Consider the following 72089-nt stretch of genomic DNA (forward strand, 5'->3'; position numbering starts at 1 on the left):
GCCCTTACAATGGACCCCCCTCCTCCTTGTAGAAACATGGCCAGTACATTGTGTCACGAAGTTACAGCTCTTTATTTTTTGAAAAAATTATTTTAAAAAAAACCTTCAACTGAAATTCTGGAAATTGAAAGGAGATAGAACAAATTGCTTTAAAATGCGAGGCCACCTTCCAAGGTGAAGGTGAGAAAGCAAACAAGACCACCAGCAGCCCCCCCCCCACCCCCCCCCCACCGCCGCCAGCACCCCCCGCTCCCCACCCCCACCCCCCCCCACCCATCTCCCACGCCCCGAAGAAAGTGTCAAGAGGAATTTTGGGTAATCTACAGACATCAAAACTCAACATGAAGGAAGATATTAAAAATACAAAGTGCTGGACTTTAATCAACTATAATCCTATTATGACAATGGGGAATTGCTAGTCAGCCAGGATATACAACCAAGAGACACTCAAACCCACTGGGAGAGATGAAAGAACCCCATCTCCTGTTGGTTTTGACTACTTGTTCTACAACAATGACTACAGCAGACACGGTAATCAACTTCCTTTGAAATATACATCTACAGCAGGGCTTTAAGAACTGGGTTTGCTAAGCAGAATCAAAGGAGTCTGGAGAAGCTGCTAATGGAGCAGTAAGGAATCTCTCCTTCTCCGTCTTAAGTTAAATAAAGCCCTATCTCTACATTCTAAAAATCTAGCACAAGAGATAGTGAATATCTATCGGAAACCTCAGGAGAAACTCATCGATTTCTGGCAGATGGATTACGGTTTTAAAAAAAAGGAAATTCTCTCCAGCAAATGAAGTTACATGGACTTCGATTAAACTCTGAGATTTTAAAGGAATCAGCTAATCTAAGTTGGCCACAACGTTCGATAATCTACGCCTCAAGGAGAAACAAAGGACTTAACCGTATATTCTTTTTAACTTTTATTTGGATCTAACTTTTCTTATTTCTGATATCTGTGTGCATGTGATGTTGCATTTTATTATTTTCTCCCTCAAGTTTCGTAGCTAATCAACTTGCTCTTTCTTTGACTCAAGAAAACCTAGTTTGATTGGCTCTTTGCTCACTGCGTTGATAGTAAAAATACATTTGGGATTTGGCAAAGGCATCCATGGGGAAAAGAATTTTTAAAACATTTCTTGTGATCAACTGGGGAGGCTGAATAAAGGGGAGCCAGTTCACTCATCCTCAACTGGCAGTAACAATTTGCGAGCAATGTCCTGTCATCGCACACTCACCTACTAAATCCACCAAAGCTGTATCCTTAGCCAGCTCCTCTTTTGCATCTATATGCTTGCCTTCAATAACATTATCAGCAGGCATATGGTGAGGTTCCCTCTACATGCTGAGGCACTCAACACTTCTCCTAACTCTGCTCCCTTGCTACTGATTAGATTCCCCTTCCTGGTCACAAAGGCAAGTTGAACCAGGCTGTGCAAAGTTTTGGCATTCTATTCGACTCAAAACTGCTTATCCATTACTAAACACACCAATGAAACAAATGACCATCTCTGCTCCTACCCCACCCCAAATCTGCAGGAACTCTTATCCATATTTTTGTGACTTCTAGGCTCAGTCTATCCTGGCCTCCCATCCTATATGAATTCTAACTTGTCCAAAACTCAGCTGCCCATATCTTGCCCCACACCAAGTCTTGCTCATTTAATGATCCCCATCCTCAGTGACTGGCTCCATGTCCTCAGGTACTAAACTTGATATCTTTATCCATCCCTCCGTGAATTTGCCCCCGCCCAACTTGCACAATGCCTTCTAACGTAGACACTGGCCCTCTGAGTCTGGCTTTTTGGCCATTTTCACCCCATCATTGGGCGCTGAGTCTTCAGCCAAGTGGCGCCACCCATTGGACGTCCTCCCTAATGCCTCAACCCACCCCATATGCCTCTTCTTCGTTCTGCATCGTTCAAAACCTTCTCAAACATATTTTTGATTATGTTTTTGATCAATTCTCTTACTTCCCTACTCCTTTCACTCATTTTACTTTTTCCCGTTCTGTAAAGCACCTTAGCACTTTTCTGTATTATATTACTGAAACAGATGGAAAAGCTTCTCTTGATAAATTCGAGATTTTAAACAACTCAAATCAAAGGGTTCAAACATTTTGCGGATATTTTGCTTTCCTATTTTACCGGAAAGTGGGATGATGAATCCTGGAGATTCAACAAATGTTTATGGAAAAGAGGGAAGCTTAACAAAAAGTTTTTTAGAAGTCATGGCTTCCGCTTCACCTCGGGGCATATGTTCAGCTGCTTTTAATATAAACCCAAGATTATACAAGGAGCCAGTGTGCACTGATTGATCACTAACAGAAATCATTTTGTGTTCGAAACATTAAAATGAGTTAATAACTATGTTTATGTGAGGCAAGTCATCGAGCGAAATTTGGAAAAGCTTGCGTGAATATAAAACATGCAATTACACAATTCTTTCCGCTAATTCAAAATTCATCTTTTGCTAAAGGAACAAAGCACCACATATACTTGAATTCAGCTTCCCGTGTGCATCCAGTATATATGTAGCTGGTCTTTGCAGGCTGCCCAGCCTGAGATAACACCCTGCAGAAATGCTACTGTTACTCAGTTGCTTAGGTCAGTGCCTGACAGCTCCCCGCGCCGCCCCTCCTGTCCAATCTGGGGAGGAATGGGTTATTGCTGAGCCTGGCGATGGGAGAGGCTTTTGACTTTCCACCTAGGTCTCTCTCTTTCTCTACACTGCACCCGACCCCCGCCCCAGACTGCTCCGTTTTTGGGAGCTTCAAAAAGTGACGAACTTCACTGGGGCCAACCTCCAGCCTGAGCATTGAGAAAGCTGAGGTAGGTCCGCAGTAGGTCCGCAGTGCCTGCTCCAGCAGTCAGACTGAGCTCTCACACGGGCTGCATCTTCGCCCAGCACCGGGCAAAGGTTTTGGATCAGACAAGGACCCACAGCGGAGGGGGAGTGCTGAGAAAGTGAAAACAAAGTCAACTTTCACTGCTAGCCCAGCTCTTTGACACAGCCAGGGTCCTGCTGCTTTATTGAGATAAATTGAAATACAGAATTAGGTTGAATCTGATTTCAACGCGTAAAATCGGGATGATTGGTGAAGTTTAGCCGCCTCTGCTGTGAGCTTATCTTGTGTGTGTTTCCCTGGACTTGCTGAGAATGGAGCTGGTGCATGTTTGCATGACTCTCTGTTGGATCTCTTTATTTGTTGGCTTTGGAATATCACAGGTGACTACCGAAGAATATCTGGTACCTGGAAATGAGACTGGAGGGAAGGTTCATTCACCTTCATATCACCTGGATTTATTTCACTCTACCACAGTCTGGCCCAAGCAGGATGGATTATCTCAATGGGGCACTGGCCGTCCCAATGTAATGGAGGAGCTGGATGACTTTAACACGACCATTGGCAATGTTAGCACATCCACTGGCAATGTTAACGCAACCAGTGGCAATGTTAGCGACTCCCCTACCTGCTCCTATCCGACCGGCAACAGTCGCACCTTCAAGTACATTACTGCCGTGTTCTCTTGTGCCATTTTCGCAGTCGGGGTGATTGGCAACGCTACTTTGCTGAGGATTATCTATAAGAACAAGTGCATGAGGAATGGTCCCAATTTGTTAATCGGGAGCCTGGCCCTAGGAGACTTGCTGTACATCACGATTGACATCCCTATCCATGTCTATAAGGTACATCTGCTTCCCTCTGTAGCCCTCATTTTCCGTCTTCAGCTCTCCGGTACAATCCTTCATCTCATCTTCCTCACCCCCGATCTATTCTTTCACTTCTTGCCTCAACATCAAACTACATTGTTCTTTGTCTGCTCTCTTTCATTCCGGCCTTGTCTTTAAATTGTTTCTTCTGCAATCCTCCATACTCCTTCTCCCTCCTCTCATTGCGTATCCTCTTATTTCATAACATTTATTTTATTCTCCGTTTCTTTTCTCCCTTTTTCATTGTTTGCCCTTCCTTGGTCCATCCATCTATAATCATATCCTCTGTCTGGGGAACTCTATTTCACTCTCAGCTCATTTTCTCTTATCTACTTTCCATGGTGCGTTTTTATCTCTTGCGTTTTAATTCCTAAATTTTTTTTTAAAAAGGGTTCAAGATGCTGATAGCGTTCTGTATTTCAATTTATTCCTAATAATTTTAGTCATTCTCATTCTTTGATGTTAACCAAGACATTATTTGCAGACCTCATTCCTTCTACATTTATTCGCTATTTCTCTCAATCAAATTTGGCTCTTTCTGCTCCTTGCAGCTTCCTGTCTCTTCCACATATGGTCTCCAATAGTTTTAACTTTGATTTTACATAACTTCTTTGTGGCTTTTTCTATCTACTAGTTTTTAACTTCTAACTTATATTTCTCTTTATACTATTCTAACTGGACTCAAGGGTTAATTGTTGTCTTATTTTCATCCTTCTATCTCCTTTGTTAATTGTTTTCCAATTTATTTGGGCAAATTAATTGACATTTGTGCCCTTTGCCAATCACCTTTTCCAGCTTCTGGCTCCCGAGTGGCCTTTTGGAATTGTTGTTTGCAAGCTGGTACCTTTCTTACAGAAAACTTCGGTGGGCATCACGGTTCTGAATCTGTGTGCACTGAGTGTGGACAGGTAGGCCTCACACTTACATCTCTGTAGCACTTACAATATGCTGTTATTGCACATTGTATGACAATCTCCAATTCTGTGTTATCCAGGCTTTCGTACTCTAGCATGTTAGACAATGTTGTGACCAGAATTATGTTATTTTGACATTGTACAATTTGTTCCTGGCACTCAACATCAAGCACAGAAAAAAAAATCTTAAAGAAACAGAATCCGGTCATGTGGGAATTTGAAGTCCTGTACTCTCAGAATTTTTTTGAGTTCCATAATGGTTAATAAAACCATAAATTATATATACGGCTTTTACTAAACAGATTCAGCAGTGATAGATTTTTTTTTAAATGTTTATGCATGTTGCTATATTTTATAATGTAAGGTTAAGTATAAATATGCCTGTCCTTTCAACTTCATAATATGGCTTCACATTGCTGTCAGCTATGGTAACAGATAAGCGTGTTCTGGTAAACTGCTCTTTGAAATTTTTGGTGTTTACTTTATACATCCTTAAAGGATATCTGCAATTATTTATTAAACCTTTGAAACTTTGCAGTTTGATGGCTCTCTCCTACCCTTAATGTCATTTTATGTGAAATCACATTTTTGTGTCCCTAAAATACAGCATGTTGCAAGCAAGATTGTTAAAAAGATCACATTTGATATTGGGCGGAATCATCCCAGATTTGCACAAATCTGTCTGCAAATTTGCAGACGGGTAAAAAGTCATCTTACCTGCTGGCCACAATGGCGGGTTTTTGCGCCATATTGTCCCATTCACACCTCATTAATTATGCAGCCACAAGGAACACACTGTCTCGCTGGTGGGCGGCCTCCGATTTGCCCGCCATGACATTACCTCACCATTTCCTCACGTAGGGCGCCATATTTAAACTACAGCCGTGTGCACAGTTCTCAATGCTTGCAGCTCAGGACTGCTCTGGTGAAGACGTGGCCCCAAAAGCCAAGAAGAGGGCAGCCCCCCTGATTCAGTGACCCATCCCTGGGACACCTTCTGGATGCCACAGAGGCCCACCACGATGTCCTCTATCTGCTCTGGCCGCAGGGGGCCCATGAATCTGGGCCCATGAATCTCACCATTTCTACTTGGGAGGCAGTGGCAGTAGTGATCAGTACCAACGCTGCATAGAAGAGGTTGGCCATCCAGTTCAGAAAATGGATGAATGATCTTATCTGTGCCACCAGGATAAGACAACCATCTTATCACTCTAAACTCACACACTCACAAGGCCATCACACATTCACTGCATCGCACTCACTGACAGCTCAAGGAAAATCGCCACTCGCTCTCTTTCACAATAGGGCATAATGGTATTTTCACTGGACTGTAATCCAGAGACCCAGGTTAATGACCTGTGGACTCAGGTTCAAATCCCACCACAGCAGATGGTGGAATTTGAAACCATTGTTGATTGCCATCTGGTTCACCTTTCGGGAAGGAAATATGCCTCGTTGCCCCTGGCCTACATGTGACTCCAGATCCATAGAAATGTGGTTGACTCTTAAATGTCTTCTGAAATGGCCTAGCAAGCCATTCAACTGTATCAAACCATTAAAAGCCAGTAAAAATAAATGAAACTGGACAGACCACCCAGCATCGACCTAGGCACCGGAAATGACAACGGCAAACCCAGCCCTGTCAACCCTGCAAAGTCGTCCTTACTGACATCGGCGGGGCCAGTACCAAAATTGGGAGAGCTGTCTCACAGACTAGTCAAGCAACAGCCTGACATAGTCATCCTCACGGAATCATACCTTCCAGATCATGTTCCAGACACCACCATAACCATCCCTGGGTATGTCCTGTCCTACCAGCAGGACAGACCTAGCAGAGGTGGCAGCACAGTGATGTACAATCAAGAGAGAGTTGCCCTGGGAGTCCTCAACATCGACTGCAGACCCCATGAAGTCTCATGGCATCAGGTCAAACATGGGCAAGGAAACCTCCTGTTCATTGCCACATTTTTCCCTCCCTCAGTTAATGAATCAGTGCTCCTCCATGTTGAACACCACTTGGAGAAAGAACTGAGGGTGGAAAGGGTGCAGTATGTACTCTGGGTGTGGGGACTTCAATGCCAATCACCGAGAGTGCCTCAGAAGCACCACCACAGACCAAGCCAGCCAAGTCCTAAAGGACATAGCTACTATACTGGGTCTATGGCAGGTGGTGATGGACCAACAAGAGGGAAAAACATACTTGACCCCATCCCCACCAACCTGCTTGCTGGAGATGTACCTGTCCATGACAGTATCGGCAGGAGTGACCACCGCACAGTCATTGTGGAGACGGAGTCCCGTTTTCACACTGAGGATATCCTTCATTGTGTTGTATGGCACTATCACCGTGCTAAATGGGATAGATTTCGAACAGATTTTGCAACTCAGGACTGGGCATTCATGAAGCCTTGTGGGCCATCAACAACAGCAGAATTGTATTCAACCATAATCTGTAATCTCATGGCCCAACATATCCCCCACTCTACCATTCCCACCAAGCTAGGGGATCAACCATGGTTCAATGAAGAGTGCAGGAGGGCATACCAGGGGTAGCACCAGGCATACCTAAAAATGAGGTGTCAACCTGGTGAAGCTATAACACAGGATTACTTGTGTGCCAAACAGCATAAGCAGCAAGTGATAGACAGAGCTAAGCGATTCCAAACCAACAGGTCAGATCTAAGCTCTGCAGTCCTGCCACACCCAGTCGTGATATAGCCTCTCAATTTTCCTTTCAGTTAAATTAGTGTAAGGAAAATCAGTGCAATCCTCCCTGTTTGATATTCTACTCTGCATTTTACCCAGGAAGTACTTAACACTGAGGAAGTGAAAACAAAACTCTACCACAGTGTATAATATTCTGTTTCAGAAAAATTTCTGCAACAAGTTGCATCACTAAGAATATATATTTATTTTCAGGTATTAGATTTAAATGCTGATTATAATTTTTATCACATATATCAATTGATTAGTTGAGACTAAATGTCACTGCCTTTGCCTAACATTGACAAGGTGGTAATAGCATCATTATGGGCTTGATAGCCTCACTGCCTCATGCAATGTGGTAATGCAGCCAGCACATTGATTTGATAGGGGCCTAACATTCAGTTTCCAAAGTATCTGCCTGATTCAGGAGATAGACCCCTTTACTGTGGAAATCCAGGTCCAATGGTGTAAACAGGGTCTTAATTGCCAATTTAGGCTCGAACTGATCTTCTTCATGCACCATCCCACCAGCTCCCCATGCAATGGAACAAAAAAGGTCCGCCAAAAGAAAGCATCGACTTATATATTTATGGGCCCTGAAGGAGTCTGGACACTGCTGGCCCAGATCCTGACTCTCCACTTTTGGGACACCCCTCCCCAGCTTGAATTTACCTTGTTGGCTGCTGCCCCAGACCAATCTTGAGACCTCAATCTGGCAAGCTGCATCCAGTGCCTGTTTGGCACATGCAGCTCGCCTATCAAATTTAAAAGAGTCTGGAACCTAAAACTTTATTTGGGCTCTTCGCTACTGGGACAGACAGCCATCCAGCACAGTCCATGGGCCAGCAGCCTGAATCAAAATCCACGCTGCTGTGGCATAACGTTTCCTCCAAATTTTTCCCCTCCTTTCCCTTTTTCTGGCGTAGTCATTTGGTCACTGGCAGCTCTAGAAAAAAATTACTATTCTTCATTGTAACCCTGGGCAATGAGTGCCAACAGGCTGTTCCACTGCTGAGTGTAATAGAGCCAAGTTCCAATCCTGTTCTTGCCTGATATCCGCACATTTCAGATAGGAATTTGGAGCAGGAATGATACCTGATTATTTTCCTACTCTAGCCCACGGATACTGGGGAATATTGCAATGCTCTCTTTAATTTAGCGCAAGTCAGCATTAGCTCAGCTCCATTTTCCATTTTCACCTCTGAAGCCAAAAGATCTCGATTCAAGTGCCACTTTACTCTTTGAAGCTGACACACTGTGGGGGGTGGGGGGTGGGGGCGTGGGGTGCGGTGTTATCTTTTCAATGAAATGATAAACTATAGCCCTGTCTACCTATTCAGATAGATGTAAATAATCCCATGACACTATTGGAACAGCATCATTAACACCAAATCTCACCCTAGTCAATATTCCTTCTTCCAACGAACAATATGAAAAAGTAGATTCATGGGTCATTAATCCCATTTTTGTGTAAGGCCTTGATGTGCGCACACAGGTAACCGCTTTTCAAAAACCAATTTATTGTATGTAAAACAGTTTGAAATATCCAAAGGTTATAAAAGGTGCTATATAAATACAAGTTCTTTCTGATCAGGCACTGATCCTGGGACCTTATGTTAATCTTTTATTCTACAGGCAGAGGATAAATTTCCTCAGCATGTTGGACACTAGTCTCTAAGGAGGCTCAGGGTGTCACATCAGGTGGTGATAAATACTTAGAACAAGGCTTGCTGCCAGCCAGACCTGATAGCCATGCTATACCAATGACTGTGAAAATCACCACTGCCCTCAACGTCTTTGCCCCTGGATCTTTCCAGGGCCCTGACAGAGATATTTGTAGGATCTCACAGTGTCCGGCACAAAAATGCATAATGCAGGTGACTGATGCCTTGTTTGCCAGGACTGGTGATTATACACACTTTTCCTGCAATAATGCCAGTCAGAAGGATCAGGTACTCATGGCTGTGGTTCTAGCTAGTTTTCCACAGGTGCAGGGCATCATTGCATGAGGGACCATAGATCACCTAGGAATGTTTGTCAACCACAAAGGTTTCCACTCCATCAGGGTGCAGCTGATGCACAACCACATAAAGATGTTTATGCAGGTGTGTGGAAGATTCCCAGTCAGTTGCCAAGATACTTATATCCTGAGGCAATCCACCCTCCCTGATCTCTTTGCTCCTCGAACCCGAGTTACCAGCTGGCTGAGTGTGAGATCAAGTTATGGTGATTCGTCATTATCACTCTCTCCTTCCTTTTGTAATTCCTGTTCCTGCACCAGTGCCTGACCAGGTGGCAGTTCATGGGTATCTAAGGAAACGGGCACAAGCGTAGTGTGGTGGTGAAGGAAGGGGGAAAGCAAATATGCATGTTGACACCATTTGCAGCTTGGTAATCAGAAGAAATTGTGGGATGAGGGGAAAATGGGCTGTGAGGAGGATTAATTAGGAACAACCCTCATTTTTAATCCTTTCAGCCTCACCACTGGCCATGGCCTCAGTTGTGGCCGCTCCAATTTTGGAGAGCTCTGGCTCCTCCAATGGGATAATTACATGCTGTCCACCACCAGTTGGGTGCTGCTGCCTCTGGTTGTGTGCCACCTTGTCCTGCAAGAGAGAGGGAAATAGGTCAGTAAGTGTGTGTGTGTGTTGCAATGTGTTTAGGTGATGTGGCTGTCATTATTGAAGAGCTGGAAGTGTGTGCATGCTGTGAGATGTTGATGTGAGGCCTGCTAAGTGTGAGAGTGAGGTGAAGTTATGAATGTGAGTATGAGTTGTGATTAATGGAGATTATTGGTAGGTGAGTGATGGAGTGCACTGAGCAGTGTGTGAGGCTTCTGGTGCAGTTGGTAGGATATGGCATTTGAAAATGCATTTGCTTACCTTGACCACTTGTGTGTGGTCATGGAACTTCTTGCAGTACTGCATCCAGGTCCTCAGGCTACACTGCTAGCAGTGACTTGCATGGCTATCTGCTCCACTGCTTCTCAGAGTTTTACTGGAGGTTCGCCTGGCTACTTGTGGATAGAGGACCTTTATCCCCTTGCACAAAGGTCTCCAGTGCTGTGTTGGATAACTTTGGAGCCCTCTCTCTGACATGTTGTGTTGCTTCTATATCTTTACCAGATGGATTAAGTTGCTTTTGTAATGAATGGCAGCATCTTCTCAAACCAAAATGCACCTCCCCTTTAAAGAGGTGCAGGCTTGCTTTCAGTAGTACAAGCTATTGAACGTGTACTAGCCTCTCAATATTTTGCACCCCCTGCTCAGATGTGCAGCCACTCAACAGCATGCTCAGTGTGCTGGATGCTGAATCATGCAAATGTGCACACAGTTTGCCTGCTGCCTGCATCACAACCAACAGGTGATGTTGGATCACTCATTTCAATCCCCTCGACCTAGTAGTAATGCTTGGTGTTACAGGACAGGAGGCCATAGGCTAAGTGCATAAGCTAAGCCTTAGAGGGAAGATATCACCTAAATGTTGCATTATCTGCCTTGCAGAGCAGTTAACCATGAACAGTACCACATATTTCCAGTAGCTGAACAATTGTTGCTACTGGCAGCAATCTGACAGTAAGTCACCCACCTGAATTTCAGGGCCTGAATATTTTTGGGATGAAATTGGTCTCCATCAGTTGCACAAAATGGGTTCATCGCAAAGTGGCTGCCTGTTTTATACCACGCCACATTTTCTTTCACATGGAAGTCAAATTTAACCTCCTCTATGTCAGAGTTCGAGCTAGTGAACTTAATAATGAGAAAGGTTCCAAAGTATCACTACTGCAGTTTATGAAGCAAATGCCCTTGTCCTGTGCTTGATTTTTAAAAGTAAATTCTCTCCTCACCTTAACGGGTGTTCCGTTCCTGAGTTCAGCTAAGTCCAGCTTATAGTTGATGGGATCTTTATTACTGGATTTCATGAGAAGAAATGTTTGCTGTTTGGTCACCTCATTTGAGACTGGATCCATAATATATTGAAATAAATTAATAATACGTTGAAAAAGCATCTGTAATAATATGTATAACACATATAACACATTAGCATTGTTTTCTGTTCAAAATAATCTTAAAACAAAAATTTCTGAAATTAAAAAAGGACATAGGTCAGAGTTAGGTGATTTATTAGTTCCAGTGCTGACTAAATGGAGACATGAACCACTAAGTCTGAATGGTAAACCACTGGTATGCACCAAATACGTGCTGTGTAGCCAACATTAATATGACAGAGTCAGGAAGAAAGAAAGCTGTAGTATATTAATCACAGCCTGCTTATTAACCTCTGTTACTGGATTTTTAAGGGCAGTAATAGTGACTCTGTTCTCCAATAAAACTTCCATTGTTGAATATGCAGGTCATTGCCAATGAAGTACTTTAGTATTTTTCTTTAAAGTGCTGCAGGGCAGTCTCAGTAAAATAGAAGGAAGTGCTCCAAAGTGAGCAAAAGGAGCTCCTTGGGTCCTGTCAAAAATACTAGATGAAAATACTTGAGAAAGTTACAGATTGCAAAGAGCTTTTTTAAAAAAAAATCCCTGCCTTTGAGAATCCTCAGGAGAACACTTGTCAAAACATAAAATATGACTAATTTCTTCATGTGCTTTCTCTCAAGGTTATGTCTGCAATAAACCTCTGGTTTGACTCAAAAAATGCATAAAATTGTAATATTACTTACTATACCTCAGTACACGTTAAAACATTTTAAAATGTTGCATTTTTTGCAAGCAACGAGCTTTGATGAAAGCTGATGTCTTATAGGGTAACTGATGATCAGCAATTAGCTAGAAATGTTTGGTTTGAATCCCAGGTTCCGGTTAAAAGAAACTTGATGCAGTGGCTGATGTAAAAAAAACTGGTACATAGGGGGAAAACATTCATTTGCTGCTTTGACTTGGCCATAAACCCACTCCTTAGTCCTGGGATGGAACAGTACAAATAGTACGGGCTGGCACCCACTGCATTAGAAGCACAACAGAGGCGCCAGCTGCACAGAAGGAGCACCATGATCTTTAAGCTCCGAAAGTTGAGCCAGAAGCCAGATCAGCCTGAAAATAAAGCGGAGTCTATTTCTTTTCCAGATTCTGCCATTCCATTCCTGAGGGCTGTGGCTAAAATAGGCCCAGGCAGAGCCATCTACTGTCAGAACATAAATAGTGCCAAAGTTACAGCAGCAGTGTTGGGGAAGCCCCAGGAAAACTTACCCTCCCACCATCCGCCCCTCCACTTGCGTAGGTTCCACTGGGCCTATCAGGGGAACGTTGGGTAGCAATCTAAGGGTAATGCAGGATGCTCTTAGATATGGCCACAAACTGCTGCTCTAACATAAGCGGGATGGGACATGAGCACCAAAGTCTCCTCTATTGGAATGTTCTATGATATTAATAGTATGAAAACCCATCTCTTTTGGATTCTGGCTCAAATTGTGGTTCCAGCAACATGCCTGCCTCATAAATCCATCCGTAAAGGAGAGGGATTTCAATCCTGTCTTTACTTAAGCTTATTTTCAAGAAAGACTGATTGGCCTAGAAAACTACAGAGGAAATGTGTTCTGCCTCTATTCAACCACTGTAAGCCTCAGTTAGCATAATAATAATATTTTCATTTATTTCTTTGTAACACATGATTCGATAGTTGTGAAGTCAATAGTATTTCTTTTGGTACTCACAACACTTGAAGCATTCTGTGTATACCATATAAGGTATTGTAATTTATTGTTAGATAGAAATAGATTTTAATGAATAACCTTTAACCTATTCAATAAGTGAGGAATTCAAGCAGGACCACACAATCCTTGTAAGTTGTAGTTCTGCTTGAAGAGGAATTAAGGCAGAGAAGCTGTCAAGCATATTTCCAAAGAATTTTAATTGAAGGCATATGTGCCTTATGTTGGGTAAATGGAGCTTATGGCATGATATAAATTTATGTTCATCATCATGTACCAACATTATTGACATCTATATTGCCCACTCACAGTGCAGCAAGTTATGGATTATATTATTCTCTCTGATACACAATCAATTTGCCAATTAGATGTTGAATAGATTAGTGCCATAGAATTGGTGTCACTCAGATTTATGTTCCAAAGTCCGTTAATGGATCACATGGAACATTGTTCATGAACTGTCTTCATTTCAAACCCATGGTCTTCAAGGGCAGGAAGACTCCTTAATTAATGTTCAGTTGGTATTTGATCACAGATGCTAATTGTGCAGATCAGTGATTGTTATCCAAGAAGTAGCCACAGTGGCTTTAGTGTGTGGCAATACATGAGGGCTGCATTATTTGTAGGAGAAGAAACACTCATTGAATTAACCTTGGGAGAACAACATTGGTTGCTGTGCCCATTGGGACCATCACTAGGAACAGAGGTGCACTTCAGCTTGGAAGCTTCACCATCTGCCTGCTGTTCCTTACTGCCACTTCTGTCTTCACAAAGGTGTGGCATCTAGTTTAGGAACAATGAAAGAATGAGTGCAAAAGGGCAATAGTTGTGCACAATGCATGAAATAGTGCCTCCCATAGTGGTTGTCAGATTAGGTTGTTGCCATGCTTCGTGAGCCCACAAGAAATGAGTGAAAAAATGAGGAGCTTACTCACTTTGCTCACTCCTGAAAGCAGAAAACTTCATCCTCATTTACAGTCAAGTTTGAGGGAGCAGGATGGTTGCATTGACTTCATCAGCAACCTATCGCCATATAGGTGGAACACATGCTGTTAACATGGACCCAGTTAGTGTCACTGTCCTTTGGGACACCTTTTACAGGAGGAACTTCTACACACCCACATCAATGGGAAGTGTTTCCGACAGTCTCCACTGTGTCATTGTGATAAATTAGTCCATTTTTCTGCCTCACCGTGACTTCCCCTTCTATGGTGAATTCGTCATGGTATTATGCAAAAGAAGTATTGCCTTTTCTTGTCTGAAGTTCAGGCTGAGGCAGATTGTTGGCCAGGAGCTTTACTTTGTATCTAACCATGCTATTCCTGACCTGGAGGTTTCTGAGGCGAAGTTAACTTTCCATTTCCCAGCTCGAAAATTCAAACAAATATGAATGTACTATAATTGCTGCACTATATATTAAGTAGGCTGTGGGATATGGGTTTATACCCATGGTGTCCCAGGACCGAAGCTCAGACATACGATTGAGGAATTCAGTGTGCATTGGAGAAATAAAGGGTCCTTATTGTGGCTGGCCCTGAATTTTTCTTTATTCCTGGGATGTGAGCGCCACTGGCAAAGCCATCATTTATTTTTCAAATTTCCCTTGGGAAGGTGGTTGTGAACCACCTGCTTGAACTGTTGCAGTCCATCTTATGTAGGTACACCTACAATACTGTTGGAAGGGAGTTCCAGGATTTTGACCCAGCGACAGTGAAGTTCCAAGTCAGGATGGTGTGTGCCTTGGAGAGGAACTTGCAGGTGGTGATGTTCACATGTGTCTACTGCCCTTGTCCTTCTAGGTGGCAGAGGTCATGGGTTTGGACCGTGCTGTTAAAGGAGCCCTAATGGTTCTCCCAACCTCTAGCCATAATTTCGGCAGCTAAAAGTAGCTGTATCCACATTTTGTCTGAGACTCTGCCAGTTTGCGATAAAGTTATGATGGGAGATCTGGAGAACTCTAATTGAATTTTCAAGCCACTGTGTTGAAATGGAGATAGTCTGCTGCATGTCTACTAGCACAGACAGATGGTCAGGGAATTATATGAAGCTTGGCCAGAACCCAAAACAGAGAGAAAAATAACTTTAAGGTGATATTATCATGACTAAAAAACATTTGGCAAACATATATTTTAATCTAAGAATGAGATGAACCAGAAAAGTATGGTTCATTTTCATCATGATGACACACACTGAAGCGATTTACATCATCAAATAGTTCATGAAAATTCTAAATGAGTTAATGCTTCCTAATAAGCAGAGAAAAAGTTTCAAACAAACATCTAGGTAAATAAATAATTGTTTTCTAGAAAGTATTTCATGAAGACAACAATGAACTTTTTGAGTGTCAGTAGAAGAACATTTTGGGGACAGTGATCATTGTATCATAAGGTTTAGGTTGATTATGGAAATTGACAAGGAACAATCCAGAGTAAGAATAATTAACTGGGGGAAAGCCAACTTCAATGGGGTAAGAATGGATCTGAGCCGAATAAATTGGATCCAAAGGTTGGCAGGAAAAATGGTAACTGAACAATGAGGTACCTTCAAAGAAGAGATGGTTCGGGCACAGTCTACATTTCCTCAAAAGCGAAAGGTAGGGGGAGCAAATCAGGAGCTCCCTGGATGACAAGGGAGGTAGAAATTAAGATAGAAGAAAAAGCGTGCTTATGACAGGTGTCAGGTAAAACACACAATTGAGGATCAGGTTGAATATAGGAGGTCTAGAGGGGAGATGAAAAAGCAAATAAGAGAAGCAAAGAGGGAGTATGAGAATAAACTGGCGGCTAACATAAAAGGGAATCCCAAAGTCTTCTATAGGCATATAAATAGCGAAATGGAGGTAAAAGGAGGGGTAGGGCTGACTAGGGACCAAAAACGAGATTTACACACGGCGGCAGGGGGCATGGCTGTGGTATTAAATGAATACTTTGCATCTGCCTTACTTACGAAGAAGATGCTACCCAGGCCATGGTGAAACAGGGGGAAATTCAATCACTAGAAGGATTTAAAATTGATAAGGAGGAGGTATTGGGTAGGCTGTCTGTACTTAAAAAGTGGACAAGGCACCAGGACCAGATGAGATGCACCCAAGAATACTGAGGGAAGTGAGAGTGAAAATTGCAGAGGCACTGGCCATAATTTTTCATCCTTAAACACAGGGGTGGTGCCAGAGGACTGGAGAAATGCAAACATTGCACCCTTGTTCATAAAAGGGGTAAGGTTAAGCTCTGCAAGCCAGTCAGCTTAACTTTGGTGGCGGGGGAACTTCTAGAAACTATAATTCAAGACAGATTAATAGTCACATGGGTTAATTAAAGAGAGCCAGCACAGATTTCTTAAGGGAAAATTGTGTTTAACTAACTTGCTGGAGTTTTTTGAAGAGATAACAGAAAGAGTTAAGGAGGGCAACGCTGTTGATGTCATGTACATGGACTTCCAAAAATACATGTGATAGGGTGCCACACAACAGACTTGTGAGAAAAGTTATAGCTCATGGAATTAAAGGGACAGTGGCAACATGGACTCAAGATTGGCTGAGTGACAGGAAACAGAGAGTATTACTTAATGGATGTTTTTTGGGCTGGAGGAAAGTTTGTACTGAGTTCCCTAGGGGTCAGTATTGGGACTGTTGCTTTTCCTGACATGTGTTAATTGACCTCGATCTTGGTGTGCAGGGAGCAATTTCAAAATTTTTAGATGATACAAAACATTAAAAACTGTGAGGGGGACAGTGCAGAACTTCAAAAGAACAAGTTGGAGGAATGGGTGGATAGGTGGCTGGTGAAGTTCAATATGGAGAAACGTGAAGTGATTCATTTTGGTAGAAAGAACATGGAGTATAGAATAAAGGGCACCAAAGGGGATGCAGGAACAGAGGGACCTGGGTGTGTATGTGCATAAGTCATTTAAGGTGGCAGGATAGGTTGAAAGAGCAGTTAATAAAGCATACAGTATCCTAGGTTTCATTAATAGAGTCATAGAGTACAAGAGTAAGGAGGTTGAACTTATATATTCACTAGTTAGATATCAGCTGGAGTTTGTGTATAGTTCTGGGCGCTGCATTATAGGAAGGATGTGAAGGCATTGGAGAGACTGTGGAAAAAGTTCATGGGAATGGTTCCAGGGGTAAGCAACATCCATTATGAAGATAGATTGGAGAAGTTAGGACTGTTTTCCTTAGAGAAAAGTAGGCTGAGAGGAGATTTGTCAGAGGTGTTCAAAATCATGAGAGGTCTGGACAGAGTAAATAGGGAGAAACTGTTCCCACTCATGAAAGGATTGAGAACGAGAGGACGCAGGTTTAAACTAATTGACAAAAGAAGCAAAAGTGATATGAGAAAAAACTTCTTCACACAGCAAGTGGTTAGGGTCTGGAATGCACTGCCTGGGAGTGTGGTGGAGGCAGGTTCAATCGAGGCATTCAGAAGGAACTAGATGATTATTTGAAAAGAAACAATCTGCAGGGTTACAGGAAGAAGGCAGGAGAATGGCACGAGGTGAAATGATCATTCAGAGAGCTGGTGCAGATATGATGGGTCAAATGGCCTCCTGCACTATAACAATTCTGTGATTCTGTAAAAGTTTTTAATAATAAAAGTAAGCTAAAATATTCAGCGTTTTGTTTGAATTAGAATCTGGATTGCTCACTTAAAATGTGCATCACTTGTAAAAAAGGGCCTGAATTTTCCTGTCCCACAGAGGCAGAACAGCAAAAATATAGTGCCTGTGGCCTGTGTGCCGGTTTGCCACACTAATTCCCGACTCTTGACAATTTTCCTGAGGAAGGGGAGAGTGGGAGATGCGTGGGAAAGTGAAGTCACCCATCTTGTTAATTAGGTGGCTTGAGGTTATTAGGGAACTCATTAAGAGCTTGCCTCCTGACTTTTCGAGATTTTCATGGGGGCAGTGGCCATTAGGAGCGCTCTGAAGCTGACCCACTGCAACCTGTTGGGAAAAGGGGTAGCAGCGCTGAAACAGTTTAATTTAACGCAAAAAGTGAAACTTTGGGCAAAATAGAACTCAGCAGTAATAAAACTTCACTAACCAATTTTCCCTTACCTATCCCATATTCCAGCTTTCCATTTTCCCAAGCCGCTTCAAACATGAAGATTCTGTCATTTGCGTAATACCATGCACAGATAGCAACCACAACAATAGCTGTTATATTGGGCCAGAACCATAGCCCGAGTGTTCCGCCTCCATTTCCGCTCCTCGAGCCTCTGACTGGGTGACAGACCCATCTCTAGGGTCATTATGACCCCAACCCTATGAAAACCGCACTTCACAGCACTCTGGCATCGGCAGCTTCGCAATCTAGAATTAAACCTGCTTCCTGATTCCCGCCTCCAAAAGAAAATCCAGCCTAAGGTGTATAATTTCCTCAAAATGTATATGAGGTGTCATTTCCCTATAATTAGTACAAGAGCCCTGAATTGTTGTGTGGGCAAGGCCAAGGCAGATGGTAATGTGTCCTGACCTTGACAGCTCGAGGCCAGGAGACTTTATGTATTAAAACTTCTCTTAGCTGCACAAAAATAAACCCCTGCAATCCATGACCTTTCACAGTCTATTTATGATTGCAACCACACCCCACTAATTTGCATGGATTATCTGAGCAATACCATGGACCTGCCGGATCGTCATCCCTTTCTGATTGGTGGGCAGGTCCAAATGTAGAAATGGAATGATAGCAAGGCCAACCATGAAATTTGGCCGGTCCTTGGACCATTTCAATTTGGCGGCTGGTAGACTTGCTCAACTCACTGGTGAAAGGGTTTACAATGAGAAAAGCTGTATAATTTTCCTTTGTTACATTCAGTAAAATAAAACTCCACTCGAGCATGAATCAGTAGATACTGTACTGTAGTAATAATTTGTATCACCTGTTCTGGTTCCTTGCTATTGAACAACACACTTGACATTCAATGGCATTCCCATCACTGAATCCGCTCTCCTCCTCATAATATCCTGGGGGTTACCACTGACTACAAACTTAGCTGGACCAAACATATAAATATTGTGACAGCAAGAGCTGTCCTGAGGCTGGGAATTCTGCGATGAGTGACTCATCACCTGACTCCCAAAGCCTGTTCACATCTACAAGGCACAAGTCAGGAGTGTGATAGAATACTCTCCACTTGCCTGGATGAGTGCAGCTTCAGAAGCTCAACACATCCAGGACAAAACAACCTGCTTGATCAGCATCTCGTCCATCACCTCAAAATTCACTCCCTCTGCCACCAGCACACAATGGCTGCAGTGTCTATCATCTACAAAACTTTTTCTTCTTTATTTGTTAATGGGATGTGGCCATTGCAGGCATTGCCAGCATTTGTTGCCTGTCCTTAATTGCCTTTGAACTGAGTGGCTTGTTAGGCCATTTTAGAGGGCAGTTAAGAGTCAACCACATTGCTGTGGCCTGGAGTCATGTAGGCCAAATCAGGTAAGAATGACAGATTTCCTTCCCTAAAGGACATTAGTGAACCAGATAGGTTTTTATGACAATTGATGATGGTTTCATGGTCACCAATACTGAGACTAGCTTTCAGTTCCAGATTTATTAATTGACTTTAAATTCCTCCAGCTACCATAGTGGGATTTGAACCCGTGTCCCCAGAGAATTGGCCTGGCCTCTGGTTGCTGCACTGCATTGCAGTAACTTACAAAATTTCTTTAACTGCACCTCTACCACCTAGAAAGACAAGGGCAGCAGATGCATGGGGCACCGTCACTGAAAGTTCCCCTCCTAGTCACACGCCATCCTGACTTGGAACTATATCGCCACTCCTTCACTGTCCCTGGGTCAGAATCCCGTAACTCCCTTCCAAACACCACGTGGACTGCTGTGGTTCAAGAAGATGGCTCACCACCACCTTCTCAACGGCAATTAGGGAAGGGCAATAAATTTTGGCCTTGCTAACGACACTTGCATGCCATGAATGAATTAAAAAAAAAATCCCACCAACACCTTGAAAAATGGTAAATGTGTGCCTGAAAATCCATTCGTCTTTGATCCCTATATGATAGGATCAATTTGCCAGAACGTCCAGCACTGATGCTACTGGAGTATACGGGTTAGCAAATTCAAATATTTTTAATATTCCTCTGCCACTGTAGACCTATTTTCAGTTGCCTACCAATGTGGATGTAGGCTTTAGGTGATTGAGAAATGAATGCTAGAAGGCTGCTCTTCATTACACTCAAAGCCCCATGATTTTAAAGTGACCCCTTTCTAAAAGAGCCACATCTTCCTCTGTGCTGACTTCACTCTACAGGGGATCAGGTTGGGCCCCAAGCCTGGACTCCTAGGTGGGCTCAACATCTCCTGACCTGGAGACTTCATTTCACCTGGCACACAGCCCTCCCAATGGACAGAAGATCAGGATTTGATAGTCCTATGTCCCTGACCAAGCCACTTTGATGTACACCATGTAGACAGAAAAGCCACTCCAAACAAAACTCCAAAGAACTTAGGAGGAGAAGCTGGGACTCATCACATTTGTGCTCTGATCTTATTCCTGGGTTTTCCACTGCATTACCACTTGACTTAAGGTGGGAGTACATGGACAGGCCCAAGAATTTTCAGGACATGTGTAAGTTTATGTTTACATCAGCCTATTTATGCAATCCCACGCTTTCAGAGGGAAAGTTGCTCTCAACGAGGCTGCAATTGGAAATAGGACTACGATTCTGTAATCCTAATTCTCTCGCCCAAATTCCCTGGAGACTCAAATCTCCATTGGCGCACATGGGATGATAGAATAAATATAAGATAGTCACTAATAAAGCCACTGAAGAGGTGAGAATATAGAACTTGCTACCACATAGAGTAGTTGAAACAAGTAGCATTGGTGCATTTAAGTACATGAGAGAGAAAGGAATTGAAGGACACATTGTTAGGGTTAAATGAAGTGAACAGAGTGAGAGGAGACTTGTGTAGCATAAGTGCCGGCACAGACCAGCTGGGTCAAATGGCCTGTTTCTGTAAATTGTATATAGTGTAAATTCTATATAGTGTAACTCTTAACAAGCGGCAGGGCCAGACAGTATTTCTAGACGGTAACGGATTTTGAAGTTCAGATATTGTTAATGAATTGGTCAAACTTCACTTCTGGTCATAATGAGAACCCTTTAATACATTTATATATTGTAGCAGACTCATATGTATATGTGTTTATATATATATATATATAATATATATATTACATGTATTATATATATAGATATTATGGATGTATTATATACTTGCCACTTAAATGCCTTGTATAGTTTGGGGAGGATAAAGGTAAATATAAGGAGTCATTCTGCTGAATTCAACTGAGACTTCTGTTGTTATGAAACAGGTATCGGGCTGTTGTCTCCTGGAACCGGGTTCAGGGGATCGGAGTCCCTCTATTGACAGCCTTAGAAATCATCAGTATCTGGGTTCTCTCTATCATCTTGGCTATTCCTGAGGCTGTCGCCTTTGATATACATAAGATGAAATATGGTGAACAGAATTACAATGTGTGTCTCCTTCTTCCAAGAACAAAATTTAATGAGGTAAGACGTTCTTCTGAAGGTTAGTAAATGTATCTGCTTTACCCCTATATGTAGCAAACATGAGATGTTTTAAGTATCAAAGTTCACTGATTTAATTTTCTATTTTAGACCCATTTCAGCATTAAATGAGAACTAGCTTTTGCATTCTAGATCAATTTATTAGTTTGCTAGTTTAACGAGATAATGGCTAGAATGGTATAGGCACTGATATACAAATAGGTAGCTATAAGAGAAAATAGTCCCACCAGTAAGATTCAGGACATGTGGACTTTACAGTTGGGGTTAATGTCCTCATAAATTGCTCTTGCACACCTTAACCTAAATTCCCTGTTGGAAATCTCAGGGAATCGCTCATTGACTATAGTGGAGAGTAATATTGACTGGGATGTAAAATCCTGTGGGCTTCTCGATGGACAGCTTGCCCCTACTAGCGTGAGGACTTAATTTTAATATTTAAATATAGTCCTCATTTATGCAAATTCTAGCACACATGATTGCTTGTTGTCTAACAAAGGGGATGGGATTGTGCTTCCCACCTGGAGTTGTGTAAGGAAAAATTCTGGTCAGAGAGGAAGTCCTGAGGGGCAGGTTGAATATTTTTTGGCTGTTGTTGTTTCAAAAATATGTTTAATGCTGTTGCTCCATAGTGGCTTTGTACATGATTATTCTGTGCAGTTTCTGTTCTCCTCTTGCTTTTTGTAGGTTTTTGCTTTTTAAAAAAAATCTCTTTTGGCATGGGAATATCCACCTGGGGCAGGATTTTTGACCCATCAGGAGGGCGGGGCGGGCAGGCCCAGGAGCGGTCACAAAACCGACCGCCACCCGTGATTAGACCCCAACTACAATTTCACACTTGCCGGCATGAATCGCGTGCTGCAACGCTGAGCACCACCGGGGTAGGGGCGGGAGGAGGGTGAGCGCAGAGGTTTGCGCATGCGTGCGGGTACGCGCACTGAAAGCTCCCTAAAGGCACAGAGCTGCATCAGGGAGCTGAGATTTTTAAAAACATAAATAAAGAATTTAAAAATGTTAAAAACATGTTCCCTCCTGTGACCCTGTCACATGAGCAGGCACATATTATAAATGAGATTTCAACATTTTTATTTCGTTTTTAATTCCTGTTGGAAACCTCATCCCACCCGTGGACGAGGTTTCATAAAAAATCCAAAGACCACTTGGCCTTTCCGCCTGCCCGCCAACCAAACGGTTGGGCAGGCAGCGAAAAATCTGATTTAATTAATTGAGGAAGGGCCTTAATAGGCCCCTTAATTGTCGGTGGGCGAGCTGCTGCCTCTCACGTGTGTCCACAGGGAGAAATTATCACAAGAGTGTGCGATGATGTCGGGACGCTCGCCCAACGTAATTGCACACTATTTGACTCTCATTTGGGTTGGGCACCCGCCTGCCTGACGAGAGAAAAATCCTGCCCTTGGAATCAATAACAGTCAAATATCTTCACTTAGCAAAAGCACTGTATATTAGACGAATCCACGAAAGGTCATCAGAACAGGAAATGGTATGTCACAAATGATGGATCTGTACTACATATTTTCCCGGGTTCAGTGTCTCCAGTATCTCCTGTCAGCAGATCTACATCTCAACAATACCATGCCTGCTGAATATCTTATATAATGGCCAGAATTTTGTGATAAAAATAATGGCGAGGCTGTCAGTGTTCACTGTAATCAAAGAGTAAATCAGGCAGCGACTTCCGGTGACTGCACATGTACAGTTAAACACAGAAATCTGGAAGTTGCTGTCTGACTTCCCCTTCCTACTCCAGAACCGTCTTTGGGCTTTGTCCTTTATCCTCCCCAAGCTATACAAAGCATCTAAGTGGCAAATATATAATGCACACATAATATCTATATATATAATACGTGTAATATATATATTGTATATATATTATATATATATATATATATATATACACACACATACATATGAAACCTCACTGAGAAACCTCAGTGGGCTTTGTGCTCATTTTGCTGCTATTGTTTCCAAATGCCAAAAATTTTTTAAAAAATTTAAAGAAACAAAGAACAAGAGAAAAACAGCATCTGGCACAGAAAGATCACATCCAAACCCACCATGAAATATTAGCATTATACAGCTATTTGAAAAAAAGCAACAACAGAAGGCTGCTATCTTGCTAAGAGACTCAATACTGAAATACATGAAATGTGTGAAGATGCTTTAATATGTGATAGATACTCACTAAAATACATGCCAAAAGGCTTGTCCATTCCAGCATAAGCATTTTTTTAATGGGGTGACATGTCTTAATTACTGCCAGACAACTCTGGTACTGAAAATTAACCATTACGAGTGTGGATTCTCATTATCTCAGCTTTAAGCCATTATTGGAGATCTAAAAAAAATAAGATTCGTCCCTTTAATCTGTCCCTCTTAGTCCCATTTTTCTTTCTCTCTATTTATTTCACTTTCTATACATGATTTGGCATTGAATTATACCATTTAACTGGGGCTTACTGGTATTTCTGCATGGCTCAGAAACAATTCTTCAACCTGCTTGGTTGAGGAAACACATAGTTGCTTACCCTGTTCACACAGGTCCCAGATTTCCTGTAGAAATGGTTTGCTAATCACAGTAGGTTCCAGTGCAAAAGCCCATAGAAAGTTTGTGGGCAAGTATAAGTCTAATGAATGATGGCCCCAGATATTCACTACTGATCTCAAAATTCAGCTCTAAACAACGTCGCTTGGCTCCAAAACAATGAAAGTCCTCATTGTGCATATTGGTTACAGCAATCTCACACATAGTACATATCCATTTCTTCTAACTTCCCACAAGGCCAACTGTAAACCACAATCTGGTTTATTTTAACTGTAATATATGAATGGACAGAATGCAGATCTCATTGTATCTCAATCTATTCCATAAAATTCCTTTTAACATATTAAGTAATTATGTGTCACTCTACCTATATTTGACTAGCAAATATCTGAAACTAATCAGCTCTAACCTTAGGAAGAGAGTTCTCTCCCTGTGTAACTATTTCCATTCAAAATATATCCAAATTGCCTGAGCAAAATCTTGAGGCCCACTCCAGGTGGCAAATTTGCTGGTGGAACACATTTAATCAGGTGGGAGGGTGGTGGGGAAACACTCCACCCTGATTAAATGAATGATGGGAAGGCCCGTAGGTGGCCTTCCCGCCCCATAGCCAAATGAGGCCCTTAAGTGGGCATATAATGATATTAACCCGCTGGCAGGCAGGTGACTTGCCATGTGGGAGCACAACAAGCAAACTCTGGCATGTTTGCTTTGCAGTGGTTGGGGCTGGGCAGTTGAAAGGTACTGAGTGCCTGATTGAGGAACCTGGCATCAAGGGGGGGCGGCACTGAAAGCCACCCCCTGCCCTTGCTGCCAACCCCATCCCCCCTCCCCATGACCCCCACCCCACAACCCCCTTCCCGCTATCACTTACCTGTGCCTGGTTCCCTCCTCGGTCTGAAGCCTCGGGTGGATGTAATACCGGCAGCAGCCACCAACTCCCCAGTGGTGCTGCTGAATATGGAAGAGCTGCTGGCCTCTTATTGACTGGCAGCTCTCGGCGGGCGGAACTACTACCACTTGGGTCCTCAACCCCGGGATTGGCCTGCTGCTGGCTTGTCAAGTGCCTGAATGGGACAAGCTGCTGCTGGCCATCTCAACAAGAGGTGACGTGGGGCTCATGCTGGCTTTCTAGCCAGTGGCCGAAATCACCATCTCCTCCAAAAGATTCCCCCCCACTGTGTCCCAGCTAGAAAGATGCTTACCACTTGAACATTGACTCTCCTCCAGTCCTCCATGCTAGGGATTGGTCAAATGTGATGCCAATCAAATTTGCTAGGTGTGGATTCCTTGTCAGTTATCCTGACTCCTCCAAATGTATGACCTATTTCATAATATATATCTGCAGTCACTATATAACTGGATGTCTCATACTTTGTGTTCTAAAAGAGTCTCCCATTTTAAGTCGAAAAGGCTAGTGTAAATTGGCCCCAGTGATTCATCTTGCCACACTTAAAATTACCTGACTATATTGTCCTTGGTCTTCAGTTCTGCTGCTCTGATTTAAACTCTGGGTATATCAATTAGTTGGCACATTAAGCATTTCGCCTATGGGATGTGCTAGGTATCTGGTCTCCCACCCACGCGATAGTTCACCTTCACTCTTGGGGTTATAAAATCATTGGCAGTTTCATAGCTGTTGAGACTTTCAAATGAAGTAATCTTAAAACAGATGAACTATTTCCAAATATGTTATCTCTTAAATGACAAAGACCTTTTTAGTCCATTATATTTAAGAATCTATCTTTTTTTTTAAATTGTCTCTCCCTACTAAGTACATTTTTTCCTTAATTCCTTAAACTTTTGCTCATATCTGGAATGTCTCCCATCTTCATTCTCTCAAATCCAAAGGGTGCAGCCTTGAGTGTTATCTGTTGCACAACTGGTTTGATTATCTACCACCAGGTCTCACTGGGCCACATCAAGTGCTTATCGGCCTCTGACTGCTCTGTCAAAACATCCCACTACAGCAGGATCATCCTGGAGAGCAAGGATAATCCCCAGTTTCTTTTCTCCACTGCCAGCCATCTCTTTAAACCCAACTTCCTAAAGAGTCACAGTAGAAGACACCAGTTGCATACCAGAAATAGAGGATAACCTAGGGGCTAAAAAATGTAAGGAAAGTAAGGTAATTAATATCAATAAAGAAAACGGACTGCAGAAACATGAGGGACTAAAATTTGACAAATCCCCAGGACCTGATGCCCTACATCCTAGTGTTCTGAAAGAGATAGCTGCAGAGATAATGGGTGCACTGGCTATGATTTTCCAAAATTCCCTCAATTCTGGACAAGTCCCAGCAGATTGGAAGATAGTAACTATAACACTGCTATAAAGAAAGGAGGGAGAGAGAAAACAGGGAATTACAGGCCAGTTAACCTGCCATCAGTTGCCAGGAAAGTGTTGGAATGTATTATTAATGTATTATTTAAATCATTGCATGATCAGGCAAAGTCAACATGATTTAATGAAAGGGAAATTGTATTTGACAAATGTTTTGAGGAAGTAAATAGTAGGGTCGATGAAGGGGAAGCAGTAAATGTAGAATACTTGGATTGCCAAAAGACTTCAATAGGTGCCAAATAAGAGGTTAACCTGGAAGATAAGGGCTCATGGAGTTGGGTATAATATATTAGCATGGATAGAGGATTGGTTAACAAGACAGCAAATAAAGAGTAGGGATAAACAGGGCATTTTTAAGTTGCCAGGCTGTGACTAGTAGAGTGTCATAAGGAGCAGTGCTGGGGCCTCAGCTATTTACAAACTATATTGATAACTTAGACAAAGAGACTATGGGTAATGTGGTTAGGCTTGTTGACAACACAAAACTAGGTGGGAATGCAAGCTGAGGAGCACACAAAGAGGCTGCGAAGGGATATAGACAGGTTAAGTGAGTGGGCAACAAGGTGGCAGATGAAGTATAACGTGGGGAAGTGTGAGGGTATTCACTTCGGTCATAATGTAGAATTATTTTTTAAAAGATGTGAAACTTGTAAATGTTGATCATTTAAGGGACTGGGGTGTCCTTGTACAAGGAACACTGAAAGTTCGCATGCAGGTACAGCAAGCAATTAGCAAGGCAAATAGCATGTTGGCTTTATTGCCAGGGGATTGGAATACAAGAATAAAGAAGTCTTGCTACAATTGTACAAGGCTTTGGTGACACCATACCTGGAATACTGTGTGCAGATTTGGTCTCCATATTTAAGGAAGGATATACTTGCTTCAGAGGCAGTACATTGAAGGCTCACTAAATAGTCCCTGGGATGAGAGGGTTGTCCTATGATGAGAGGATAAGTAAATTGGATCTATATTCTCTGGTGTTTAGAAAAATAAGAGATGGTTTCATTGAAACAAACAAGATTCTGAAGGAACATGACAGGGTAAACACTGAGATGTTGCTTCTGTTGTGATATGAGGTACATGTACCATAAAGAGGGCGTGTCACTTCCTGCCACTTCAGCAGGTGATATATTAGTCCCATGATTCTGTATTCAGTCTATAACCAGCAGCAGTTGAGATCAAATGTACTATACATAGTCCCCCAGTTAACTCTATTTGTATGTAGTCTTATCTTCAAATAAAGAACCCACACCATTGTTTCACCAATCCGTGTCAAATGATTAGTATGTTTACATCGAAGAGAAGAATGCAACAGAAAGTGTAGGACTTATCAAAGATGTACATGGTAACTTACACGTGGATGCAGAAGATGTGGGCAGGGTTCTTAATGAGTACTTTGTCTCTGTCTTCACTAAGGAGAAAAATGATGCAGAAATTCTGGTTAAAGAGGAGGAGTGTGAAATATTAGATACAATAAGCATAATGAGAAACTGGAGGGACCATTATCCATGAAGGTGGATAAATCACCAGGACTGGATGGATTGTGTCCCAGGCTGTTAAAGGAAGCCAGGGAGAAAATAGCAGATGCTGTGAGGATCATTTTCCAATCTTCACGAGATACAGGTGAGGTAGCAGATGATTCTAGGTTCCGCTATTTAAGAAGGGATGTAGAGATAAGCGAGGGAACTACCAGTCAGTGAGTCTTACGTCAGTGGTAGGGAAATTATTGGAGAAAATTCTGAAGGACAGAATCTATCTCCACTTGGAGAGGCAAGGCTTGATCAGGAATAGTCAGCATGGCTTTGTCAGAGGGAGGTCATGCCTAACAAATTTGATTGAATTTTTTGAGGAGGTGACCAGGTGTGTAGATGAGGGTAGTGCAGTTGCTGTAGTTTATATGGATTTCAGCAAAGCCTATGACAAGGTCCCACATGGGACACCTATAAAGAAGGCAAATGCACATGGGATACAAGGTAATTTGATAAGGTGGATTCAAAATTGGCTTAGTTGTAGGAGACAGAGAGTGATGACAGAAGGCTGCTTTAGTGACTGGAAGCCAGTGTCCAGTGGTGTACCACAGGGACCTGTGCTAGGTCCCCTATTATTCATCATTTATATAGATGACATAGATGACTATGTGGGGGGTAGGATTAATAAGTTTGCGGATGACACAAAAAATTGGCCGGGTGGTTAATAGTGAAGTTGAGTGTCTTGGGCTACAGGAAGATATAGATGGGATGGTCAAATGGACAGATAAGTGGCAGATGGAATTTAAACCTGAAAAGTGTGAGGTGATACACTTTGGAAGGAGTATTTCGATGAGGAAGTATTCAATGAATGGCATGGCACTAGGAAGTTCTGAGAAACAAAGGAACCTTGGCGTATGTGTCCATAGATCTCTGAAGGCGGAGAGGCATGTTAGTGGGACGGTGAAAAGAGCATATGGGACACTTGCCTTTATCAATCGAGGCATAGATTACAAAAGTAGGGAGATCATGTTGGAGTTGTATAGAACCCTGGTGAGGCCACAGCTGGAGCACTGCGTGCAGTTCTGGTCGCCACATTATAGGAAGGATGTGATTGCACTGGAGGGGGTGCAGAGGAGATTCACCAGGATGTTGCCTGGGATGAAACATTTAAGTTATGAAGAGAGGTTGAATAGACTTGGGTTGTTTTTGTTGGAGCAGAGAAGACTGAGGGGCGACCTGATCGAGGTTTACAAGATTATGAGGGGTATGGACAGGGTGGATAGGGAGCAGCTGTTCCCCTTAGTTGAAGGGTCAGTCAGAAGGGGACATAAGTTCAAGGTGAGGGGCAGGATGTTTAGGGGGGATGTGAGGAAAAGCTTTTTTACCCAGAGGGCGGTGACGGTCTGCAATGCGCTGCCTGGGAGGGTGGTGGAGGCGAGTTGCCTCACAGCCTTTAAAAAGTACCTGGATGAGCACTTGGCATATCATAACATTCAAGGCTATGGGCCAAGTGCTGGTAAATGGGATTAGGTAGGTAGGTCAGGTGTTTCTCACGTGTCGGTGCAGACTCAAAGGGCCTCTTCGCAGATGGATTTTAACATAGAGAAGTGTGGGGTCATATATTTAGGGAGGTCAAACAGTTACAGGGATTACAAAATAAATGGGAATATACTAAGAGGGGTAGATGAAGTGAGAGATCTTGGCGTACAAGTACACAGGTCCCTGAAGGCAGCAGTTCAAGTAGACAAGGTTGTAAAGAAGGCATATGGAATGCTCTCCTTCATTGGCAGAGGTATAGAATATAAAAGTAAGGATATAATGTTGGAATTGTATAAAACACTGGTGAGGCCACAACTGGAGTATTGTGTGCAGTTCTGGTCACCACATTACAGGAAGGACGTAATAGCTCTGGAGAGAGTGCAGAGGAGGTTTACAAGAATGTTGCCAGGGTTAGAAAAGTGTAGCTACGAGGAGAGATTGGATAGGTTGGGGTTAATTTCCTTAGAACAAAGAAGGCTGAGAGGTGACTTGATTGAGGTGTACAAAATTATGAGGGGAATAGATAGAGTGGACAGGATAAAATTGTTTCCCTTGGTGGAGAATTCTAGAACCAGGGGACATAGATTCAAGATAAGTGGCAAAAGGTGTAGGGGAACATGAGGAAGAACTTTTTTACGCAGAGGGTAGTGGGTGTCTGGAATTCGCTGCCCAAGTTGGTGGTAGAGGCAGGAACTCTAAACTCTTTTAAAAAGTACCTGGATCTGCACCTTAAGTGCTGTAAGCTGCAGGGCTATGGGCTGGGTGCAGGAAGGTGGGATTAGAAAGGGCACCTGGGTGTCCTCGGGCTGGCATGGACAAGGTGGGCCGAATGACCTCCTTCTGTGCTATAACTTTTCTATGGTTCTATGGTTCTGCACTGTGTGATTCTGTGATTCCATGATTCTGTGATTGGAGATCTGCAAATGTTGTCGCATTGCTCAAAAAGGGTGAGAGGGATAGGCCAAATAATTATAGGCTGGTCAGTCTGACTTCGATGGTGGGCAAATTATTTGAATCAATTCTGAGAGACAGGATAAACTGTCACTTAGAAAGAAATGGATTAATCAGGAATAATCAGCATGGTTTCGTTAGGGGAAGTTCGAGTCTTGCTAATTTAATTGAATTTTTTGAGAAAGTATCAAGGAGGATTGATGAGGGTAGTGTAGTTGATGTTGTTTACATGGATCTTAGTAAGACATTTGACAAGGCCCCACATGGCCAACTGGTCAGAAAAGTAAAAGCCTGTGGGATACAGGGGAATGTGGTGAGTTGGATCCAAAATTGTCTCAGCGACAGGAAACAAAGGGTAATGGTTGATAGATATCTTTGCAAATGGAAAGCGGTTTCCCTTGGTGTTTCACAGGGCTCAGTGTTGGGTCCCTTGCTGATTGTGGTATTTTTTAATGATTTGGACTTAAATGTGGGAGGCATGATTGGGAAATTTGCAGGTGACACAAAAATTGATCATGTAGTTGATTGTGAAGAGGATATGAGGACTCCAGAATGATATCAATGGTTTGGTTGACTGGTGAAAAAGTGACAAATGGAATTCAATCAGAGAAGTATGAGGCAATGTATTCCTTTATTGAGTGAGGTATAGAATACAAAAGCAGGGATGTAATGCTGGAACTGTATGAAATGCTGGCTAGGCCACAGCTGGAATTTTGTGTACAGTTCTAGTCACCACATAACAGGAAGGATATAATTGCTCTGGAGAGAGTGCAGAAGAGATTTACAAGAATGTTGCCAGGGCTTGAAAATTGAAGCAATGGGGAGAGATTGGATAGGCTATGATTGTCTTCCTTAGAACAGAGGAGGCTATGAGGTGACTTAATTGAAGTGTGCAAGGTTCTGAGGGGCCTAGATATAGTAGACAGGAAAGATCTGTTTCCCCTAGTGGTGAAGTCAATTACCAGGGGGCACAGATTTAAGGTGATTGGTAGAAGGATTAGAGGGGATATGAGGCAAAACAACTTCACCCAGAGGGTGGTGGGTGTCTGGAATTCACTGCCTGATTTGGAGGTGGAGGCAGGAACCCTTAACTCATTTAGAAGGTACCTGGATCTGCATCTGAAGTGCTGTAACCTGCAAGGCTACAGAACCAGGTGCTGGAAGGTGGGATTAGAATGGGCAGCTAGTTTTTTCCTTTTTCTTTTTCGGCCGCGCAGACATGATGGACTGAAAGGCCTCTTTCTGTGCCATATTTTTTCTATGGTTCTATGGCTCCCCTAGCTGGAGAATCTAGAACCTGGGGGCACAGTCTCAGGATAACGGATCGATCATTTAGATGAGGAGAAATTTCTTCACTCAAAGAGTTGTGAAACTTTGGAATTCTCTACCCCAGAAGATTGTGAATGTTCCATCATTGAACATATTTAATTTTGAGATAGACAGAACTTTGGTCTCTCAGAAAATCAAGGAATATGGGGAGCAGATAGGAAAATGGGGTTGAGGTTGAAGTTCTAAGCTCCTATTGCTTATGTTCTTAAGGATATTCACCTTTATCTATAACAACATCTGCAAGGATGTCATGCTTTTCTTTGTCATTAAAGTCGAGACTACCTGTTCAGCTGTCTCTGTTTCCATCAATCAAACCTCCCCTCAGACTTCCCCCAGCTTAGTCTTGAACCTGAACCTCTCTTTAGTTTCTTCCCCATTTTCCCTCATGCCCTCCCTGAGCTAGTCTCATCTATGAGAGCTCCTCCTCATTCCCACTAAACTGTTGACCATCCAGTGTTTCTTTGTGCCCCCACCCTTTCCCCCACTAGCAGATATTGTGAATGGTTCCCTCTCCTTGGGGATTGCCCCCCTCCCTTTCAAAACAACTATCATCATCCATCTCAGAAAAGCACACCCTTGATCCCTCTTTCTTATAAACTCATCTTTAATCTCCCTTTCTTCTCTGATTGCCTCAAGTGTGTTTTGCCTCCAAAATCCAGGCCAATCTTTCCCACCACTCTGTTTAAAACTATTCTATCAGGTTCCTGCCCCTGCCACAGTACCAATATTGTTCTAATCAAAGTAAAATAGGACATCCTCTATGCCTGTGATCATGGTACATTATACTTCCTTGATCTTTCTGCATAAATGTTCCATCATTGAATATATTTAACCTTGAGATAGATAGATTTTTGGTCTCTCGTGGAATCAAGGGACATGGGAGTGAAATTGAAACTGAAGATCAGCCATGACATGATCATCAGTGGGCTAGAAGGGAAGAGCTTAATTCTCACTTTCCCTATGACCTCCATGCTTTTATAGACCTCCACCAATAAAGTTTTTCATAAAAAGGCAATTAAGATATGAAATAAATTACCACAGTGATTTTTGAAAGGAAAGTAAATCACAACAGCTAGAGTTGGAGAAGCACTCGAATAAAAATATTAAAGGGTGCTGGAGGAGAACAGGGAAATGGGATCAGTGTAAATTGCTGCAACTGGAACTGACACAGGCACAATTGGTCGAATGGCCTTCTCTATTAAACTTTTTATGATTCTATGATCGTCAGATTCAGGGATAACTACATTACTTGTTGACTTATCAAATCAGCCCAATGCGGTTGGATTTTATGGTCCCCCATCATTGGGTTTGGCGAGGAGGGTATGTAAAATCCAGTGGTTGACCTTCCCGCTGCCTACCCACCCACCACCGACCCTTCTGAAATTTTATGGGGTCGCCAGGGAGGTGTTGGGCCTTAGGCCCCTTGGACCTGTTGAGGTCCTTAAGCAGCCAATCAATGGCCACTTAAGGGCCTCATCTCGCCACCAGCGGTATTTTACCTATGGTGGAGGGAGGTCAAAGTGAGGCGGGATGCCCGGCAGCTTTAGTTGTGTGGGCTGGTCTCTGGCAAGGTGTGGGGAGCTTCTTTGCGGGCCTCTTGTGCCCACTTGCTCAAAGGTCATTTTCCCCTTTAACCACCCTGACCTCTTGAGCCCAGAATCCCACCCCCCACCTCTGTCAACTCCCTTGCTGAGACGCCTGATCCCCGTTAGTCTGGGCTCCTCAGAATTGGGATCTACTTGTAGTCCCAACAGTGACCACCACCCTTGGCTGTTGCTGCTAGGACTACAGAAATGCCACGCAACCAATTGGCTAGCAGCTCCCTAAGATGGACTGATAAAGGGGTGACAGTCTCAATTTAAAGCAATTAACGTTACTTCCTGTGTTAAATTGCTGCAGAGCAGCCCCATCTGCATTGTGGGTGGGCTCCCCCACCAACATTTTAGCCAGTAGGGTGGGAACCATGGCGCCCCATAAAATTCAGCCCATGAGTATAATAATTCTGTTTACTCTCCCTCCTAAACAGCCACCTCTATTTAAAAGACTGGTGCTTTTTCTTGGGTCTGTTAAGCATTAAAATATCTTCTTTCTGTTCTGCCTCGTCTCGGTTGTCCCCTATTGATCTGGCAAATTGAAATATGATGTTTGTACCTCACAAAGACAAAATTGTTCATGGAATGTATCCAGGAGGCATATGTCATGAAAAGTAAATTGCTTCAACATGGGATCTTTGTGCTTATCCCGATGTTAGTTTCTCCCTGGTACTTTTGGTTGGGATCTACACGGGGTTACACAACAAACATCATACAATAACAGTACTTCAATCCTCAGCACTGTAGAAAAATTTATAACTAATAGAAATAAATGTCCAAAAATCACTGAACAACTTGCTCAGTCAGGTTTGATTTACATTCAACCTGATGGCTCACCTTTAAAGCTCTTAAGTCGCTGCTTGCCTGTTGGAGTTGGTCTGTAGTTACCTATTACTAGCCATTTCCTAAATTTTTACTGTTTCCAATGCCCTAAAAGTAATGACTAACTCCATTTCAACAGGCACTACACTTCAAAAATTCTCTGATAGTTAAAAAGTGCTTTGATGTGGCCTGAGGTCATAAAAGGCACTAAATAACACCATTAACAACAACTTGCATTTCCATCGTGCCTTTGATGTAGTACAACATCCCAAGGTGTTTTGGTACCAAGCAAACTTTAACAGTAAGGCCTGAAAAGGGATATTAGGACAGATGACCAAAAGGTTGATCGAAGAGGTAGGTTTTAAGGAGCATCTTAAGGGAGGAGCATGCTATAGAAAGGTGGAGAGGTTTAGGGAGGGAATTCCAGAGCTTAGGGATGGCTGCTGAAAGCATGGCTGCCAATGGTGGAGTGATAATAATCAGGGAAGCTCAAGAGACCACAATTGGAGGAGCACAGAGGTCTCAGATGGTTGTAGAACTCAAGGAACTTACAGAGATAGGATGGGGCAAAGCTATGGGGATATTTGTTAACAAAATTAGAATTGAAAAATTGAGGTATTGGCAGACTGGAAGGCCATCCAAGCACAAGGACAATAAACAGAACTCGGTGCACATTGGGATATAGGCAGCAGAGATTTGAATGAGTTTATAATGGGGGCAGATAGGAGGCAGACCAGAAGACCATTGGTATAGTCAAGTCTGGAGGTAACAAAGACATGAATGAGTGTTTCAGTAGATGAGCTAAGGCAGGAGTGGAGTTGGCCATGTTACAGATGTGGAAGTAGGCGGCCATAGTGATGGAGTGGATATGTGGTTGAAAGTTCATCTCAATGTCAAATATGACACGAAGGTTGAGAATGATCTGGTTCAACCTCAGAAAGTTGTCAGGAAGAGGGATGAAGTCAGTGGCTAGGAAACAGAGGGAGGAGCAAAAACAGTAGCTTTGATCTTCCCAATATTTAGAAGAAGGAATTTGTGTTCATCCAGTACTGGATGTCAGACAAGCAAAGTGACAAATAGGAATCAGTGGGAGGATTGAGAGGTGGTGAAGTCAAACCATTTATTGTCAGTGTACTGTCTTTTTTCTTTCTAACTATTGTGAAGATAACAATGATACGTCACTGTAGTGTGTTGGGGCAGTGTGCAGGAGGGAGTAAATCGTGACAGACTTCACACATACCCTTCATTGTAGCTGAGTACAGAACAGTGGGGAAGGTTTCTCTGCCATATCAATCCAAGAACAATATGTACCAAAGAGAAATTCAGAACTGGGGGGGACAGAAATAACTTCTAAGACTGAAGAAAAGTTTAAATGAAACATCTTGTTTATCTTATTTATAAGATGTAATCTGCATCTATAACCACTGTGTTTGTTGAATATAACTAAAATCTAAAAAAATACAAAATTTAAACCACAGTTTAGTCAGAATCTGAAAGTAGAAAAAGTTGTCAAACACTTCAGCAATTAACTTTCTGATACTGGGGAGCATCTGCAATTGGAAGTGTGCTATATAGAACCATTAATAGGAAAACACACTAGTGGAAAGCTGAATGGTATGTCATTAATAATTCCGGGTTGCTAATGCTTCAAACCTTATGTAATACAAGGTACTAAGAATACCATGTTACGGGCTTGCGAGGGGGATTTAAAAATGAAAGGGTGATCAAGATCACCAAATTTACTCAAATATCACTGATCTCAGGAATCCAGCCAAGATTCAAGAAGGAGGCTCTTGCCTTTCCAAGGCTATACTGCCATTGCAATCAACTGGAAAATTGGGCCGTTACTCTTTTCGACCATTGTGGTGTCCTGTAGTGTGGGCCCTGGCGTTTCAACTTGGTTTTTCAATATTAAAAGAAAATGGTACTGTGTAGATACTTGAAGATGCTCTTTCTGTGAATGCCCTATCTGGCCTGTTTCTGTCTCACAGAATGCTATTTGTTTTCTTTCAGTTCTACATCAGCGTGAAGGATTGGTGGTTGTTTGGGTTTTATTTCTGCATGCCCCTGGTCTGCACTGCTTTCTTCTACACTCGAATGACCTGCGAGATGTTAAACAAGAGGAATAAGAGTTTGAGGATCGCCTTGAGCGAGCACTTGAAACGGGTAAAATCTTTTGACTATCAGTTAATGTCGTAAAGGAGCTGTGTCCAAGTCTGAACATATCCTAGCTTCCCAGTTCCAAAGTGTCCAGATATTTGACTGAATTGTCCAAGTCTGATCAGTTTGTGCATAATTTACATACCTTTCACATCCTTTCCACTCATATGCAGTGACAACTTTTGTGAACAAATGAATAACTTAATAAGACAAATTACGCCATTAATATTTCCAAATGATAATATCACATGGCTGATTCGCTAACTCAGTGCTTTCCATGGGGAGCCTGATTTGAAGTGAGTAGGTCCAGAACTATTTAAAGATACTCTCAGTGTAATACTAGTCCTCCAACAACATCCTCAGCTCACATAATTAAATTTGCTCTTACATTCCAACTTGGTCATTTTAACTTCCACTGGTGGAGAACTGACAGAACTAAAGCTGATTAGATCTTTAGAAGCAATAGCAGGTTTTTCAAAATAATATATATTAATCGCACTCCCTTTCATTTTGGACCTGTTTTAACCTCCATCTCTGCTACCATTGCCTTTAAATTGGAGAAAATAGTTCTTTTTTTTAGCATTCTCTTGCTTTTTCCTCACCATTTTGGCCTTTTGCTCCCTCAACTCTCCTTGTTCTCTTAAGAACAGTCCATTTCCCAATCTTCTGCTTGCCCTTGTTCTTTTCTACAGCAAATGAGGTTCTTGTCCACTTTTTATGAGCTGGTGGTCGAAAGGCTGAAACGATAATTGTTCCCAGTGTTGGTTTGGAAGGATTCAGCTTTCTTTTGTGCCTGTGGCGAAGTATAATGTCAATACACTGTCAATGCACAGTCTCCCAAATCTGCATAAATATTCTACTTCTTAATTCAGCATCTCAAGAATCTGCTGCTAAAACCGACCTGCCAGATTCACTTCTTCACCATCTTCCAGTAGCGTAGAAGCCATCATTTTTATAGCAAAATCAACACCAGAAATAAGCAGCTGTCTTGATCCATAGCATTCAAAAAGAGTCTATAGTCATTATTAAGTTTGACCAATTTAACTGTCACCATAGAAATATGAGGCAAGTACTGTTGGCCACCACTAACATTTTGATTGTGTAGAACATGAAATATTTGCTGTTCTTTGAAATTCAACCTACATTATTTCTTCTGAGCATGTTCAATGGTCCCTTTAAAATGTTGGAAAATTCACCAGCGCATATCAAAAGTCAAAATTATCTTGGATGTCATGCCTTAAGATTCCTCCCAAGAGAAAAAATTTGTATTTCAGAGTATTCTAAATCCAGCATGACAAAAATTGCATTTCATTGTACTTTTGATTTTTCCCTATAATGCTACTGATAGCCTGTTGACTATAGCCGTAGCTTCTCCCAGTGCACTTCCATTACAATGCTTCTATTTATATGTCATATGTGAGGCCATTGTGCTTCAGTTTTCACAGAAAAAACCTTGAAATAATGGAATGTGACCCCAAGATATCGATAAAAACTTTGAAATCCAATGTAATAAAAGTAATTTTAACATATTCAGTTACCTTCAGCCAGTGGCCATGGTCTTTATTCAGGATTGCTTTTCTCAGTTGTACATTGTTTCTTACATTGAAAAAAAAGCACAGCCCCACTAAAACTGACAAAGATTCTCATCAGCATATCTGGCTTTTGTAGGTTGGCATGTATGGACTAAGTGTCAGGTGATTATTCTCAGGTTAATAATGATTTATAGTTAGAATCATGCCATTTGGCTTTTGTAGTTATCGTGCTGTGCCTCCGATATTTCAGTTTCAAAAGTTCTCCTCTCTGTAAAGTTGTCAAAAGTTGTTCTTGTTTTTCTGTTTTGTGCTTACTTCTTGTCGACTTTGTTAAATAAGCACTTTTGGGTTGTTGGACCAACCACCTGCCATAACTTCAATCAAACTGGCAAAATAACAACAGGTGGAATATAACTGGGGATGGGAGGTCGGGGTGGGGGGGGTGGGTGGGGGGGGTGGGTGGGTGTGTGTGTGGGGGGTGTGAATTGCTCCCCCTGCACAACCACCGCCCCCCCCCGCCCGTGGGTCTTCTGTCCCTCACTGGGGAGGAAATCCTGCCCACAGGAGCTGCCGGCCAATCAGTTTTTTTTATTTGTTCATGGAATGTGGGCGTCACTGGCTGGGCCAGCATTTATTACCCATCCCTAATTGCCCTTGAGAAGGTGGTGGTGAGCTGCCTTCTAGAATCGCTGCCGTCCATGTGGTGTAGGTACACCCACAGTGCTGTTAGGGAGCAAGTTCCAGGATTTTGACGCAGCGACAGTGAAGGAACAGCAATATATTTCCAAGTCAGGATGGTGAATGACTTGGAGGGGGATCTTCCAGGTGGTGGTGTTCCCATCTACCTGCTGCCCTTGTCCTTCTAGATGGTAGTGGTCATGGGTTTGGAAGGTGCTGTCTAAGGAGGTTTGGTGAGTTTCTGCAGTGCATCTTGTAAATGGCACACAATGCTGCCACTGTGCATCGATGGTGGAGGGAGTGAATGTTTGTGAATGTGGTGCCAATCAAGTGGGCTGCTTTGTCCTGGATAGTGTCAAGCTTCTTGAGTGTTGTTGGATCTGCACTCATCCAGGCAAGTGGAGAGTATTCCATCACACTCCCGACTTCTGCATTGTAGATTGTGGACAGGCTTTGGGGAGTCAGGAGTGGAGTTATTTGCCACAGGATTCCTAGCCTCTGACCTGCTCTTGTAGCCACAGCATTTAATGGCTAGTCCAGTTAAGTTTCTAGTCAATGGTAACCCCCAGGATGTCGTTAGTGGGGGATTCAGTGATGGTAATGCCATTGAATGTCAAGGGGCGATGGTTAGACTCTCTCTTGTTGGAGATGGTCATTGCCTGGTACTTGAGTGCCGCGAATGTTACTTGCCACGTGTTAGCCCAAGCCTGGATATTGTCCAGGTCTTGCTGCATTTGGACATGGACTGCTTCAGTCTCTGAGGAGTCGTGAATGGTGCTGAACATTGTGCAATCATCAGCGAACATCCCCACTTCTGATCTTATGATGGAAGGAAAATCATTGATGAAGCAGCTGAAGAAGAGTGCATTACTTGGTGCTGCCGGCACTGCAATGAGGAAGCTGAAGGCCCATGGATCCCTGGAACAGTTCAGTCCAGGGTCTTGGGCAGGGAAAGTTTGAGCAGGTTAGGTAGGGGGTGGGAGTGCTGGGTTTAATGCAGCAGGCAGATAGGAAGAAAGGGGGGTTCTATCTTAGGGGGGCCACCCCTGATCTGCACAGGGCAGCCCCAAAGATAGACCTCCCCTTCCTTCCCACCCTTTGAGTAATTTGTAAAAAATCAGGCTGCCCATTTCCATGAACTGCCCAACAGTGTATTATCAGGGTCGATTGGCTTGGTAACAAGCCTAATTGACCTTGATTATTTACTTAAATATGCGGTACCTGCCCACCCCCCCATATTATGGGTATGGGGGTCAGCTCGGAACTGGGCAGAAAGATGGTGGTGTGGGCACTTGTCCTATTTTTTGTGACCCCCTCTCCCCCCTGCCAAAAATACATCCGGTGGGGGCATGTAAAATGCAGCCCAACGTTTTCTTTACATGAAGACTGTTGTGCAAATGTCAGTTAGCTAGTTATCTCAGTTTACAGGTTCTTCCATCATGTTCTAATTTCCAAAGAGGAAAGCAATATTAGAATGGGAGTAACTTCGGCTTTGGTGATATTGTAAAACTAGTGATATCAGATCAGCCACACATTATACACCTCTCACCATTTTCATGACTGAATGGAAAAGTTAAAATTACCCCCAAGTGTTTCACTGAGTTAACCACGCCAGATAAAATGGGGATAATTTTGACTTGATAGTGCAAAATAGGCAGCATTATTATGACACAGCTGATGATAAAGGCTGAGTTGTTCAAATCCCAGAGGGAAACTTGAAACAGCTGTTATAACCCATTTTTGCAATTTGTATGTTTTGAGATGCAGGCCTTGAATTCAGTAGTAATAAGACCACAGCGAATCAAGAGGTTTTTTTTATAAAACTAAATTAAATATTTATTAATACAAGAAACATTGTAAACACATACATACATCTACAAAACTACTACTATAATAACTACAAAAATCCCCTACTTAATCTCTCAGTTACACTCCCGTTAAGGCAACAATAAATCTTTTAGATTTAAAGAGACATCTGGCAGAGCAGACCCTGGACAGTCGCATTCAAAATGAGTTTCTTTCAGGCTCTGGGTCCTTGCAGACAGTAGCTTGAGGTTTCTCACAGTTGTTGAATCTTAAAATGCCTCTACCTCACACACAATCTCCTTTCTCCTTTATACATATCTTTCTCTTTAAATGTAAATTTTCCATATGTCACTAGGCTTTTAACTTTACCTCTTCTAACAATAACATCCTTTCATCCCACCAATTTTATTAGTAAGCTGAAAAAATAAACAAATTGTTTGGCATCTCCTAGCTAGGTGCAAGATTTCACCCACCAGTCTTGAATGGTTTATTCAACAAATATAAATGTACGCTTTACCTTTTAACTTCCTTAATGTTTCCCCAATTAACATCTCAAAACTATTAAACATCAAAGCACCCAGACTAGCTGGCTTTAATACGATTAAGACACACACATAGACACAGAACCCACTAGAACTCTATTTCAAAAAATAATTTCCAATAACACGTAGACATTAATCTCTTCATAACAAGCATCAATTCAACAACTATTATATTGTTATGATCCCAGTTGATGTTAATGCTGGACAAGTCAGATCCCAGAGTGGAACCTGTCTTGATGGACCCTAACTTTTATTTTTTGTTTAGAAACGTGGTGGCTACTAAACAGAGTCACAGGGGTATGCTGATGAACTTCTAGCAACAGAATAAAACATTTATTAAGCAAAAAAAACTATACTACACTGGACAAAAGGTTGAAACGGTTTCTATACAAACAGTAGTAAAGGAATCAATTTACACTACTCCTTCACCCCAACTATACCTTTTATAGATACGTACAAATGCGTAAAGGTAACACAATTTACAATATCTATCTTAAACTTGAATATTCACACAAAGTATGCATTACAAGTATGCCGTACAAGCCGTTGACAGGTAAAGCGGACGCTCGCAAACTGGGGAAGAATTTTCCCCCTGTCGGGGGGGAAATGCAGGTGCAGGCACGAGAGTGCGCTCTTTTGCGCATGCGCACGAAAGAGCGCACTGATCTCCCTGAGACTAAGTGCTGCCACAGGGAGATCGGCGCCAAATTTAAAAATGGTAAAGGTGCACAGACGAAATTTCCCTGACATGTCCCCTCATGTGACACATGTCCATCACTTTAACTCAAACGTTTATTACATTTTTTAAAACCCTCATGGAACCTCATCCCGCCGGTGAATGAGGTTTCATGTTTTTTCTGAAGCCCACCAGGGCTCCCGGCCTGCCCGCCAACCCTAAGGTTGGACGGGCAGGTCCATTAATTATCTCACTTATTTTTTAAACGGCCTCAATAGGCCGTTGACAGGTCGGTGGGCACACAGCTGATTCGGCTGCGCTTCCGCTGACCTGAAAATTGACATGACACGGGGTGGCATCGTGAGTGCCCCCCCCCACCCCGCTCGCTAACCTAAAGATCCTGGCCCTGGTTTCAAGACAGTGTGAAACCGATTTTTGGCCTTCTCGCCATGTTGTTTCCCCCACGCAGGCCCCCCACCCCCCCGCCCACCATGATGCCTGATGCCAATGGGGCTGGAACATTCGAACAGTGGTCAGATACCCCATGCTCCAAAAACCAAGTGACAGATGCCGCCCAAAGCAGATGCTATGGAGTTCTCTCCAATTCCACCACCCAGACACTTGTTACACTATCAGCCAACTGGTCGCACTGAAACTCTGGTCAAAATTTCCTGGACCCTTTGGCAGGGGTGGGGAACAACAACAATATAGCAAGAAGGCCGCTCCACCTGTCAATGGCAGGCCTCATTTCCCACCACCGCACATTGGGAACCTAATGTCAATACTTTAGCATCTTATTAAAAGCTCTGCTCACCAGAATCATCCCCCCACACTGGACATGTTTCACAACTGTACACAAGCGACGTGCACCTGGCGAGCTGCACTTCGCTTGGGATTTTGAGGTTTGTTTGCCAACCTTGCTTCGGGCAACACTCGCGGTCATCAGCGCCAAGCTTTGCAGGCAGCACCACATCACTTTTAGGGGGGCTCAGGGGCAGTCTCTACTTACCAGACCAGCTATTGTGTGTTGTGGGGGGGGTGGCTTTTCAATGACTAGGGCTAGGCCAGGAAGGGGGAGAAGTGGCCTCAGGCAAGGGAAGATACTGCAAGGTGAGGGCATCACTGGGTTCGGGGGCTATCACAGGTTGTGTGTCGGGGGGCACATGTTGATCTGTGCAAGCGGCCTTAAGGTGGTGAGGGCTGAGGAAGCAGTCTCCAGAGAAGATGAGGCCAGATGGAAATGTGATGGTGTGCGTAAGAGAGTATGTGGTGATGTCCCTTGAGCTGGTAATGAGTGAGATGCCAGTGAATGTGTGATGGCCTTGCAAGTGTGTGAGTTTAGAATGATGAGATGGTTGCCATACCCTAGCGGCACAGACGAGATCATTCATCCTCTTTCTGCACTGGATGGCCAACCTCTTGTGTGCAGCATTGGCACTGATCACCACTGCCACTGCCTCCCAAGCTGGAGTGGTGAGTCTGATGGGCCTCCTGCGACCAGAGCAGGGGTAGAGGACATCACGGCGGGCCTCCACGATATCCAGAAGGCAATCAAGGATGCGTCACTGAATTGGGGGGCAGAACTCTTCTTGGCTTTTGGGGCCATGTCTTTACCAATGCACTCTTCGGCTGCAAGCGTTGAGAATTGTGTGCGCAGCAGCAGTTTAAATATGGTGCCTTGTATGAGGAAACGGTGAGGTAATGACAGGCAAATCAGAGCTGACCGTCAGAAAGATGGCATGTTTCCTGTTGTTGCATAATTAATGAGGTGAAATGGGATGATATGGTGTAAAAAGCCACCATTGCAGCCAGTGGGTAAAACGTCCTTTTTCCCGCCCACTACCGCACTTAGTGCAAATCTGGGATGATTCCGCCCTCTGTCTTTCTCATGAGGTTTTCTAAACTCCACGCCTGAAGAACTCGCCTTGGAATTCTATTCCAAATGACATTTTCACTTTGAGTCTTCAACAAGGATCCACCTCCAGGGTTTCAAGCTCTCCTTCCCCTGAATCTCTTCGTGCATTCAAGCTTCACCTTCCACACACACTCTCTCAGATATTCAGCCAAGCCAAGCAGAACACCACTGCTCCAAAAGCTCATAGTAAGGACTCATCAATCTTTGGCTGCCTCCTCGAATCTTCTGGCTTCTCTCAAGCCCGCCTCATTCCAAGTCTGCTCCCTGCAGCTCTGACTCTTTAATTTGGAGCCTTTTCCTCTGCTCCTCTCTTTCATTTCACTTAACAGAATCTGTTTCAGATACTTGCTCTTGCCCCTTGACTTGACTGTCTTCCTGGAACCTCTTTCTGTCCCACTCCTTGGTTTTGGGACCTTTCTTCTTTGTTTTTTTGTGACCTGCTCCCTGCAGTTCCCATCCTGCTTCTTCTGGCACTTTCTGTGGAATGGCATTCTCTTTTAGGTCACCTGACCTTTTCACGCTGTTTCACTTTCTTTCTTGTTCCCCTTCTACACAGTCGCAGGGCTGGCTCCCAATCTAAAGAAATTTAATAAAATGAACTGCGCATGTACGCAAGGCCGATTCTGGACTGAAGACATGAAAATCAACCAACTGCGCATATGCGGCCATTCTCCAGCTGGTGCATGCGCAGAAACCCAAGGATTGTAAAAAAGAACAGACTGCACATGTGCGGCAATTCTACAGCCAGCACATGCACAAAGAACATCAAGTCTTAGGTCCCAGTCTCCGAACTTCAATTTGAACTTCAAGTTCCTTAGGGTTCAACACAATATACAAATGAACATATGAACCTAAGAATTAGAAGCAGGAGTAGGCTGGCCCCTCGAGCCTGCTGTGCCATTTGATAAGGTCATGGCTGATCTGATTGTGGCCTCAACTCTACTTTCCCGTCTACTTTGATTATCCCTTGTTAATCAAGAATCTATCTAACTCAGGTTTAAGAATATACAATGGCCCTGCCTCCACTGCTGTCTGGGGAAGAGAATTGCACAGACTAACCACTCTGAAAGAAAAAATTTCTCCTCATCTCCGTCTTAAATGGGAGATCTCTTATTGTTAAACTGTGTCCCCTAGTCTCTCCCATAAGAGGAAACATCCTCTCAGCATCCACCCCGTTAAGTCCCCTAAGGATCTTGTATGCTTCAATAAGATGACCTCTCATCCTTCTAAACTCCAAAGGATATAGGCCCAAACTATCCAACCTTTCCTCATAATATAACCTTCTCTGAACTCTTTCTAATGCAATTATATCCTTTCTTAAGTAAGGAGACCAAAACTGTACACAGTACATCAAATGTGGTCTCACCAACTTCTCATATAATTGTAGCAAAACTTCCCTACTTTTAACTCGATTCCCTTTGCAATAAATGACAACATTCCATTTGCCGTCCCAACCACTTGCTACACCCTGCATATTAACTTTTTGTGATTCATGTACCAGGACACCCAGAGCCCTCCATACCACAAAGTTGTGCAAAGTCTCACCATTTAAATAATATACTGCTTTTCTTCCTGCTAAATTGGACAACTTCACATTTTCCCACATTATAATCCATCTACCAAATTTTTGCCCACTCACTTAACCCATCTATATCCCTTTGCAGACTCCTTATGACCTATTTACAACTTACTCTCCTACCTATCTTTGTGTCATCAGCAGAATTGCATGTCCAAGTCATTGATATAGATTGTAAATAGTTGTGGCCCCCAGCACTGATCCCTATGGCACTCCACTAGTTACAGCTTGCCAACCTGAAAATGTCCCATTTATCCAGACTCTCTGCTTCCTGTTAGCTAACCAATCCTCTATTCATGCTAATGTGTTACCCCCTACACCATGATAACTTATTTTGTGTAGTATCCTTTGACGTGACACAGTATCAAATGCCTTCTAATTGAAGTACATGACAACTACAGTCTCTCCTTTATCCATGTTGCTTATTACTTCCTCAAAACACTCTAATAAGTTAGTCAAACATGATTTGCATTTCACAAAACCATGTTGACTCTGCATGATTGTTTAAAGATTTTCTAAGTGCCCTGCTATGAACTTCTTAATAGTGGATTCTAGCATTTTCCCTATGACAGATGTTGGGCTAATTGACCTGTAGTTTCCTGCTTTCTGTTTCCCTTCTTTCTTGAATAGAGGGGATACATTCGCTATTTTCCAATCTAATGGGACTTTTCCAGAATATAGGAAAGTTTGGAAAATTACAACCAATGCATCTACTAACTGAGCAGCCACTTATTTTAAGGCCCCGAGGATGCAGGCCATCAGGTCCTAGAGACTTGTCAGCCTTTGATTCTAATAGTTTTCGCGATACCTTTTCCCTGATGTTTGTAATTGTTTTAAGTTCCTCCCTCCCTTTCACCTCATGATTTACAAGTATTTCTGAGATGTTATTTGTGTCTTCTACACTGAACACAGACATTTGTTCTGCCATTTCCTTATTTCCCATTATTCATTTCCAATTCTCACTCTCTAAAGGACCAATGCTCACTTCAGTTACTCTTTTCCTATTTAACTACTTGTAGAAACTCGTACCACCTGTTTTTGTATTTCTAACCAGCTGTCCCTCATACACTAATTTCTCCCTCATTTTTTTTTTAGTCATTCTTTGCTGGTTTTTAAATTCTGTCCAATTTTCTGACCTGACACTAATCTTCAAAGCATTGTATGCTTTTTCTTTCAATTTGATACTATCTTCAACCTCCTCAGTTAGCCACGGCTGGAGCAGCCTTCTCTTAGAGTATTTCTTCTTCACTGGAATGTATCCTTGCTGAGTGTTATAAAATATCTCTTTCAATATCAGCCACTGCATCTCTACCGTCCTACCCTATGGGCAGAGTTTTGTCCTTGGCGTGCGGGATTGGCGGGGGCAGTCAGGAAGCTGACGGCTGCCCGCGATTGACAGCGCACCGCAATTTCACGCTGGCAGGCCAATTAAGACCCGCCTAGCATGATACGCAAGCAGCAGCGCTGAGCGCTGCCTATGCGGTTGGGGGAGGAGGGCGAGCAGGCCTAGCACGAACTTCGCACGTGCACGCAATAGACTTCTTCAAAGCTCTAAAGAAGATTCATACAGACTCAAAACGTTAACTCTGTTTTTCTCTCCACAGATGCTGTTAGACCTGCTGTGTTTTTCCAGCATTTTCTCTTTTTGTTTCAGATTTCCAGCATCTGCAGTATTTTGCTTTTACCCATAGAAAAATTAAGGACAATTGATAACTTAATGGCCTTAATAGGCCTTTTATTTGTCAGTGGGCATGCTGCCAGCTCCGGCATGTGCCCACTAACCAAACTATCGTGCAACTGCGTTTTGATGTCGGCAGGCTCAGCCGATGTCATCACACGTCATTTCACGCTCGGTCGGGTCAGGCATGCGCCCACCCGCCGAGCTAAAAATTCTGGCCTATAACCCAATTTCCCAGTTCACATTAGCTAGCTCTGTGCCTTTATTTATGTTTAAAACACCAGTCTTAGACCCACTCTTCTCTCCTTCAAACTGAATGCGAAATTAAATCATGTTATGATCACTGCTACCTAGAGGCTCCTTTACTATGTGGTCATTAAATAACCCTGTCTCATTGCACATTACCAGGTCTAGAATAGCCTGCTCTCTGGTCGGCTCTACAACGTGCTGCTGTAAGAAATTGTCCCGAAAACACTCTATGAACTCACCTTCCAGGCTACCTTTGTCAATCTGATTCATCCAATCTATATGTAGATTAAAATCAGCCATGATTATCCCTGTACCTTACTCACAAGCCCCCATTATTTCTTCCTGTATACTCCATGCTAGAGCATTGTTACTCTTAGGAGGCCTATAAACTGCTCCCACAATTGGCTTATTCCCTTTCCTATTTCTTATCTCTACCAAAACTGATTCTACATCTTGATCTTTACAACTAAGGTAATCTCTAACTATTGCACTAAGGTCATCCTTAATTAACAGAGCTACCCCGCCCACAACCATTTCCTAGCTTCCTATCCTTCCAAACTGTCAAGTGTCCATGAATATTCAGGTCCCAGCCTTGGTCACCTTGCAGTTACATCTCTGTAATGTCAATCAGGTCATACATATTTATTTCTATTTGAGCTGTAAATTTATCAATTTTGTTACAAATGTTACGTGCATTCAGATACAGAACCTTTACTGTCTTTTTACTGTTTTTGCGAGCCCTGACCTTATCTCCTGGCACTGCCACTTCCTGCCATACTCCGATTATCGTTACCCTTATTGTTATCTTTCTCTCTTGCCTTGTCCTTTCCTTATAATTTACCACATCTTCTCTCACATGGTCCCTTGCCCCCACCAGGTTAAAGCTTTCTCTCCCAACTTAGTTGTACAACTCACAAGAACACTGGTCCCAGCATGGTTCAGGTGAAGACCATCCCACTTTCCCCAGTATTGGTGCTAGTGCCTCATAAATTGAAACCCATTTCTCCCAAACCAATATTTGAGCCATTCATTCATCTCTCTAATCTTTTCTTACTCTAAGCCAATTTGCTTGTGGCTAAGGTAAAAATCCAGTGATTATTATCTTTGTGGTTCCACTTTCTAATTTAGCCTCTAGCTGCTCTATTCCCAAAGCAAAACCTCTTTCCAAGTCCTATCTATGTCATTTGACCATGACAATGGATCCTCCCCATCCCACTGCAAGTTCTTCTCTAGCATTAAGAGATGTCCCAAACCCTAGCACCAGTCAGGCAACACAGTCTTCTGGATTCGCTCTTGGTCATAGGGAACTTTGTCTATCTCCTTGACTATACTGTCCCCTAGTACCACTACATTCCTATTTAATCTCCCCACATGAATGGCTTCCTATAACACAGTGCCATGGTCAGTTTGCTCATCCACCCTGCAGCCCTCTACTCTCATCCATACAAGCTATAAGGGCCTTGAACTTGTTGGATAATTGCAAGGTTTGAGGCTGCTCCACTTCTACCTTCTCAATCCCCATATCTTCCTCACTTGCAGTCACAACCCCCTGTCCCTGATCACTCATTAGATCAGAAGACCCTGTCCCAAGGGGTGTGACTGCCTTCTGGAACAAAATGTCCAGGTAACTTGTTCCCTTCACGGTGCAAATCTCATTGACTTTGAGGCAAAGCTCCTCGAGCCATAGACACTTACTGCAGACATGTTTGCTGTGGATCATACTGGTGTCCAAGAGCTCCCACATATTGTAGTTGCAACACGTCATCTACCCTGCCATCCTTATTGTACATATTGAATTAACTCATCAATTATTTTCTTAATTACTTTTTTAAACAAATGCCTCTACTCACCACCACTTATCATACTAATATAAACCTTAGTAATACATTAAACCCTACTACTTAAAATAAAACAGACTTACCAGCTTCTTACTTCCTTTCTGATTGTGTCTCTTAATTAATTATAACGTAGCTACTTAAGAGTTATTTAACTTTCTTTTTCATTTTTCTAATTACCAACAATTTACATGCACATCCCAAGAGCAGTGTACTAAACTAGCCATTTATGCACCAACCAATCAATTTATGGCTTTCCTGTGTTGTCATTGTTTGTTTTTTTTCAAACTCAGTCGGTGCGTGCTGATTCCTGACGGTCTCTGAGGCTCCTCTTTATAACTCCCTATAACTCTATAATTCCTCTCTATAACTCTCTCTCTGGTCTTTGTGGACTCCATCTCTCTGAGGCTCCTCTCTATAACTCTCTCTCCGGTCTCTGTGGACTCCATCTCTCTGAGGCTCCTCTCTATAACTCTCTCTCTGGTCTCACTGCGCTCTCTCTCTCAGGTTGCTCTCTAAAACTCTCTCTCCAGTCTCACTGTGCTCTCTCTCTCTCTCTCTCTCTCTCTGAGGCTCCTCTCTATAACTCTCTCTCCGGTCTCTGTGTACTCCATCTCTCTGAGGCTCCTCTTTATAACTCTCTCTCCGGTCTTGCTGTGCTCTCTCTCTCAGGTTTCTCTCTAAAACTCTGTCTCCAGTCTCGCTGTGCTCTATCTCTCTCCCTTTCTGAGGCTGTTCTCCATGACTCTCTCTCCCAGGCTGCTCTTTATATCTCCCTCGGCGGAATCCATTATAACTCCATTTTTATTTAATCGCACATTTTACACTACTGTACAAAGCCAAAATCAGCTCCCCATTGCTTTTCGCCAACATGTGCTGTGTGTTATTTGATTAGATCCATTTGTTCGATAAACACATCCAAAGGATTCCTGTCACAAGCCCTCATTTTACAAACACTTGTGTGGAAAGATGTTAGTTTTGTTTGAGGCTCTGTACAAGTGGCTGATATCCATTGAACTAAAGCTTGTTTTATGTGTTTATCTTTCAGCGCCGAGAGGTGGCCAAAACCGTTTTGTTTTTAGTTGTGATTTTTGCTCTGTGTTGGTTCCCTCTCCATCTTGGCAGGATTCTAAAGAAAACCAAGTACAGAGAAAATGACAGCAACACATGTGAATTCTTCAAGTAAGTGAGATTAACAAATGCTGTTCTCTCTACATAAACCTTGAATTCACTTTGTGGGATACTGATTGGAATTATTAATAAGATGGAGTTTAATGTGGATAAATGTGAGGTTATCCATTTTGGTCGGAAGAATAAAAAGGCGACTTATTTAAATGGAGAGAAACTTCAGAATGCTTCAGTGCAGAGGGATCTGAGTGTCCTCGTGCATGAATTGATGAAAGCTAGTATGCAGGTACAGCAGGTAATAAGGAAGGCAAATGGAATTTTGGCACTTATCGCTAAAGGAATAGGGAAGTGTTGTTGCAACTGTTCAAGGCATTGGTGAGACCGCACCTGGAGTACTGTGCACAGTTTTGGCCCCCTTACTTGAGGAAGGATGAAGGATTTTCGGATGAAATGTGGAACGAGGTCCTATCTGTCCTTTCTGTTGAATGTATTTCAAAGAAGAATGGGAGTTCTCCCTGGTGTCTTGGCCAATATTTATCCCTCAACCAACTTCTCATAACCCATTTACTGCTGATTGGCCAGATTTTGTAAGCAGCTGCAAATGATTGGTGCTCACTGTTCATTACAAGTACAGTTGCCCGGAGGCATTTTGTGAGCTTTTGAGTGGCAATTTACGTTCATCAGAAGTCTGACAGGGTGCAGTGTCTTCAAGGAGATTTGGGATGTGTGTGAGCAAGGCAAGCAATAGCATCTTCTACAGCGAGTAACTCATCTCCTGACTTCTCAAAGCCTGCCCACAAGGCACAAGTCAGGAGTGTGATGGAATACTCTCCACTTGCCTGGTTGAATGCAGCTCCAACAGCACTCAAGAAGCTCAACACCACTGAGGACAAAGCAGCCTGCTTGATTGGCACCCCATCCACTACCTTAAACATTCACTCTCTCCACAGTGGCAGCAGTGTGTACCGTCTACAAGATCCACTGCAGCAGCTCACCAAAGCTCCTTCGACAGCACCTTCCAAACATGTGACCTCAGACACTTAGAAGGACAAGGGCAGCAGATACATGGGAACACCACCACCTGCAAGTTCCCCTCCAAGCCACACACCATCCTGACTTGGAACTGTATCGCTGTTCCTTCACTGTTGCTCAGTCAAAATCCTGGAACTCTCTCCCTAACAGTACTCTGGATGTACCTACGTCACAGGGACTGCAGCGGTTCAAGTAGACAGTTCACACCACCTTCTCAAGGGCAACTAGAAATGGGCAATAAATGCTAGCTTAGCCAGCGACACCCACACCCCATGAAAGAATTTTTAAAAGTTTCTTCAACGAATCAGATTGAAGAATGTTCATGGAGCCATGTAGGGCTGAATTTTAACATTGTGATCTGCTCACAGCAGAGCCCAGCAGCGCATCAAGAACCCTGAAGTTACAGCATCACACTTGCTAGTGGCTTTTTAACCCAGCCACTGCATTTGCATCTGACTTCAGGGTTTCCCGACCAATAAGAGCAACTGACCATGATGTCTATTTCAGCTGCAGTATTTAAAGAGATTCTGCAAGACTTAAAGCATTGTAGAGGTCTTTAGATTGAATCAGAACCTGGGGGTATGGAGGCGCAACCTAACAAGGCAGCACCACTCATCAACCATGCCTTTTGGGTGATAACCCTGCTGGCTGTAAGGTCCTGAAGTGAGATTCTGTTCTCTGCAGATGGGAGGAAGACTCCTGCCTCAGAAAATAAGAAGACATGGCTGGAAATGGCTGAGGAGATCAGCAGCAGGAGTGTGGTGCCAGGCTGCTGGAAGGAGGGCCTGAAGAGGTTTAATGACCTAATCAGGGCAGGAATGATGAGTGGCATAGCACATTACCCAGCCTTCTCCTGCGCATCATTCCTAGTAGCAGCTTACCTTTCAGGTGCATCCATCCTCTTCTCTAGGCATACCCCACTGGCCAGACAATATTGACATTCACCCTCATCAGGAGGGGTAGAAATGGAAGAGTAAGAAATTGTGGGTATCGTATCCATTGATGTTTAACAAAGTCTGCATTGTTACATTTCTGTTTATTTTTTCTGCATTGTAAAATGTATTTAATTGCTCTTTGTCTTGTGTAGTCCTTCATCCATCCTCGTTCCAAGGGTTGGCTGCACTATGAACAATCTTTCTCAACTAATTTCTATTCTCTGTTGCCCTCACTGCATGTCCCATAGAGAGACCAGTCCACGTTCTGATATTATCCATCCATGCCATCTTTTGTCTTCCTTGTACATGTTTTCCAGATGTTTTGCCTTGCATTACCTCTTTTTCCAAACACTCCCCTGATGTTCACATCAAGTGTCTAATGTAATTGTTCCATTTTCCCATAATGCCCATTTTTCTGCCACCTATGAGTGGCCTTCTGTGTTTTAAAGAATGGTGAGAACAAGAGTTAAGGACAAGCAACGGTTAACTGTGAAACTGCTTGTGGTCTCCCAGTGGGGGGTTGGGGTGGTACTCAATGGCTGATTGAGGGACCCAACATCAGGAAGGGGGGTCCACTGAGAACCCTGTCCTTGCTGCTGACCTCCCTACATCCCCCTCCCCTGGTGTTTATGAAGGGGTTGAGGATTTCACATGTCACACATCAGTTGCTGCAATGAGATGGTCAAGTGATGTATTTGATCTTTAGTTGCAGGTCAACTCAAAGCAAATAAATGTAGTTTCCCAGAGAATTTTATATTACATGAGAGTGCTCTGACATTAACATTGGTTTCTTCCTTTCCCCAGCTTTGTGCTAGTGCTGGATTTTATTGGCCTCAATCTAGCAATTCTGAACTCCTGTATAAACCCCATCGCTCTGTACTTCGTGAGCAAGAAATTTAAAAACTGCTTCCAGGTAGGAACTTGGTTTACAAAGATGTGTAATTAGAATACATGATTCTTAGAGAGTTAATTGAAAATCAATGAGATCACACATGTTTATCTAACTTATTAATTGAGTATATTAAATAGAAGGACAAATTCCATGAAGTAGTATTCGCAGTATTGAACATGTTCAAGGGGAGTACAAGCCAGAGAATCGTTCCCACCAAAAAATATCACATATCACAATTCAAGAAGGCCCATCACCAACTTCTCAGGACAACTAGAGATGGATAATAAATGCCATCCTTGCCAATGACTCTTACATCTTCAGATTGTTACGATCCCAGCTGGTGTTATTTGCTGAGCAAGCCAAATCCTAGAGGGAAACTTGTCTTACTGATCATAACTTTTTTTTGTATTTTGAAAATGAGGGCAAGAACTACTGATCCCAGAAGCATGGAATCCCAGGAACATTTTTCAGATTTTAAAATTGAAAGATTTATTAACAAAAAGAAAAAGAACTTAAGCACACAAGATTACAGAGTTAAAGCAGTTCACAGAATCACAGAATTTTAGCAGCACAGAAGGAGACCATTTGGCCCATCATGTCTGCTTCAAATGAGCATTATGACCTAGTGCCATTGCCCTGCCTTTTCCCCGTACCATTGTACGTTGTTTCTACTCAAATAATCATTTAATGTCCTCTTGAATGCCTTGATTGAACCTGCCTTTACCACACTTCCAGGCAGTGCATTCCAGACCCGAACCACTCGTTGTATGAAAAAGTTTTTTTTCACGTCACATTTGCTTCTTTTGCAAATCACCTTAAATCTGTGCCCTCTGTTCTTGATCCTTTTATGAGCAGGAACAGCTTCTCCCTATCTACTCTGTCCAGCCCCTCATGATTTTGAACATCTTATTCAAATCTCCTCTTAGCCTTCTTCTCTCCAAGGAGAACAGTCCCAACCTCTCCAATCTGTCCTCATAGTTGAAGTTTCTCATCCCTGGAACCATTCTTGTAAAGCTCTTCTGCACTCTCTCCAATGTGTTCATATCCTTCCTATAATGTGGCATTCAGAACTGTACATAATATTCCAGCTGAGGTGTAACGAGTGTCTTATATAAATTCAGCATAACCTCCCTGCTCTATGCCCTTATCAATAAAGCCCAGGATACTAGATGCTTTATTAACTATTTACAAACTATCCCCCAAAAAATCCCACTTGGTCAGAACACACAACTAAACTACTTGGCAACAGATCCGTTATAGATTTTTCACCATAAAAATCCAGTAATATTACCCAGGCAAAAGCTGCTGCCACTTTAGTAAAGGTATACCACTCTCACTCTCTTCCACTCTGCTGTGGAAATCCAAAATAAAGGTTCAGAAACAAACTGCTTTCTGAAAACAAAGACTTCTGTGGCTTGAAAACCCAATGGCTGCTTCAAATTCACAACTTTCGCACCTTCTCCCAGCTCAGTTCTGGTCTCAGGACATCTCCCTCACACAGCCACACACCTCAGCTCAACATCTTTCATTAAATATCTTTTTCCCCTTTCTCTTAGATTCTATTGTCCCCAGCACCACTTTGAACTAAACTTTTCCAAAATATAAAAATTGCTCATGTTTTCCTATTGCCTCCGCTTTCGGGTCAAATAAAATGTAATAACTTTCCCTTGTTTACTTATGAAACCTTTGCAAGGTATAAAAGTCCCTTACTCCCCTTTGAAATTTAACAGCTGAAAAGCCAAATCTTTATCTATCTCCTAATGCAAATTCCTACATCTAACCTATTTACTTATAAATCTAAGATAAAAGCAAAATACTGCGGATGCTGGAAATCTAGAACAAAAACAAAAATACCTGGAAAAACTCAGCAGGTCTGACAGCATCTGCGGAGAGGAACACAGTTAACATTTCGAGTCCGAATGACTCTTCGTTAGAACTAAGGAAAAATAGAAAAGAGGTGAAATATAAGCTGGTTTAAGGAGGGTGGGGGTGGGACAGGTAGAGCTGGATAGAGAGCCAGTGATAGGTGGAGATAGCCAAAAGATGTCATAGACAAAAGGACAAAGAGGTGTTGAACGTGGTGATGTTAGCTAAGAAACGTGCTAATGGGGACATTAAGGGTGGAAAGCAGGACGAGCAAGGGACAGATAGCCCTAGTGGGGGTGGGCGGGGGGGAAATTGAAATAGGCTAAAAGGTAGAGATAAAACAATGGATGGAAATACATTTAAAAATAATGGAAATATGTGGGAAAAGAAAAATATATATAAATTATTGGAAAAAGGGGGATCGGAAAGGGGGTGGGGAAGGAGGAGAGAGTTCATGATCTAAAATTGTTGAACTCAATATTCAGTCCGGAAGGCTATAAAGTGCCTAGTCGGAAGATGAGGTGCTGTTCCTCCAGTTTGCGTTGAGCTTCACTGAAACATTGCAGCAGGCCAAGCTACCTCTTCCCAGCTTAATTCATTCATTTACGCACACACACACACACACACCCTTATTTACAGAATAACACAATATTCCCCAGAAATCTATTAAAAAATCCATCCTCACAAGATTGAATTAAAAAATAAATATTCTATCTCTCATCTACAAATTAACCTGAAAGTCTATCACAGCCACTGACAGCTATGCTTGGCTGAAACAAACTGAAGCGTTACACATTATCTCAGATTATCGACATCAGTGTTCCTACCTGCAAGGGGAGGAAACAAGATTTTGGAACTTGGCAGATATTCCACTTTCATCACCATCAATACTATCAGGAAAATGACTTCCTGTTTATCTTCATGGGATATTCAGGCCCTCACGCAACAGGAAGGTTACTGGAAGCTCACTGCCCTTGGTGAGGTAGGCTGTTTCACTACTGGAATAAATGCCCTCCTCAAGTCCTAGCTTGGTCTTTTATTCAAAAGTGTTGCTTTCTGCTATCAACCACTAGTTGACAACTAAACACCTTGGCCCTGATTTTACCTCCTGTTGGGTTTTGGACAATTGGGAAGCTAGGTGAGTTGGAAACTCACTTGCTGCTCCAGAAATGACGCCTGGGCTACTTTAACGCTCAAGCCTCAATTAAATCCAGCCAACTGACCTCCTTCCTGGAATGGACATGAAGTCAGTGGGAAGTTATGGGGGGGGAAAAAAAATCGCACAACCCAGTGACTGCCCGTTGATGCAAGTTGGTAGCAGGATTAGCTTGCAGACTGTCTCTCTGAGGTCTTGTGTTTGGGAAAGGGGGAAACTGGAACAGGGGAGCCCTAAACCATCCTTGTGGGGTCCAGTGGAGTACTGCTGCTTCTCCAGGCACCACAGAGGACAGAAGCTTATCATTTTTGCTCTTTTCTGCTTTCCTGAAAGACCTAACTAGCTTCACCTGGTGGGAAAGCAGCAGTGGCTTGTCTGTTCTGGCTTCAGTTAAAGTGGCATTCAGGTTCCTATGACATTATTGGGACCTAACACATTTGTAATAAGGAAGGACTCAAGAGATTTTGGTGGCTGTCCTTCCTTGTCTGCTCAGTGGACTGAATTTTAGAAGGACTAGTTGGAGGGAGGAGGAACTGGAGCACCAGGCTTCACAAGGAATACTTGAGCCTCTGCTACCAAGAAATTCACTCTCCTGCTCTCAACCAGCATTGGCTCTGCACCTCCCTACCAAATTGTTCCCTGTGATCCCTGGCAGCATCCGGCTTACACCTTAATTCTTGCTCCCCTCCACTGGTCTTGACATCATTCCAGCCAGCTTCAGGTGTGCAATGTTAAAATGAGTCCTGGTGGTTAAGTTCATCCAGGCTTCCATTCTGTTCCTCCAATGAGATACCCACGTTGGGTCACCCATACCGTACCAATTCCACATTGAATTATAATCAATGCCTATGTTTCAGCTTGTGCTTAGAAATACACACAATAATAAGGTATTGTTCTGTTCCGTTTATCTCACAGCCGTTCATCACAGCTGTATCTATTGGGAGGGGAAGTAGAAAGCTAATATGTTAATTATTTGTATGTCTTTCAGTCCTGTTTGTGCTGCTGTTGCCAGAGCCAGGCTCTCATGAATGTGATGCCCATGAACGATACCTCCAAACATGTAAGCTTGCATTGGAAAAACCATGAAGCCAATAATCCTGGTGATCGTAGCAGCCGGAAGGATAGTATGAACTGAAAGGAGATAGTTCCGGTCGGCATTGGGAAATGCAGCATGAGTAGAGCTCACACGCTCCTCCACGTCTTAGACTGTATCTCTGACACCCTCTGCGGTGAAACTGAAGACAGGATGGATTGTGACTTGAACTCATAATTTTTGACTCATTTTGGGCTCCCAAAAAACCTTTATTATGTGTTCCAAAGAGTTGGTCATCTATAAGTGTTAATTTTTTTTGTTGTAAATATCAACAGGCAATATTTGAAAATAGGCATCATCTACCAGGCTGAATATCCATATGGATTATCTTCTTGAAAGATCTTTAGAGCCCACTATAGATTTTATTCACCTTTGGCATGCTGTTTAAATTGAAACCACTGGATAAGTCTTGTGATATTTCACTGTATATGTCACTAAGCTATTAGATGCTAGAATCCAGGAAGAAAAAATTGTTTCACATATTTCTTCAGCATATAAACCCATGTTTTTTATTATCAGGAGCTATAATGATAGTTTCACGTGAATGCATCAAGTATTGGTGTGGGACAGATTCAGCAATTCAATTCAATTCAACTCAATTCAAATCAATTAAATTGTTGACTGACAAAAGGTAATGCAAAGCAACACTTCGATAAGAGTTGTTTAAATATTGTAGTCTATGTAAAAGGAAATAAATATCCATCCTCACCACCACTACAAAACTATAGTTGCCTTTAAGTGATTAGTTTTAGGGGATATATATCCTTTCCCTTTTTATGTATAACCAATTGTGATTATTCTACGATAAAAGCAAAATACTGCGGATGCTGGAAATCTGAAGCTAAAACAGAAAATGCTGGAAAAACTCAGCAGGTCTAACAGCATCTGTGGAGAGAAAGAACTCTGAAGAAGAATCATCTGGACACAAAACGTTAACTCTGTCTTTCTCTCCACAGATGCTGTTAGACCTGCTGAGTTTTTCAGCATTTTCTGTTTTTGTTTGTGATTATTCTATATTGTTTAAATGGGCATAATTATTGTCAGTTTCTGGAAATGTCCCATAGATGTACATAACAATATAAAGGCCTCAGTGGTCGTGAAAAGAACATAAATCCCATGTCAAAGTGTTTTTTAAATTAAATAAATTACAGGTTCTATACCAATAAAGCATGTCTCAAACAATCTCTGACATTTCTATTTGTAATGAATCCCCTAAATCCCCCACAATGCGATTAAAACAAGAATGGTTCTTCATTTCTGTAATTTTGCTTAATTACTGTTATTTAATGCAGTGTGGCAGACAAATACATAACAAAAGCTGCTTCAACACGGTTTATACGCCATCTGTAACCAATTCATTCATGCATTTGTTTCACAGATGTTGACTAAATTAAATCTAACACATTTTAAAATGCCAAGCAACAAGTATTATGATGGTGATGAATGACTTCACAGAGAAATGTACCTTTCCATATACTTGCCTGTGTGCATTTGATTTTCAGACCCTGTCTTCAGATAAGCTAAAAGCATTAATGGTTCTAAAATGTTAACAGCTACTATACACCACAAAATTAAAATAACATTTCATTCTCTTTTAATTTCACATTAAGTTTCAGAGATGGATCGACTTTCATGAGAAAGTGTTTTCTGTGTAACCCACTGTGGACAATTTGGGGGGAAAGTTGGATCAAGCCTGAATACTTTGTGTTGCCTTCCAATTTGAATGTAACATGCCGCTGTTGAGTGTCTGAACTCCACAGCAGGGGTCCATGTTTGTGTGAGGCTGGCATCATTTAAGAATAGACTACACAACTTAAAGACAGCATGCACCACTTAAAGGGGAGGTGTATTTTGACTGCAGCATTGCTAGAATTGACTGGAGGAGATACTCTTGAGAAGGAAGAGCACTGAAATAACAGAGCAGTCAGAGTGCTCCAAGGTTCTTTGATGCAGCACTGGGGGTCTTCATGCAGGAGGTGGAGAGAAATCCTCTATGCACATGGAACCAAGGGCGGTATTTAATGGACGTGACTGAGGACTGACCAGCCAGCTTGAGAGCTGGTGAGAGCCCCTCGTCACCTCTTTTACGGAAGGTACTTAACTGGACAGCTGCAGGCCTTCCCCATGATCAAGGACCCCAGGGACCAAAGTCCCACCTGCCAAGAGCTACCAGCCAATCAGAGGCCTGCAGCTCTATTAAAGGGCAGCACCATCAGGGACGCACTGGTTGTTGCTGGTACGACATCCACCCGAAGCCCTGGATTGTCACTGGATTTCAGACCACAGGTGAGTGATGAGGAAGGGGTTTGTGGGGTAAAGGGGGAAGCAAGTCAGCAGCAAGGACGGGGGGTTGGCTCTCAGTGGGTCCCCTCTTTCCTAAGACAAGGTCTCTCGATCTATTACTGAATGCCTTTGAATGAGGGACACCCCCGCCCATTAACAATCCCACACAGATTTGCTTGTCATGCTCCCTACATTGTGGGGCCCCCTGCCCACTGCTGGGTTAATACCAGCAGTGGCAGCATGAGGACCTTAAGTGGGCCTTCCCGCCAAGGACTTAATCGGGGTGGAGATGAGAAGGTGGTGGGGTCCTCACCTACCTGATTAAATCCCCACCACCACCAAACTGGCCACTGGGAGGGCATTAAAATCTGCCCCAAGAGGCACTCCAGACAGACTGAGAAGGCAGTGGGAGCAGATAGTTCACAGATTCAATGCCAGCAGCACAGCCCCAACAACCTGATTATAGTGCCACAAGAAGTTCAACAATCTCACACAAGAAGGCAAGGTCAACGAATGCGGCTTTACAACTGAACTAGCCTCAAACACGGCTCACCACCCTACTTTACTTACCTACCAACAACCTTTATCAGCCATGATTCATGTGAAATTTGTAGCTTCATCTCACCCTTCATGGCAGCTCACCACCACCTTCTCAAGGGCAATTAGGGATGGGCAATATGCTGGCCTTGCCAGCAACACTCACATCCCACAAAGGGCTTTAAAAAACAATTTGCACCACTGCAAGCCTCACACTGAACTCTCTCAGCTTGCACACATTGCCAGCTATTCGACTATGACAGGCACATCACACAAACATATTGCACTGCTCTCTCTTGCAGGAAAAGGTAGCGCACAACTGCAGACAGCAGCATCTACCTGGGGGAGGACAGGCACAGCTGCACCCTCACCCCCATGCAGGATACAGTCCTTGCCATTATTGGCATGAGTATGACTGAGGCCGTGGCCAATAGTAGGGCTGAAAGTATTGAAGGTGACGGTGCTCCAGAGAGTTGTGTGGGAGCGTGAAGTCCAAGGGTAACATCAGACTGATGATGACCTTATAGTTGACTAAAAGGAGCACAGTCCAGGTTCAATACGCAAATATGCCAACCCATCCATGGAATTCATCAGTCTAACAATGGCCCAGATTTTCACCACAATGGAGAGGCTCTCCGTCATGGCAAAGATCCCAGAAGTGGACGAAAATTCTAAAAGTCCTGCCCCTAAACATGGCATATTTCATTTTCACGGGAGCAGTGGTGAAATTGGGCTGGGTGGTTTAAGGAGGCAGCTGGCCATTTAAATCACCAGCTGCCTCCACTGAAGTTGGATTTTGGTAGGCCAGGAATGTGAAACCCGAAGTGTGCCAATTAGAACAGTTAAGAAGAGGTCTGAATTTGGTAGATTCATTTGGATAGCCAGGGTACCCCTTTGGAGAATTAAGGTTTCCCTTTGTATATGGTCCCAGGACATCTTTGGGAAAGGCAAGGTGCCCTTTGGGAATGTTAAAAGTGAACATGATTATGGACTTTTTACTCACAAACTCATTAGAATTGTCAAGCTGTCAAGGAACCATCAAAGAACTGTTCAGCTGTTAAAGAACTGTCTATCTGTCAAAGAACTGTCAATCTGCCAAGGAACTGTCATGCTGTCAAGGAACTGTCATGCTGTCAAGGAACTGTCATGCTATTAAAAAACTGTCAAGCTATTAAGAAACTGTTAAAACTGTCAATGAGCTGTAAAGGGACACTAGGTGAGTTGGCATGGAGGGGGTAAGGGCAAAATGTGATGGTGGGAGGAATGAGATTGACATCAGTTGGCACTAAGTTGGCAAAGGGGCAATTAAGTGCTATGGGGATGCGGAGGGGATAAGTTGGGGCATCAGGAGTGTATGAGGGGGGTGAGGGCTGGAGGGATGATTTTTGTTTTATTGTTTTTAAAATTTACTTCAACACAGTGTCGCAGCAGAGGCAGGCCTTCAGCCCAGCCCAACTTCCATCCAGCCGCCACCCACCACCTCCCCAGAACAAAAATCCAATCTGTGGGCGGCTATTTTTAGAGGCTGGATTTGCAGAGCCAGGAATTCTCCCATCTCTGCACACCCAGCCTGGAAGCGTCAATCTGGGTTGCTGTTTCTGATGTTAGCTACAGCTGTAGGACAGTCTACACCAGTGATTCTTAAACTGATTGCCTGTGAAATATTGTGAAAGTGCTTATCGAGCAGGGCTGGCCTGAGTGGTGGGCAATGTAAGCAAACAGGGTGCCATGGTCAGGAGGCACCGTGGTCAAGAGTAAGTGAATAAGTGGTGGCCCAAGGCAAGCTTGAGATGAGCCTGGATGTGGGAGTAGAGTACATCTGCCATATGTGCAGCGCAGACTGGGCTGCCTCTCTTACCTAGGAGGGAAGTATGCATGGAGGATCACTAAGAGCAGCATGACAATCACCAGGTAGGCCCAGAGTTATCAAGCCTGGTGGTCTACATCAGGTGAGTTTTGTCCACAGCATACATTTGTGAAACATTATTTTCTGTTTTGGCAGCAATGAAGACAAAGTACAGGCCCCATCCGGAAATAGAGAATGATTTACGAGTGTTTTATCAAACATCACACCAAGGATAGAAACACCCTGCAGTGAGGAGCAGGCGCACATATATCACTGATGTCTGTAAATAAATATGTTTTCTTAAACTCATTATTTAACATTCTTTACATGCAGTACTTTCATATTATGAGTATTATATAGCACCATAATTTAGAAGTGGGAGTGGTCCATAATTACTAATCCATTTGAAATGGATTCTTCAACCAAAAATGTTTGAGAACTACAGATTCTACCACTCATACACATCAGCCAAAAGATGACTGGAATGTTCTTGCTGTAAGTTATTTAGCAATTCATTTAGTAGATTTTGTAATCTTGTGTTCAGACCATGTAAAATCCCAATTCAGATTTCCTCTGTTACACTAGCCCAGATGTTTAACTCTGGTATCTATTGCTTAGCATTACCTGATTTACTATTGGCTTAACCAGTGATTCTTACAGGATTGTCACAAAATATGTAAATATTATTTTTATACTTAACTTGATGTGAAGTCAGGAGGAGCAGGAATGCTCCTCTCTATCCACAGCACTACAGTGAGTTGCTGCCAGCCCATGTTCAGCCCTGACCTTTTCTCCTTCCTCCCACCAGGTCTTAACTAAGGGCCATGCAGCTCAAATTCCATCTGGCAATACAGGCAAATTGCCTCTGGAACTTTATACATTTCAATGAGATCACCTCTCATTCTAAGCTCCAAGGAATGTAAGCACATTCTACCCAGTCTCTCCTCATTGGACAGTTCTCTCATCCTAGTAATCAATCTAGTGAATTTTCACAGCACCTCCTCTAAAGCAAGTATATCTTTCCTTGGGTATGCAAATGAAAACTGTACACAGTACATGAGGTGTGGTCTCATTAAAGTGTGAACTTCCTTGAACTCCCTATCAGCATGCATCATTCCTCAATAAGATAATGAGCAAACTTCACCCAAAATTGACATCAAATTTGTTTTTTTTCTCCTGAGCTCAGGAATTTATTGTGTGGAAAATATTTAACATTTTGCAAGAGAGACTGAACTCAGCAATTTGTGGTTTCTGTATTGCCATGTATGTGTATGTGTATATTCACACCAATCATAGGATATCAGCAGTGGCTTTTATTTGAACATGTAGCCAAACCATGCACATCAGTGTATTAAAAAAAACAAAAACACTTCCGCTCCTGACTGTGCCAGTTATCCACCAGTAAGAATACCAAGACAAATGCTCAGTATGATTATACTTGCACAGTGCGGGCCTAATTTTAGGTTTCTTAGCAGAACTGTGCCTGCCTTGAAAAGGAAGGGAATTTAAGAATTGAAGCTATTTGATATTGATGGCTAGGGTTCAGTTGGATTGGGGAGTGAAGCATTTCGATTGTCAAAATGATCTGAATTGGGACTGTTGTATTTGTCTTCTTATAAGTGAGTCCAATGGAAGAAATTTTAACTTGCCAGGATGAATGGGTTTCTGTGCCGGCAGCAGGATAAAAGACCAGAAACTGCTGGCATGTCAGGAAGCCAGCAGAAACCAACTCACTTCTGCATACAACCCATGTGCTTTTTTCAGCGCACGGGAAACCCCTGTGGGACAGGCAGGTCTGACATTTAAATACTGTACCTTAAATTAGCTGCCATTTTAAACCAAGAATTCTAAGTTTAATTTGGAATGCATGGGTTTCCCGGGCTTTCTGAAACCCGTCAGGTTGAACAAGTGAGAGGGCAACGGGGATTAATGAGGTTGAGGACGGGATTTTGTCAACAGCGTGCAGTTTCCGACCGGAAGTGTACGCCACTTCTGATCTCTCTCTTTTTGCTGTTTCCCTTCGATTTCAATTAAAATTTTAAGTGTTGGCGGGGTGCAGGGAAACACATGCGAGTCCACAGCAGGGAAAGCTTTTCATTGGTGAAACCCACCATCAGCTGACAATGCTGCGGTTATGTGCATGCAATAAAAGAGCCGCCTGGTGTTACAACCCACCGCCAGGTGAGGTTCTCCAAAGTTGTTGATCCAGGTGAGACCTGTCAATTTGTCACCGTTTGCTGGGACACTCCCAAATTGTTATGCCCCAGGTGAGGAGGATGAACTGGCTCCCTGTCTTTATTCAGCAACCCCCAACCCCTTCTGTTGGTCGCAACAAAATTTAATCTAAAAAGGACCCCTTTCGCGGATATCTTTTTCCCAGACCCAATTGTTCTGGTTTTGAAGGAGCCAATTTGATCAGGCTTTCTTGAGTTAAAGGCAAGAGTGAGTTTATTAACTACTAAAGGCAAGAAAGGATAAAATACATGCAAATATGGTCATACAGGTTAAAAGTAAGAAGTTAGCTTGAAGTAAGTGAATATATATATGCATATAAAAAATAGATACAGACAGTCCTTGACTCATGGGGAGTAGGTAATTGAGCATTGTGGCTGTTGTGATTCGAGATTCCAGTAGAATTGACTCCGGTAGACGAATAGTAGGTTTTGAGGTTCCAGTGGTGTTGAATTCGGTAGAGAGGGAGAGAGATCGGGATACCTGCAAAATAGCGACTTGCAGGGGTACTGTATGTGGCTGTTACTTCTGAGTCAAACTTCTAGCACTTGCTCTCTCTCAGAACACCTACCAACAGACAGACACTAGGGCAGCTTTTCAGCTCACTTTTAACCCCACCTTTGTATATTCTAAGTGGAAAGCGAATTGACAAATTTGTCTGAGCATTGCTCATAGGATTTCTTGATGAGTTGATACTTATCTCCCATTATGTCCCATTGTCTCTACCGAAGGGAGCAATTAGTTTCTGGATGTCTTTAGAAGTACCTTGTCTGGCAACAGGGTCCATTATCTCTCAGGGAGGCACCCTGCAGAATTCCAGTCAGTGGCTTGTGTGCATTTTAAAAACTTATTTTTAAAGTCCAATATTTCTAGACGCAATTCGTTTTTTCCTTCGTTATCATGACACTTGTCAAACGGGAAGGTTCTGCATCATGGTCAAAGCTTTCCTGCCCAAATCCATTTTGATTAACATAAGATTTGAGAGCACAAAGGTGGCACAGGTGTTTTTCAAATTTAAATTTCACTTGTAAATAATTCACATTACATTGGCTTCACTTTATTTATATGTGCATCATCATTATTTGTTGAGAATAGCTTGATCAAAGAGCTAAATGTACTGGCACATCTCAATGTTTGTGTGCATTGATAGTTACATGTTCATGTTGGTGTCCAGTGTTGTGCTTGCCACTCTGTGGGACATGCTGAACTTGTAGGCTCAGTTGACTCTCCTTTCTATGCATTATAAACGACATTGTCCAAGTCCACTCTCAGCGGGGATAATTGAAATGTTGTAGGTAAAGGGGTAACACCCCCCTTTCACCACTGATTCACCCTTGCCAATCCTGAGCTTCCATGTGAGCTGCCATTCTTCAGACACAATTGCACAAAGCCGAAGGGTGAACACCACCTTTAAACAAACGTGAACCAGGTGCCATCTGATCCTCATGTGCTGCTGACTTTATCTTCGAGGTAGGATGCAATTTTTAAAAGTTCTACTGCTTTGGGCTGCATTAGAATGTGCAAGTTTGAGTTTGGTGAGTGAGGACTTTTAAAGGTTAATTTAAGGGCTAATTTCTATCTAAAGTCTAGTCTTTCTTTAATTTAGCATTTGGGTTGGGAGAAGATGAGTTTTAGTCCAGCTTTAAAACAGGGGTTATACAGACTCTGCTTGCAACTGCAGCGAGATAATTAGATAACTGGCTTAAACGGGTTTTCAGAAGCTAGATTCAGAGAGCATAAAAGAAGGCTATCTCCAGTGCTGCCTTGTCTACACTGGAGTGCTGCTTTGGGCTGCATTAGAGTGCTTAAGTTGGAGTTTGGTGAGTGAGTGAGTTCTACCTTTCCTCAGAAAGAAGAGCGGCAGCCTTGGTAAGTAGGGCTTGGTGAGAATTTCTACTGTCTGTATATTCTCTAAACTAGGGGAAGTAAAAGTCAAGGAAGTAATTTAAGGGTAAGTCATGGCAGGGCAGCTCGCCCATGTAGAATGCTCCTCCTGTGTGATGTGGGAAGTCAGGGACATTTCCAGTGTCCAGGGCAAAGTATGCAGGAAATGTCTCCAGCTGCAGCTACTCGAAATCCACGTTTCAGAGCTGGAGCTGTGGCTGGAGTTACTGTGGAGCATCCGTAAGGATGAGATCTTCGTAGATAGCGCATACAATGAGGTGGTCACACCGCAGGTAAACAGTGCACAGGCAGAAAGGGAATGGGTGACTACCAGAGTAAAAGCACTGGGCAGTTAGTGCAGGACTCTCCCTCTCTAACAGATTTTCTATTTTGGATACTGCTGGAGGAGATAGTTTCTCAGGGGAATGCAGCAAGACCGAAGTCCGTGGCACCGCGAATGGCTCAGCTGCATGGGGGGGCAGGGTGGGAAGAAAATAGAGTGGGAGAGCAATAGTGATAGAGGATTCTATCGTGAGGGCAACAGATAGACGTTTCTGCAGCCACAGACGTGATACCAGGCTGGTTTGTTGCCTCCCTGGTACCAGGGTCAAGGTTGTCACTGAGTGGACGCAGGACCTTCTAAGGGGGAGGGTGAACAGCCAGAGGTCGCGGTCCATGTCGGTACCAATGACATAGGTAAAAAGAGGGATGAGATCCTGAAATCAGAATATAGGGAGCTAGGAAATAAATTAAAAAGCAGGACCTCAAAGGTAATAATCTCAGGTTTAGTCCCAGTGCCATGTGCTATTGAGATCAGGAATAGAATCGACCAGATGAATGTATGGCTGGAGAGATGGTATAGAAGGAGGGATTTAGATTCCTAAGGCATTGGGACCAAATCTGGGGAAGATGGGATCTGTATAAGCTGGACAGCAGGTCCAGGACCAATATCCTCGCGGTGGTATTTGCTAGTACTGTGGGAGAGTATTTAAACTAGAGTGACAGGGGGATGGGAACCTGACCAGGGAGAGACAAAAGAGGGAAACAAAGATAGGAATGAAAGACAGAAAGTTAGAAAGTAAAAGTGGAAGGCAGGGGGAGGGGATGGCGTAGTGGTGTTGTGGCTGGACTAGTAATCCAAAGAGCCAGCACAATGCTCTGGGGACCCAGGTTTAAATCCCATCACAGCAGATGGTGGAATTTGAATTCAATTAAAATCTGGAATTAGAAGTCTAATGATAGCCATAAAAACATTGTTGATTGTTGTAAAAATCCATCTGGATCACTAATGCCCGTCCTTACCTGGTCTGGCCTACATGTGACTCCAGACCCACAGCAATGTAGTTGACTCTTAAATGCCCCCTGAAATGGCCTAGCAAGCCACTCAGTTGTATTAAACTGCGAAAAAGTCAATAAAAAGGAATGAAACCGGACAGACTACCCAGCATCGACCTAGGCACCAGAAATGACAACAACAACAGTAAACTCAGCCTTGTCAACCCTGCAAAGTTCTCCTTACCAAACACTGGGGGCTGGCACCAAAATTGGGAGAGCTGTCTTATAGACCAGTACTCACGGATTCATACCTTACGGATAATGTCGTAGATGCCACCATCACCATCCCTGGGTATGTCCTGTCCCACTGGGAAGACAGACCCAGCAGAGGTGATGGCACAGTGGTATACAATCGGGAGAGAGTTGTCTTGGGAGCCCCCATGAAGTCTCACAGCATCAGGTTAAACATGGGCAAGGAAACCGCTTGCTGACTACCACATACAGCCCTCCCTCAGCTCAGTGTGCCTCCATGTTGAACACCACTTGGAGGAAGCACTGAGGGTGGCAAGGGCACAGAATGTACTCTGGGTGGGGGACTTCAATGTCCATCACCAAGCGTGGCTCAGTAGCACCATTACTGACAGAATTGGCCCAGTCCTAGAGGACATAGCTGCTAGGCTGGGTCTGCGGCAGGTCATGAGGAACCAATAAGAGGGGAAAAACATACTTGACCTCATCCTCACCAACCTGCCTGCCGCAGGTGCATCTGTCCATGACAGTATCGTTAGGAGTGACCACCGCACAGTCCTTGTGGAGACAAAGTCCTGCCTTCACATTGAGGATAACTTGCATCATGTTGTATGGCTCTACCACAGTGCTAAATGGGATAGATTTTGAACAGATCTAGCAATTCATGAGGTGCTGTGGGCCATCAGTAGCAGCAGAACTGTACTCAAACACAATCTGTAACCTCATGGCTCAGCATATCCCCTACTCTACCATTACCATCAAGCCAGGGGATCAACCCTGGTTCAATGAGGAGTGCAAGAGGGCATGCCAGGAGCAGCACCAGGCATACCTAAAATGAGGTGTCAACCTGGTGAAGCTATAACACAGGATGACTTGCATGCCGAACAGCATAAGCAGCAAGTGATGATCAGAGCTAAGCGATCCCACAACCAATGGATCAGATCTAAGCTCTGCAGTCCTGCCACATCCAATCATGAATGATGATGGACAATTAAACAACTCACTGGAGGAAGAAGCTCCACAAATAACCCCATCCTCAATGATAGGGGAGCCCAGCACATCAGTTCAAAAGATAAGGCTGAAGCGTTTACAACAATCTTCAGCCAGAAGTGCCAAGTGGATGATCCATCTCGGCCTCCTCCGGAGGTCCCCAGCAGTACAGATGCCAGTCTTCAGCCAATTCAATTCACTCCACATGATATCAAGAAACGGCTGAAAGCACTGGATACTGCAAAGGCCTTGACAATATTTCGGCAATAGTACTGAAGACTTGTGCCCCAGAACTTGCTGTGCCCCTAGCCAAGCTGTTCCAATACAGCTACAACACTGGCATCTACCCAGCTATGTGGAAAATTGGCCAGGTATGTCCCGTACACAAAAAGCAGGACAAATCCAACCCAGCCCATCAGTCTACTCTCCATCATCAGTAAAGTAATGGAAGGGGTCATCAACAGTGTTATCAAGCGGCACTTGCTTAGTAATAACCTGCTCACTGACGCCCAGTTTGGGTTCCGCCAGGGCCACTCAGCTCCTGACCTCATTACAGCCTTGACTCAAACATGAGCAAAAGAGCTGAACTCCACAGGTGAGGTGAGAGTGACTGCCCATGACATCAAGGCAGCATTTGACCGACTGTGGCATCAAGGAGCCCTAGCAAAACTGGAGTCAATGGGAATCAGGGGGGGAAACTCTCCACTAGCTGGAGTCATACCTAGCACAAAGGAAGATGGTTGTGGTTGTTGGAGGTCAGTCATCTCAGCTCCAGGACATCACTGCAGGAGTTCCTCAGGGTAGTGTCCTTGGCCCAACCATCTTCAGCTGTTTCATCAATGACTTTCCTTCCATCATAAGGTGAAAAGTGGGGGTGTTCGCAGATGATTGCACCATGTTCAGCACCATTTGCGACTCCTCATATACTGAGACAGTCCATGTCCAAATGCAGGATGACCTGGGTAATATCCATGCTTGGGCTGACAAGTGGCAAGTAACAATCACGCCACACAAGTGTCAGGCAATGACTATCTCCAACAAGAGAGAATCTAACCATTGCCCCATGGCTTTCAATGGCATTACCATCACTGAATCTCCCACTCTCAACATCCTGGGGGTTACCATTGACCAGAAACTGAACTGGACTAGCTATATAAATACTCTGGCTACAAGAGCAGGTCAGAGGCTTGGGATCCTGCAATGAGTAACTCACCTCCTGACTCCCCAAAGACTGTCCACCATCTGCAAGGCACAAGTAGGGAGTGTGGTGGAATAATCCCCACTTGCCTGGATGAGTGCAGCTCCAACAACACTCAAGAAGCTTGACACCGTCCAGGACAAAGCAGTCCACTTGATTGGCACCACATCCACAAACATTCACTTCCTCTACACTGATGCACAGTAGCAGCAGTGTATACCATATACAAGGTGCACTGCAGAATTTCAAGGCTCCTTAGACAGCACCTTCCAAACCCACGACCACTACCATCTAGAAGGACAAGGGCAGCAGATAGATGGGAACACTACCACCTGGAAGATCCCCTTCAATTCGATCACCATCCTGACTTGGAAATATATCGCCATTCCTTCGCTGTCGCTGGGTCAAACTTCTGGAACTCCCTCCCTAACAGCACCCTGGGTGTACCTACACTACATGGACTGCAGTGGTTCAAGAAGGCAGCTTACCACCACCTTCTCAAGGGCAACTAAGGATGGGAAGTAAATATTGGCCCAGCCAGCCAAGCCCACATCCCATGAATTAATTTTTAAAAGTGCGCTTACCAGGAGTTGTGAATGTTGCTTATTTGCACTGTTAAGTCATTTACCTTATTGCAAATGTTTCATGCATTCAAATACAGTGCCTTTAGACTTGTCTTTTTAACATTTTTACACATCTCTTTTTGTACTATGGCCCTATTTGCTGTTAGCCCTTGTTGCCTTTCCTAGTAATGTGGGGAATGACATTAAACAGGAAATCAGAGATGCATTTGACAATGGTGCTACAGTAATCATGGGTGACTTTAATCTACATATAGAGTGGGCAAACCAAATTAGCAATAATACTGTGGTGGATGAATTCCTGGAGTGTGTACGAGATGGTTTTTTTCAGACTAGTACATCGAGGAACCAACTAGAGAACAGGCTTATGTTTGGTATTGTGCAATTAAAAGCGGTTAATTAATCTTGTTGTGTGGGGTCTTTTAGGGCACAGTGACCATAACATAATAAAATTCTTCATTAGGATGGAAAGTGAAGTAGTCTGATCCGAAACCAGGGTCCTAAACCTAAACTAAGGAAATTATGAAGGTATGAGGGGTGAGTTGACTACAATAGATTGGGGAACTTCATTAAAAGGCATGATGGTGGGTAGGCAATGGCTAATATTTAATGAACAAATATATACATTGCAACAGTTATACATCCATTTCTGGTGCAAAAATAAAACAGGAAAAGCTGTTTTAAAAAAAAACAGTAAAACAAAACAAAATCATGGCTAACAAAAGAAATTAATGATAGTATTAGATCCAAAGAGGAGTCATATAAAGCTGCTCGAAAAAGTAGCAAGCCTGAAGATTGGGAGCAGTTTAGAATTCAGCAAAGGAGGACCAAGAGATTGATTAAGAGGGGAAAAATAGAGTATGAGAGTAAACTTGCCAGGAACACTAAAGTGGAAAGTAAAAGCTTCTACAAGTATGTAAAAAGAAAAAGATTAGTGAAGACAAATGTAGGTCCCTTACAGTCCAAAACAGGAGAATTTCTAATAGAGATCAAGGAAATGGCAGAGCAATTAAACAACTACTTTAGTTCTGCCAAATAACTTTCCAGAAATGCTAGGGAACCAAGAGTCTAGTGAGAAGGGAGAATTGAAGGAAATTACTGTCACTAAAACAATCGGGCTGGAGAAATTAATGGGACTGAAAGCCAATAAATCCCTGGGGCCTGATAATCTACATTCCAGAGTACTAAAGGAGGTGGCCATGGAAATAATGGATGTGTTGGTTGTCACCTTCCAAAATTCTATAGGTTCTGGAACAGTCCCAGCAGATTGAAGGGTGACAAATGCAACTCCACTATTTAAAAAAGGAGGGAGGGAGAAAACAGGGAATTACAGACCAGTTAGACCAACATCAGTAGTAGGAAAAATGCTAGAGCCTATTATAAACGATGTGATAACAGGACCCTTAGAAAATATCAAAGGAATTAGACAAAGTCAACATTGATTTTTGAAAGGGAAATCATGTTTGACAAACCTACTGGAGTTTTCTGAGGATATAACTATTAGAATACATAAGGGAGAACCAGTGGATGTGTGTATTTGGATTTTCAGAAGCTTTTGATAAAGACCCACATAAGAGGTTAGTGTACAAAATTTAAGCACAAGGGATTAGGGATAATGTATTGGCATAGCTTGAGAACTGGCTAGCAGACAGGAAACAGAGTAGGAATAAATGGGTCTTTTTCAGAGTGGTAGGCAGTGACTAGTGGGGTACTGCAGGGATCTATCCTTGGGCCCCAGCTATTCACAATATATAAACATGATTTGGGTGAAGGAACCAAATGTAATATTTCCAATTTTGCAGATGACATGAAGCTTGGTGGGAATGTGAGTGATGAGGAGGATGTTAAGAGGCTTCAAGGCAATTTAGACAAGTTGAGTGAGTGGGCAAATACACAGCAGATGCAGTATAATGTGGATTAGTGTGAAGTTATCCAATTTGGTAGGAAAAACAGAATGGCTGAGTATTATTTAAATGGTGATAGATTGGGAAATGTTGATTTACAAAGGGACCTGGGTGCCCTTGTACACTAATCACTGAAAGCAAGCATGCAGGTGCAAAAAGCAGTTAAGAAGGCAAATGGTATGTCGGCCTTCATTGTGAGAAG

General features: G+C 43.0%; 1 protein-coding gene across 1 annotated transcript; it reads left to right on the forward strand.

The window, feature by feature from the left end:
- Nucleotides 1–2611: 2611 nt before the first annotated feature.
- LOC144680058 (endothelin receptor type B-like) lies at nucleotides 2612–58090 on the forward strand. The gene is made up of 7 exons (XM_078541193.1): nucleotides 2612–3693; nucleotides 4513–4625; nucleotides 21338–21536; nucleotides 36173–36325; nucleotides 49855–49988; nucleotides 52706–52814; nucleotides 56804–58090. Exons 1-7 carry the CDS (start codon nucleotides 3163–3165, stop codon nucleotides 56948–56950), a joined length of 1386 nt encoding a protein of 461 aa, XP_078397319.1. The 5' UTR covers nucleotides 2612–3162; the 3' UTR covers nucleotides 56951–58090.
- Nucleotides 58091–72089: the final 13999 nt, after the last annotated feature.

This window comes from Cetorhinus maximus, chromosome 1, assembly GCF_964194155.1.
Source record: "Cetorhinus maximus chromosome 1, sCetMax3.hap1.1, whole genome shotgun sequence".
NCBI lineage: Eukaryota > Metazoa > Chordata > Chondrichthyes > Lamniformes > Cetorhinidae > Cetorhinus > Cetorhinus maximus.

Excerpts from the sequence above, each read along its gene's own strand:
- LOC144680058 (XM_078541193.1), top strand. The coding sequence starts at position 3,163 with ATGGAGCTGGTGCATGTTTGCATGACTCTCTGTTGGATCTCTTTATTT. Across the intron at positions 21,537-36,172 it reads CAAGAACAAAATTTAATGAG|TTCTACATCAGCGTGAAGGA; the intron begins GTAAGACGTTCT and ends GTTTTCTTTCAG. Across the intron at positions 49,989-52,705 it reads AACACATGTGAATTCTTCAA|CTTTGTGCTAGTGCTGGATT; the intron begins GTAAGTGAGATT and ends TCCTTTCCCCAG.